The sequence below is a fragment of the Nicotiana sylvestris genome, chromosome 3, assembly GCF_000393655.2.
Source record: "Nicotiana sylvestris chromosome 3, ASM39365v2, whole genome shotgun sequence".
Lineage (NCBI taxonomy): Eukaryota > Viridiplantae > Streptophyta > Magnoliopsida > Solanales > Solanaceae > Nicotiana > Nicotiana sylvestris.
Window position 1 is genome coordinate 55516746 of NC_091059.1, and position 72089 is coordinate 55588834.

The 72089-nt window shown below is 38.4% G+C and overlaps 2 protein-coding genes across 2 annotated transcripts; one reads left to right on the plus strand and one right to left on the minus strand.

Moving 5' to 3' along the window:
• Nucleotides 1-34169: 34169 nt before the first annotated feature.
• On the plus strand, nucleotides 34170-46866 carry LOC104238805 (triacylglycerol lipase 1). Its single transcript, XM_009793276.2, has 9 exons — nucleotides 34170-34496; nucleotides 35144-35254; nucleotides 37100-37240; nucleotides 40257-40367; nucleotides 40451-40594; nucleotides 40679-40719; nucleotides 40815-40891; nucleotides 45780-45875; nucleotides 46283-46866. The coding sequence occupies exons 1-9, from the start codon at nucleotides 34326-34328 to the stop codon at nucleotides 46606-46608; spliced, it is 1218 nt and encodes a 405-aa protein (XP_009791578.1). The 5' UTR covers nucleotides 34170-34325; the 3' UTR covers nucleotides 46609-46866.
• A 2189-nt stretch (nucleotides 46867-49055) lies between these two features.
• LOC138887387 (uncharacterized) lies at nucleotides 49056-49547 on the minus strand. Its single transcript, XM_070169134.1, has one exon. The coding sequence runs from the start codon at nucleotides 49545-49547 to the stop codon at nucleotides 49056-49058; it is 492 nt and encodes a 163-aa protein (XP_070025235.1).
• Between the last annotated feature and the right edge of the window lie 22542 nt (nucleotides 49548-72089).

A 72089-nucleotide genomic window follows, 5' to 3' on the forward strand; every position in this document is an offset into this window, starting at 1 on the left:
AAATGAATGGAGCTGTGAAAGCTGCCAACAAGAACATCAAGAAGATACTAAGGAAAATGGTATAAAATCACAAACAATGGCACGAGAAGTTACCATTTGCCCTATTGGGGTACCGCACTACGGTTCGCACATCAACTGGGGAAACTCCCTATTTACTGGTTTATGGTACCGAAGCTATGATTCCAGTCGAGGTAGAAATTCCTTCTTTAAGGATCATACAAGAAGCCAAACTCAGTGATGCAGAATGGATAAGGATCCGCTATGAGCAACTAGCCCTCATAGACGAAAAAAGAATGAACACAGTATGTCACGGTTAGCTTTATTAGAATAGAATGTCCAAAGCTTTCAACAAAAGGATCAGACCAAGGCAATTCGCACCGGGGTAGCTGGTGCTGAAGCGGATCTTCCCGTATCAGGATGAAGCCAAAGGGAAATTTTCACCCAACTAGCAAGGTCCCTACATGGTTCACAGGGTAATAACTGGAAGAGCACTCATACTTGTAGAAATGGAAGAATAAATTTGGCCAAAACCTATCAATTCAGATGCAGTCAAGAGATACTATGCTTAGATTATTTGCATTCATTCATATGATGTAACTGAACTACGCTAGACCTGATTCCCGTTTAAGAGGAGATATGTAGGTAGCCCTGTGGGTTCGGTCATATCTTAATAAAATCTTCATTTTCCCAAAACCAGAAATTGGGGCAGAATTTTGAGGAGGACCCTCAAAATTTCAGATCAAGTCCAGCCGATGCCATCATATGCAAGACAGTCAGAAATCGATTAAGTAACTGGGGTAGAATTTTGAGAAGGATTTTCAAAATTCCGGAGCAGATCAAACAAACTTCATTGCATGCAGAATGACCGAAGGATCACTCACCAAACTGGGGCAGAATTTTGAAGAGGACCCTCAAAATTCTAAAGCAAAAGGGCCGCAATGTCTCTAAAAGTGTTACAGTCATTAGTTCATCTAATTTACTTGATACTATATACCACTATATTTTCCAAAATGATTCTATTTCATCAATAAGTGCATACTTTTCGAAAACTTTATTCCTATAGTAGCCAGGTGCTACCCAGGGTATCTCGATCAGGATCTCCAGAGTAAAGCAAAGCAAGCAGACAAAGGTACGAACCAACCTCCCCTACAAAACTAATGATTTTTCTTTGGATGCAGGAACGGTGAACCTAACAGGAGTATTTGCAAAAATACACATATCAAAATCACTATCAATCAGGCCACCAGACACAAATATATCTCCAACTAAGAAATATTCTACTCATATTTGCTACGTGTTCACTTCATAAGGCTAAGAATTGCCTTCTCTTTGCATGAGACTAAGCCCGGTCTCAAATCTTGCATGAGGCTAAGCCCTGCCTCCATATTCGCATAAGGCTAAGCATTGCCTTCTCTTTGCATGAGACTAAGCCCTGTCTCAAATCTTGCATGAGGCTAAGCCCTGCCTCCATATTCGCATAAGGCTAAGCATTGCCTTCCCTTTGCATGAGACTAAGCCCTATCTCAAATCTCGCATGAGGCTAAGCCCTACCTCCATATTCGCATAAGGTTATATTGCCTTCCCTCGCATGAGACTAAGACTTGTCTCAAATCTTGCATGAGGCTAAGCCCTACCTCCATATTTGCATAAGGCTAAGCATTGCCTTCTCTTTGCATGAGATTAAGCTCTGTCTCGATCTTGCATGAGGCTAAGCCCTTCCCCCATATTTGCATAAGGCTAAGCACTTCCTTCTCTCTGCATAAGGCTAAGCATTGCCTTCTCCTTGCATGAGGCTAAGCCCTGCCTCCATATTTGTACAAGGCTAAACATTTCCTTCTCTCACATGAGACTAAGCCATGTCTCAAATCTTGCATGACGCTAAGCCCTGCCTCCATATTTTCATAAGGCTAAGCATTGCCTTCTCTTTGCATGAGACTACTTGCATGAGGCTAAGACCTCCCTCCATATTTACATAAGGCTAAGCATTGCCTTTTCTTTGCATGAGACTATGCTCTATCTCGATCCTTGCATAAGGCTAAGCCCTGCCTCCCTATTTGCATAAGGCTAAGCATTGCCTTATCTTTGCATGAGACTAAGCCCTGTCTCAAATCTCGCATGAGGCTAAGCCCTGCCTCCCTATTTGCATAAGGCTAAGTATTGTCTCCCTCTGCATAAGTGTTGCTCTATACTAAAATTTGCATTATTTTCTTCTCTCCGGGCTAAGCTCTGCCCCCAAACTCTGCACAAGGCTAAGCTTTGCCTTGTTATTGCCTTTGGTATCATGTCTCCACATTTCATGGGTTGATGTATAGCCAATTTGTCCAAAGGCACCATAGTCCGAAGGCATCATCCTCATAGCTTGAAGACACCATGTCATTGCCTGAGGATCTCTCAATACTGTACATTATTATTCAAAGGCGTCATGGTTCAGAGGCACCATTATCATGGCCCGAGAGCATAATTTCATGGCCTGCGAATCTCTTATCTCATGATTCATGGCCCAGGATGTCATAGTCTAAGGACGTCATCCTCTTTGTCCGAAGACAACCTTCATGGTCCAAAGGGAATTTGCATCATAATAATCTATATACTTGCATGCACTGCATTTCAAGTTTTTGCAGGTAATCCAGGAAGTATCCGTTCTTTAAACGGGAGCAGTCTTCGCTCCAGTTTCCGCTTACACCCTGCCATCATCTCACATGTAACTGATTCTCATCAATTACTCACCTTCACCCCACGACCGTTCAGACACCTACCCTGTGATATGTCCGTTACAATTCAGATTCTCCTTCATAACTCCGCACAAATCCATCCGATACCACCCTTCACAAAAGAACCTTTTCCGAAACATACTACCGTTCCATAATAATTCCATCGATTTTATTCACCGTTGGGTCCAGAACTATACATGGCCTGATTCCTATAAAACCAAGAATATGTAGGCAGCTTAGAAACCAGGGTGCGGCCAATATTTTTCAAAACATCCCATTCAGTCAAAACCGGTCATCATTTTTTTACCCGAAAACTCTTTCATCCTTCCCGGGTAAAGAGGGGCAGTTGTTGATACCCAATTTTTCCCTCATATATTTTAAATATGTATATATATTTTTAAAATAGTGCACAGGTATTTACAAACATGCACAAGTGTTTTTACAATTTTTCTATAATTTTAAGGGCTTTAAATCAATTTATTTCTGCATTTTTTATCATACAAATATCAAATAATGATCCCCCATATTATTTTATGATGATTTAATCATCTAAATTCATCATTTATGCTATATAGCGTTTAAATATTTTAATTGCATTTTTTATAATTACATTTGTATTTTTAAGGATAGAATTGCACATTTTGCAATAATAGCCTCTCTCTCTCTCTCTCTCTATATATATATATATATATGTATATATGTATATATATATATATATATATGTGTGTGTGTGTGTGTGTGCATAATTACATTATCTATACAGAAAATGACCTTTTATATTTTAATAATGTTAAGTAATTATTTTAAATTATTTTCATGCATAAATCACATTTTTGTCATTTATAAATCATTTTATAAAATTATTTTTGTTAAGTTAAATGGGTATTTAAAATAGCCCCTTTCTTAATTAAATTTTCTAACCTAACCCAACCCAAATACCCACTAACCTAACCCAGCCCAAATACCCACTAACCCGACCCAGCCCAAAATTTAATCCTGACCGTTAATCTCAGAAGATCAACGGTCCAGGATCAATTTTCCTTTTTTAACTTAACCAAACAACCCTGACCCTACCTCATTTTCCAAATCTGATGCCCTTAAAACCCCTCCCTCCTCTCGTCTCTCTCACTTTCCTTCTAACCCTAGCCCGCCGTCACTGAAACCTCTTCGATTCATGGGTTCTTTCTTCAATATCAAGCCTTATCCGGATTCATATATCTAGTGGTTGTTCGATTTTCATGATACTTGATGAAATCTCAAAGAGATTCGAACCGGATTTGGTTCAAATCTCCCATTTTTTCTCAATTAGCCCATCTGTGTTCGCTCATACGTCTATGAGTACTAATATCTTCGTGTTTATAGCTTCAAATCTCTCGTTCAAACCAGATTTTTTTCACCTTTGTTTATTTTTTTACAAAACCTAACAATTTCTGGCTAAATCAGGTCAGATCCCTTTAAGATCTGAAGTGATTTGAGTTTGTTTGTTACTTTTCCTTTAAGATCCTTCTGTTTTACTTACTATTGTCAACCAATTTCATTTTTTTCCTAAAGCTAGGGTTTTGGTTCTAAGAGATTTCTGCAAAAATATTTCAAAATGTCTAAATGTTTAACTCTGGTTTTCTTCCTTTACTTTTCGACTGATTTTCATCTCTATGTCTGTATTCCCTAGGGTTTTCAATTATTCTGATGTTTGCGATAATGTTTGCCCATTTACTTTGGCTGTTAATTAAAGTGATAACTTGATTTACTCGCCTAATTTGGGTTCGAAATTATGTTGATATTTCTTTGACAAATTTTTACATATTCTTTCCTTATGTGTGATTCATAATTGGTACTACTTTCCTTAATTCTTTTGCTAGCCTGATTTCTGTACTTTGATTACTCGGATCGACTTTTAATTGATATTCGGACTTACTACTTACCTTATTCAGATCTCAATCTTGACTGTTGATTTATTCCGTGTGATATTTCCGTGATTCTACCTATTAATTGATTCCTGTTAGCCCTAATTGACTGATTAACTGATCTCTTTGCCTTATGTATGTGCCATTGATTCTCCTACCTTATTTGGTTTTACTCTACTGTGTACTATAAAAATCTTGCATTACTCTGATTTTAACACACACTCAGACTTAGACATACACGCTGAGACACACAAGTTCACACCTACACTTATTAATTTACACTCACACAACTTGAGTTCTTTCTATCACTCTGATTTGTTGCATTGTCTAGTTGGCTAAAAGCAAAAACTAGACTCTTGGATCCAAATTGCCATTACATTCATATTTACTTTCTTCCTAACTAGTATGTGTTAACTACTATTATCCTATTCTGTTCTATGTGCTTATTTGGTTAGTTTAATTTCAAACCTCAGCATGTTTCTGTGCAATCTATGATTCCTGTTTTCTCCACTCTCAACTGGCATGCTTCAGTTCATGTTATCTTATTTTGTCTTATAGTTTATTTCAACCTCATCATGTTTTCTATTATTGCTCTCTCAACTGGCATACTTTAGTCTATTCAATCCTATGTGCTTATTAGTTTAAGATTTCAGCATGATTATGTTTGCTATTTGACTCTGTGGTTCCACTTAGTGTCAATACTGAATTTTGCTATCTCCAATAATGTAAAACCCTATACAATTCAGATGTATGCTTCCTGTTCTGATCATTTTGTTAGATACTGCAACAATGTGTGGCTAATCCTGTATGTTAGTTTTTGTGATCACTTTAAATGCTAGTATGAGTATCTAGTCTGAATCAGTGTCAACTTAGTTAAATTATATGCTAAACATGAGTTTGTTTGTGCAATTCTGATACTGTCTTGTATGTACTAGTTTCTGAATCTGTCCCCTTACCCTTATCCTTTTGAAAATTAGTTGTCTTCTAAACTTGTTCCCCCACCCTCTACATACTGGCTTTCAAACTTCTACTCTTGGTTATCGAGGTTCTTACCACCCCCAATGTGAGCACTGTCTAGGGTCCCTGAGACTCATTGGAACTCTGACACATTGGGGCTGGTTTTCCAATCTCTCTTGAATTCGGTGGTTCTAGTGTGAGCATTGCCCGGGGTTCTCGAGGCTCTTTGGGAACTTTGACACACTAGAAGCCTGGTTTAAGGTGTTGTGGATCCCTGCTATTGTTTCAGAGCTATTGTGTTTGAAGGCCTGGCTCTTAGATTTATATTGGGCCTGCTAAGGCTCCCTATATTGCAATGGATACTGTTATAATTTATTCATTCTGGGCTATAATAATCTTTGTAATAAACAAATTTGGGGCTTACTAGTAAAATCAGGGGGGTTCTTTTATATCTTCAAACTCGGGTAGAAATCCTGCCTATAAGTTCATTGGTTTAATTATGTGAATGTTATTACTTGTTTAGAGATCATGCCAATAGGATTATTCTGTTGTCTATTTCCACATTCTTGGCCTACTAGAAATACTACCTCTAGGTCTTCCGTTAAATCTGCCATTAGCAATCATGCATATGGGATTTACACATGTTTCAATTAAAAGTGCATTAGTGACTATGCCTATAGGATTTCTATGTTTGATTTTCTGGTAATCTGTATGATTTTTGCCCATATCCGGTTCATAGATATTATGCCTATAGGGTTTTAACTCAATTAGTTAGATATCATGCCTATAGGGTTTTAACTCAATCAGTTATATATCATGCCTATAGGGTTTTGACTCAATCAGTTAGATATTATGCCTATAGGGTTTTAACTCGGTCAGACAATAGATATCATGGCTATAGGAGGTAAAGTCAGTTTCAATTTAGATACCATGCCTCAATATAAATTAGTCCCAACACCTAGAAATCATGTTTATAGGAATTAACTGATTCTGTAAATTAGAAAGCATGTCTATAGGATTTAAAGAGATAAAAACCTATTTGTTAAAATCAGTAACTGGTTCATAAACTATAGTCGTTAATTAACAGTTTTAGATACCATGCCTATAAGATTCTGCTCTGGTCCTCACTTAGGCAAGTATGTAGGGTAATTAAGAATTCTAGGTCTAAAAACTATGATTTCTTACTGCTTGAAACATGCCCAGATTCAGAGCTTAATCAAATTAGTAGGCAAACGGATAGGTATTGCTGCTCGCTTTAGTAAAGCTATTATATATTATGTTCATGCTCATCTAGATATCCTGCCTATAAGAACCTAAACTATAAAATTTTGTTTGTTTGAATTGCATGCATTGATTGGCTATTTGTGGAGGTTAACATGAGCCCCCTTATTTGCTCCTTACATGATTGTCCTATCTGAATTTTGTTTGTCGCTTAGTTTTCTCATTTTTAAGCAACGTAGGTAAGTCTAGATCTATCCAAAATAGAATTCCTAATACCTCCAAGACTATAGGTAAGGGGCGGGTAGTGAACTTATAAGGTACGCATTAAAAGCTATTAGAACGCTTAGGTAACAGCTGAAAGATAGTAACGGGGTAGTAAAGGAAATGATGACATGTGCGGTAATGCTATGCGTAACACCCCAATTTGGGGAAAGTTACCAAGTATTGCAGGAAATGATCCTATAGGCTACAAAATGCAGGACCCCTTTAATTTTTATTTTAATGTAGTTATCTATTTGTTTTAAATTGTTAACTTTCCCTTAAAGACTAATTCGCTTAATTGAGTTTTGTCGGGACCCACCATTATGGACCTCAAGGGGTGTGTAACACCTTCCCCTCAAGGTAATTTTGATCCCTTACCCAATCTCTGGTGATGTAAACTAGTACATGAGTTATTTGCTCTAGGTGACCTAACACACCTTAATCCGTTAGGTGGAAACTCTTCAAATCTCATACCCAATCCTAAAAGGAAATGAGTTGTCCCAAAATGTCAAAATCGGATTCCGCATTTAAAAAGGGGGCACAACAGTCTTGATTCCTCATGGAGTAGGGAGCTTTAATGCCTGGTGTAAGGTCGAAGGTACCGCCCTCATGTTGTGAACCCATGGTCTTCTGAATAGAGTGTTATATCTCATGTCCCATTCGATCACATAGAACTTTGTTTCTTGGATGGTCCCGGCAGTGTTCGCTAGTAGGGTTATCTCGCCTTTAGTAGTTTAGCATGCCATGTTAAATATGTTCAACACCCGAACCGCTGACACTATTTGGCCTTGCAGTCCTAGCTGCTCTACGACCCTCGATCTCATGATGTTGGCCAAGCTACCTAGATCAATCAACACACGTTTAACTCGAGATTTATTGATAAGTACGGATATTAACAGTGCTTCATTATGAGGCTGCACGATGCCCTCGACATTGTCGTCGTTGAACAAAATGGTTCCCTCCGGAATATAATCTCGGGTGAATTTTTCCCTCGTGATAGATACTTTAGTGCATTTTCTATCGGCCCTTGAGGGACATCAACCCCTCCAGTGATCATGTTGATGATATGTTGAGGTTTCTCATGTTCGGTTTGTTTGCTGGCATCCATGTTTCTGAAGTGGTTCTTGGCTCGATCACATAGAAATTCTCGTAGGTGCCCGTTATTAAACAACCAGGCAATTTCTTCTCCCAATTGCCGCAATCCTCGGTCATGTGGCCATGAGTGCCATGATACTTACATATCAAGTTAGGGTCTCTCTAGGTAGGGTCTGACTGCAATGGTCGAGGCCACTTGGTATCCTTGATACGCTTGATGGCCGATACGAAACTGGCAGTATCGACATTGAAGTTATATTTGACAACCTTGGTGCCTCCCTAGCCCCGAGTGGCCTGTCGAAGCCATTTTTTCTCATCAGAACTCGGCTACTGGTCCCTCAATTCCTTCTCCTTCCGCTCCTTGTAAGGTGATGCCTGGACCCGTTTCCCCTTCGATCTCCGCTGTATGGTTGATACTGGTCTCTGATCGATTTTGGTTCATGATCGACTACAATCTTAGACCTGTCGTCGGTGCTAACGGGATAAATGGACGTAGAAGGGGCTCCGAGTTAGTCATCCTCAAGTCTGATTTTTGATTGGGATCTATTGTGGACATCAGCCCAAGCTACCGCCGGACACTCCACCAAATTTTGTTTTAGTTGCTTCGAAGCCAAGGAGCTTCGGGGGTTAAGTCCTTGAGTGAATGCCTGAACGGCCCAATCATCGGCAATCGGAGGTAGTTCCATTCATTCCATCTGAAACATCGACACGAACTCCCTAAGAATCTCACTATCTCTTTGTCTAACTTTGAAAAGGTCCAATTTTCCTGGTCTCGACCTTTATGGCCCCGACGTGAACCTTCACAAAGTCATCTACAAGCATAGCAAACAAATCAATAGAATTTGGGGGTAGGTTGTGATATAATATCATTGCTCATTTTGATAGAGTTTCCCCGGACTTCTTTAGTAGTATCAACTCGATTTTGTCATCTTCCAAGTCATTTCCCTTGATGGCACATGTTAGGAGGTCACATGTTTTTTTAGATCTGTGGTTCCATTGTACTTTAGAATATCGGGCATACGAAACCTTTTCGGTATCAGCTTCGGCGCAGCGCTCGGAGGGAAAGGCTTTTGGATAAACTTCTTGGAATCCGACCCTTTTAATATCGGGGGTGCCCCCAGATTTAGTCGTCCCTAGAGTTATATGTCTCTACCTTTTTGTCGTTGGTCTCAATTTTCTTCTCACCTAATTCCACCTGTTTCATCAATGCTTCATGCATTTTCATCATCTTGGGGTTGGCCCCGGGCTCAACTTCATCCGACCTCTCGGTGGTTTGTTCATTTCTTCGGGTATTCTCTGGGGACCTTTTGGGCTCGACCCTAACGGAAGGGTGGCCCTGATTCTATAGCTGTGCTATCGTCGCTTATTGAGCTTGCAACATTTCGAAGATTAGCCACATGCTTATCCCATCACCTTTGCCTTCGGGTGTTTCTCAAACTATTGGTCGAGGGCTTCCGCGAAGTTATTTTCGGGGTCAATTGGCAGGTAGGCGTCGATAGCAATCTGTAAATTGGCGTTGATTGGATTGACGGCTAGGACTCCATTGGGATCAACAAGGGGCACCTCATTGCTAGGCATCAGGGTGTGTTTTTACCATGATGGCCAGACTTAGCCTCAACATTCAAGTGAGTAGACTGAGAGTTTGACATTTTTATGCTGACCTGAAATTGATACCTTACAGAACAAGCGTAAAATCGGGTGTGTTATGCAAATTTGTATCAAATTACCACTATTATCCTTAGCCCCATTGTCATGACCCAAATCGAAGGGTCACGATGGCCACCTAGTGTCTTACTCAACCAAGTATCAACGTAACATATATTTCTTATAGTACAATCATTGGTAACTGTGAGCATGTGATTTTTGCCCACATGAATTACTCCTACAGAATTCCAAAGAATTAGATTTTTTCTTTTAATTCTTTGTTATTTTAGGTATTATTGTAGAATTTTTCTAATTATTTGCATTTTTTCTGTGCATGTTTAATTTTATTTAATTCGTGGAAAATACAAAAATACATTGCATTTGCATTTAGGATTTAATTTTTCATTTTAGATTAATTAGTAAATTAGTCGTTTTACAAAAATAGAAAAAATCACAAAACATAACTCACTTTGCATTTTATAACATTAATTTTTTGAATTTTATAGTTTTTCCTTCAATCTAATTAGATTTTATTTTGATTTGGTCATCTAGTTTAATTCCAGCTTATTTATGTTAGTTTTTAAAAAATTAGTTAAGCTTTTGTTGTTAAAATTATTTAAGTTGTTTTCTCTTCTGCTGTTCATGAATTACTAAAATTGCTTGCTGATTTGGCTTGGGCTTTAGGGTCATTTCTGACCTAGTTTTGAGGGAAGCCCACCCATTTTGGTTTGGAATCTTGGGTCGGACTTGACCCATATGGTCTGCTGAAGTAAAAACAGAGGGTTCTAAGGTTATTCTAGGGATTTTAAGCAAGAGAATCTCTTATAACTGATTTAGGAAATTTCCTAGAAGGTGGGAAAAGGACTGACCTAGCAAACAAGTTAGAATTTCAGGGTTTAGCTTGCAAAAATAAAAATTAAAAAAAGGAGTAATAGGCAAAGTCTGAACCATTTTCTGCTGCCCTAAGAAGCCTTTATAAAAGGCCTGTTACTTCTTTCTCAAGTAGAGATTTTAGAGAATTACAATACTAGAAAGCTAAGAAAAACGGCTGAGTTTAAAATACTGCAAATCCTTTGCATTTTGGTAGAAATTAGTTTGGTTTGCTGTCTATCTTCATAAGTTTGAAGCCTTTCAAGAGTTTTCTGGTTTACTCTGGGTTTATAATAGCTTGGAAAGATTGATTGTTGTTGTTATTTGACTGTGTTGGTACTGCTGATACATTGCTGTTGTTTCCTCCTAATCTCAGGCTCATTTGTCTTGTTCTTTGTTAATGTAACCAGGTGATCACTGCACCTCATTGACATGTTGAAATGGAAGGGTTCAAAGTTGTTTGATTGAGTCGAAAATCAATGACATATTTGTTTATTAGATGTTATTTCTATAACCATTTGCTTCTGTAATTAATTAATTTTTCTTCATATGTATGTTTGCTCTTTGATATTTTAGCTTTAAGTTCTGTTTGTAGTACTGGATAAATACCTTCCTTCAGTCGTTTGGTTTAAATGAGTTAAAGTTTTGTTTCGTATGTATGGGTTGTTCTTCAGTCGTTTGGTTTAAATGAATTGAAATCCTGTTTGTATGTATGGTCTATGAGGGTCAGTGCAGTTAGAAAGTTCAGTATAATTAAATATGTTTTAGATATAGTTTAGTCTATTGAAATCAGAGTTTGTTTGTAGGGATTTTGGCTTGAATCTGCTGAAGTGATACGTATAGGGTTGGGATAAAAACATTCAGTTGGAGTCTATATTAGTAAGTGTATTCTTCTATTTGAAACCATGTAGTGTTTTGGTTAAAAGTCATGAATTGTATTAGATTTTAGATGATAGGATGATTGTGAATGAGTTATTGTCACATTAGGATTATATCTTCATCATAAAATGTGATTTGGCACCAGAATGCACTTTGCATCTGTTTAAAGATAGTCATTATTCGTTTTAATCTCCAGAGTTTCATAAGGAAATGTAGTTTGCATCAATTATATGTGATGAATCATGCAACTGGGCTATAGTGTTTGGCCCAATTGTGACAAAAATGTCCTTCTGATGTTCACTTACCGTTATGAGCTTCAAATGAGCCCAGTCTCCCCTTTGTGTCTGGATAGATAAACGCTCAAGAGAAAGGTTGGTCCTGTTACTAGTTTAGTCTTTCCAGGCAACCAAATGCTTAGCCTCAATTTAACACAAGCCCAATAATTATTAAGTTAGCTTGAACCATTAGCCTAAAAATAAAATTCAAATTCTCTTAGTTTTTAATTAATTAGACTCCTTTGATTAGTTTGAGGTGTGTCGTATTAGCCGAATGCATAATTTATGGCCCTCAAAAAATTAGTTCAAACATCCTTTAAAATTAGACTTGAGGTATGTCATAAAGCAAAATTAGATAACCCATGGCCCTTACGTAATTAATTTTTACTCTTTAAAAATGAGGCGTGCCATCAATTGAATTTTTCATGGCCCTCGCAAACATTGTTATTAATTTGAAATCTCGTAGTTGATTTAGGTGCACTATTTTGAATTAATTTCCTTTATTCATCTAAACTTGGGTGTGCATTTCATGTGACCCAACTCCAATTCTCAACAACGTTAAATAAAAGGTGTCGTGGAGCGCGGGTGCATTTCATGTGGCGTGGTTCAAGACGTGTTTTAGATAACGTTGAATCTTCCTAAAATAATTAAAAGCGGTTAATAAGTTAAATTGTACCATAGGCTAAAACATGTAATAAATCGGATAATAGGCCAATATTAATAGTTTAAGCGATCGTGCTAGAACCACGGAACCCGAGAATGCCTAACACCTTCTCCCGGGTTAACAGAATTTTTTACTTAGAATTTCTGGTTCGCAGAATTCAAAAGGAAAGTCGAATTTCCTCGATTTGGGATTTTATAATAAATCGGTGACTTGGGACACCAATTAAAATACTCCAACTGGCGACTCTAAAAATAAATAAATAATCTCATTTCGAATAATGTCACTTTAATTGGAAAAACTCCCTTATATACCCTCGGGTGTGTAAAAAGGAGGTATGACAACTCCGACGACTCTGCTAGGGATCCAAACCTAGAACTTCGGTTCAAGGTTCAAGAATTCGAGCTTAGAATAATTGTTATAGTTGGCTTGTTTTATCTGATTTTTACATGTTAAGTCTAACGTGCTACATGCCGCTTTTACCGCTTTGATATTGTTTGGATTGTATATAAATTTCTATGAAACCCTCTTCTCTCTGAATCTTCTATATCATCTGGGAAGTGTTCACTTCGTGTGACTTCTTTTCTATTAGAGTCTTATCCCAAATTTAGAATGAGGTTCGGACAAGTTGCAAAGCCGGTGAAGCTTCTGTATTCCCGGTACGCTGCCCCCCCCCCCCCGGCTCGAGCTGTCCGCTCGTGTAAGCCAAGTCTAGAACAATACACCCAAGTTTTAAAGCTAGTATAACAAAACCTCATGCCAGATCCCTAGTAGAAACGCTTGTTTGCAATGTGCATTTGACTTTGGAGACTCAACACAGAGGTTGGGTCTGTCTAGGACAGGTGTACCCGAAATGAAAAGACCATCCTGATGCATTCTACTTGCTACTTGTGCATTTATTTGCTTCGGATTTGCATGTTGACCGGCTTATGAATAATAGAAGAAAAGTTGGAAAAAAGAAAATCAATGTGAGGGCTGAGAGAGAGAATTACCTGTTTTTAAAAACTCGATGTCCAAAAGATACCGAAACTCTGCTAAAATTTTGAAAATAAAGAAAATTTGTTTTAAAAAAAATATTTAGTTTTGTTTTTATGATGTCAAATCTGCCCGAACTACGCCAGTTTGATTCTCACCGGAAGTGGGATACGTAGGCAACCCCCATCGGGTCCAACTTCATTTTTGCAAAAATAACTCAAAAAGAACAAAATTTTTATTGTTTTGTCATAAATAAGTAAGGTGATGTCATTCTTGTCTAAAATAGCCAAATGTTCCCAAAAGGACGTCGGAAGACTATTTTTACAAAAACAACCACCTACGGTCTCTTGTTTAAATTTTTAGCCGGTTAGCATACACAGCCCTAAAATCTTCTTTTTCGAAGTGCTCAAGGGCCGTATTTGCAAAGACCGGGTTTTTATTTTGAATTGAAAATTTTTGAAAAAAAAAGAAAAAAAATTGAAAACCTTTTCTTGAGTCAAATAAATTATGATTTCTTAACCAATCACCCTAATAAATGTGCAGGATAAGCACAAATGAAAATGAACCCTTCGCAGTTCTTGAGGAAATACCCTTACAGCTCCATATGTGGTGGAATGACTTAGGAAAAGTCAGTAGAGGGACTGTGGTAAAAGTTTTGGGTGGTCTCGTGGGACTTCTGAAAATCAATCCGAGATTGGATGTGATTGAGGCCTTGATACCTTTCTGGGACTCGACTCATAATGTGTTTCACTTTTCTGATTTTGAGCTCACCCCCACGCTGGAGGAAGTTGCAGGCTATGCCGGTCTTAGTGGAAATCTTAGAAGTCGATACCTGGTGTCACCTAGAATAGTGTCTCCTCACAAGTTTCTAGATATGTTGAGTATTAGTCGAGAGGTTCAGGATGGAATTTATCCAAAAGATTTTGCACTTTCCACTTCTTGTACCAGCGCTATGGCAATCCCCATGGTTTTGAAGCACCAGATACTAGCCTAACCCATTCAGGAAACAAAGATAAATGGGAGGCACGGCGGGGTTTGGCCTTTATAGTAGCATTTTTGGGTGTCATAATCTGCCCAAGAAAAGATGGCAATATAGAATTGGGTCTCGTGGGAATGGTTGATGTCATGATTAAGAAAGCTAATGCCACCCTTGTTCCAATGATCTTAGCTTAGATTTACCGAACCTTAACCATATGCCGAGAAGGGGGAAGATTCTTCCAGGGTTGTAACCTGCTACTACAACTTTGGATACAAGACCATCTTTGTCACCATATCGGGTATATGAACTAGACTGGTCTGAATTGCATTGAAGAGTACGGAAATCGAGTGGTGGGTGTTGAATTTCTAGAAGGTACAGAGGCTTGGTTTGTAGACTTGAGTTCTTTAACTTTGGACAAAATTGAGTGGACTTTCGGATGGCTCCCTGTCACCGAATTCATATACATGTCAGTCGAGGTATGCTATCTTCTCCTAATGGGTCTCCGGAGCGTTTAGCCATACGCTCCTCACGGGGTGTTACGCCAATTAGGAAGATTTCAAACTATTCCCCAAGATGCAAATCTTAGCCGACAAGTCATAAAATTGGGCCCAAAAGCTATATTCCCAGAAGGAAAAGTTCATCAAATTTGGAATGAGTGCAGATTTCTAGAACCTAAGACTCTGGTGCGGGATCTATCTAAAGGTGAGGTAGACCCTAATTACATGGCTTGGTTTGGTAAGAGGTTTCAAACCCCATGGGAGCCCAAAAGGCCAGCTAAAAGACCTCACGTCCAGCAATTCACTGACGATTCGCAAGAGCAATGGGGCTGGCTGGCAAAAGAAACAAGCTATAGGGCCAAGATAAGTAAATTGGACGGACAAATCAGGGACCTCAAATTTGACAATAGTGTCCAAGCTGCTGCCGATGAAGGGGAAAAGAAGAAGGTGGTTCAAGAAAACAAAGCCCTTAGAGATTAGATCCAGAAAATGAGAATAGCTGCTAAGAACCAGGAAAGAAGTCGGGCAGATGAAAGGCGTATAATTGGTCTTAGAAAGAAAGTAATCGAGTGTCAAGATGACTTGGAAAAGTCTGAGGCTAGTCTAGCAAGAGCCCGAGCACAGCTGACAAAGAATGCAGAAGGACGGGCAAAATTTGTGTGGCAATTGAAAAGAAAATATAAGGGAACAGTCACAGATTTGAAGAGATAGTTAACTACCCTTGAAAACGAGGTGGCCAAGCAGGTTAGGAGCTTCAAATCCGAAAGGGAACATTGTTATGACTTAATGTCCCAAATGGAGGAAGATATGCAACAGTTGCAGAGTCAAAACCATCATGACACTCAAGTGCTAGAAGTTAGGACTCAGCAAATCGAGCGTTTGCTCCAAGAAAAGGGTTATTAATATTGGAGAGGGTTAGAGCAAATGTTGATTACATTGTCATGAAATGCCACGAATGTAAAGACATGACTCGAACCACTTTCTTTGCTGCAGTAATGACATTTGTTCGCCAAATAATGAGTGATCTGGAGTGTCTTCAAGGGGACCTTGCACATAGACCCATGGCAAGACCGAATGATGTCCCACGGGCCCCAGAAGTAGAAGCACTTATGTACTCTTGATTATCATTTATCGAGTCTGTATTTCAGTTTTTAATTTAAAATATTGTTTTGAGTCTATTTGTAGTTTTTTAAAATTCCAAGAAATGAGTATGTTCGAGTCTTTTGTAATAGAAAAATTTAGGAGTTTTATTAATGAAAATTGAAAATTCCCAAAAAGAAAATTGTTTCCTTATTTCTTGAACTACGTGATGATCTGATTCATGCGATGTCATGATACGTAGGCAATCCTCATTGGATCCGATCATGATTTTGTAAATAACTCAAATAAAAGAGGGATGTGGAAGAAAGAACCGAAAGAAAAAACAAAAAGAAAGAAAAAGAGAGCCAAAAGAAAAACGGAAAAAAAGGCAAGAAAAGAGAGGAAAGAAAAAGAGAGAAAAACAGGAATAAGAGGAGAAGCATCAAAGAGCCAAAGTGGAAAGAAAAGAAAATTGGGAAAAATAGGCAAGAGCCGAGATGAAACACGCAATCGTTGCGAAACATGTAGAAACACATTCAATTGTATAGGTGCATCACACCCCAATGTACGATTACCTATGTGTTAATTGCTTCAAACTGACTGGTTTATTGTCTAATGTTAAGTACAAGTTCTATATTAAGGTGGTTGGTTTTGTGGTAATCTGTCTTCACATCCGTACTTCACAAGGTCAAAAGGAAGTGTTGAAATGTCTTCGGAAAGTCATCTACCAACAGTTCCTATCCCGGAGGATAGCCCGATCTCGGTCATCCCAACTTCTGAGTCAGCAACTGCTGAGGAAAATAGAATTTTGCGTCTCCGTGTGATGGAAATGTGGTACGCCTGGTCCAACGGCAGAGAACCACCAAGTGAGATACCTAAATTCCCTGAGCTATTTCCCAGGGCAAGTGGGACTTCCAACGTCCCCATAAGTTATCCAAATACCACACTGGGATATCCTACCATCTCAGCCCACTTTGCTGGAACACCTTCTGAGGCTTGCCCCCAGGTGTTAATGTCAGGTGCGGCCTCAAACATATTCACCGCGCCACCTTGTTTAGCACGGCACAACCAACTCTGCCCAGGCCTAGTTTTGATCCATCATCTTTTACCTTTCAAGAGCCATCTTTCCCACTAGAACCTACCTAGTTTACTACCAATGCTTACCCTCAGCCACCCCGGTACGAGTTTACCGCGGGGCAGGAGAAAACCATAAAAACCCTGAACAAGAGGAGATTACCCGAAAGATAAGGAGCATGGAGCAGAGTCTCAAAAATATATAAGGTTTGAGCGGGCAAAAGAGCGTAGCTTACGCTGAACTATGTATATTCCCACACGTGCATCTACCCTTGGGTTTCAGAACCCCAAAATTTGAAAAGTATGATAGGCATGGCAATCCCATAGCCCACCTCAAGAGGTACTGCAACTAATTGCGGGGAGTAGGTGGAAAAGAGGAGCTTCTCATGGTTTATTTTGGAGAGAGCCTGGTCGGCATTGCTTTTGAATGGTACATGGATCAGGATATATCTTGTTGGCATATTTGGGATGACCTGGCTCGGGATTTTGTCAAGTAATTTCAATATAACATCGACATTGCCCCTGACAGGAATTCATTGTCAAATCTAAAGAAAAAGTCCTCGGAAAGCTTCCGAGAGTATGCTGTCAAATGGCATGAACAAGCGGCCAGAGTCAAGCCTCCAATGGATGAAACAGAGATGGTTAGCATTTTTCTTAAAGCCCAAGAGGCTGATTATTATCAGAATATGATGTCTGCGATAGGGAAACCGTTTGCCGAGGCCATCAAAATTGGTGAAATGGTCGAGAAAGGTTTAAAATAGGGCGAATATTGAGTCAATCTGCTATAAGGGCTACCTCCCAAACAATTCAAGGCGGGTCTGGAGGTGTGGCAAACCGAAAGAAGAAGGAAGAAGTGGCAATGGCAACTTCAAGTGTAAGAAAACCCCGTCCACCCAGACCTTACTTCCCTGCAAGAACCCCACAACATTACTATCCCCATCAGGATGTGGCCTATGCTATGGTTCCTCAGCCATACGCAGTGATGAATGCCCACCCCTACGTTAGGCCACAACAACAATTCAATCAAAACCAAGCTCCATTTCCCAGAAATCAACCTCCTCGCCAAGCTCAGTATAACCCTCGACCTCTACAGAATAACTTCCCCTACAATGCACGTGCCTGGGAACCACCTAGGATGGCAAACTTCACGTCCATTGGTGAGTCATATTCCATCCTTTTCCCCAAACTTGTCCAGATAGGTCTGTTGCAGCCCGTACCCCAAAGCAGGAAGAACCCAGAATCGCCCTCCTACAGAGCCGACACTCAATGTGCTTACCATTTAAGAGCGGAAGGGCATGATACAAACGATTGTTGGACCCTGAAAAGGGCTGTTGAAAATCTTATAGAACAAAAATGGATAGTGCTAAAGGACGAAGATGTTCCTAATATGACCAACAATCCATTATCGGGCCACAACAATGGACCGGTTATTGGAATAATTTGTGAAGATAAAGAGTTTGACCCAGCTCTAAAATCCATCATTGCCATAGCTGATGTGGAAAAATATCCAAAGGCTGTCGCAAAACAAGATAAGGGGGAGAAGAAGCGTAAACCCACCCCTCAGAATACAGAAAAGAAAGAGGAAACCAAAGCCGGGGCAGCGCCCTCAAAAGATGTCGTTGTCTATGTTCCCCGGGGTCACAGGAAAGGACAAGTGACATTGAGCCCTCCAAGAAGGTTTGAGTTGAACAAAGGATCTAAAATGTATGTTCCTAAAGGGACCTATGTGGTACGGGGGCCAGTAATTTCACCAAGGCTAAATGAGCCCGTGGTTATTGGCCGCACACCGTAGAGGCCCATGACATATCCCACTACCGTCCCATGGAATTACAATAAGTCGGTAGTAACTTACATGGGTAAAGAGATCTCGGGAGAAGCAAATGAATTTAACCCGGCCGAGAAATACCTTAATCTGGAAGAAGTGAATAATGCCACGAAGAAGCGTTTCCCACCCAAGAAGCCAGTTAGTGCTGAAAAAGTAGAAGAGTTCTTCTGAAAAATGAAAATGGTAGACTATGAGATAATTGACCGACTCCAGAAGACTCCTACTCAGGTCTCTTTGTTGTCTTTGCTAATGAATTCAACTGAACATCATAAAGTGTTGATCAAAACTCTCAACGAAGTGTATGTTCCCATTGAAACCACTGTGGAATAGCTGGAAAGGATGGCAGAAAGATTTTTTGTAGTCAATCAAATTTCTTTCAGCAAGAGTGATTTGCCCCCGGAAGGGGCTGCCCACAACAAAGCCCTTCATCTGACAGTTAAATGCGAGGGATATTATATGAAAAGGGCCATCATGGATGGTGGTTCCGGAGTAGATATTTTCCCTCTCTCAACTCTGCAAAGAATGGAGATCGGTACCGAGAGAATCAGGCCCAACAATGTCTGTGTGCGTGCCTTTGATGGTATCAAAAGAGACACCATAGGTGAGATCGATCTGATCTTGACTATTGGTCCGGTAGATTTCGAGATGACCTTTCAGGTCTTGGACATGGATACTTCCTATAATATCCTCTTGGGAAGACCTTGGATTCACGCAACAGGGGCTGTAACTTCCACTCTCTACCAGATGGTGAAATTTGAACATGAAGATCAGGAGATTGTAGTCCATGGAGAGGATGAGCAGTCAATTTACCGGGACCTGTCAGTCCCATGTCTCGAAGTTAGGGAAGGAAGTGAACACATAGTCTATCAAGCTTTCGAGGTTGTGGTTGCAGACCAATGTGAAGAGGGAAGCCCTTGTCCTCAACCCTTTCTCTCAAATGCGTCAATTATGGTTGCCAAGGAAATGATCAGGCATGGTTACAAACCCGGGAAGGGACTCGGGACGTCATTGCAAGGAATCACCGAACCTATCACTCTGGTTGCTAGCGAGAAGTTCTTTGGGGTAGGTTTCTAACCCACGTCAGCTGATGAAAAATGGGCAGATAAACGAAAGAACAATGGTTGGGTCTTGCCTCGGCCGGTTCCACATCTTTATAGAACATTCATCAGGCCCAAGTACAATGAGAAAGAGGAAGATGGGGCCTTCACGGCCGAGGAAATTGAAGAAATATGTGGGGCTATGAGGCAGATGTTGTACGAAACCCACATGGTTCAGCCGGGAGAAGGCTCGAGCACCGCTAAGGTGCTGTATATGGGGCCCAATGCCAAGTTGCAAAATTAGAAGGCTACTCCTTTCCCAATCAGGCAGGAATTCTGGTAGTCCAGTCCTGCCACCCTTTTCTGCACCACGAGTTATTTCAGGGTGTAACTCAAATGTTTTTTTTAGCTTCTTGTCTTTAATTTCCAATGTAAACCCTGTTATATTCAAAATTCAATGAAATGAAATTAATATTTCATCGTTCATCTCTCTTTATTCTTTCTGATTTTTGTTATTTTTCTCTTATTTCTTCTTTCAATTCTAATAATGCGGCTTTAAATAACATAACATGCTTGCGAACTTCATTCTCGTATCCAAACATGCTGTCTAATTGTGAAATAATGAACCAAGAACCGGAATATGATGAAGAAGGGGCTTTTAGGGAAATAAATCGAGAATTGGAACAATTTGAGAATAAACCTAAGCCGAACTTAAATGATACCGAGCCGGTTAATTTGGGTAGTTCTGAAGAAGTCAAAGAAACCAAGATAAGCATTCACACAGATGAAAAAACCCAGGACGCATTGATCCAACTTTTGTTTGAAGTCAAAGATGTGTTTGCTTGGTCATACGATTACATGCCAGGATAAGTATCGATTTGGTGGTTCAAAAGTTGCCAACCTACCCCGATTATCCCCATGTCCAGCAAAAGCAAAGAAAGTTCAAAACTGATATTAGTGACAAGATTAAAGAAGAGGTCACAAAACAATTGAAAGTGGGGGTGATCCCAGTGGTTCGATACACCACATGATTAGCCAATGTAGTTCCAGTGCCAAAGAAAGATGGGAAAACTCGAGTGTGTGTGGACTACAGAGATCTGAACAAAGCATGTCCCAAGGACAATTTCCCTATGCTAAACATCCACATCCTTGTTGATAACTGCGCCAAACATGAGATACAGTCCTTCGTGGATTGTTATGCAGGATATCACCAGGTGTTGATGGATGAAGAGGATGCGGAAAATATAGCTTTCACCACACCCTAGGGCACCTACTGTTATAGGGTCATGCCTTTTGGTCGGAAGAACGTCGGGGCAACCTATATGAGGGCCATGACTACCATTTTTCATGACATGATGCACCAAGAGATATATGTGTATGTGGACGATGTGATCATCAAATCTAGGACCCAGGACGACCATGTTTGGGACCTGAGAAAATTCTTTGAGCGGCTGCGTAAATATGATTTGAAGCTAAATCCGGCGAAATGTGCATTTGGGGTTCCGTCCGGCAAACTCTTGGGATTTATAGTCAGTCGGAGGGGCATCGAGTTAGACCTAACAAAGATAAAGTCTATTCGGTATTTGACTCCTCCAAGAACCAAGAAAGAGGTCATGAGCCTGGTGGGAAGGTTGAACTACATTAGCCGATTCATTGCTCAGTTGACTTCCACATGTAAACCCATATTCAAGCTTTTAAAGAAAGATGCAGTGATTAAATGGACGGAGGAGTGTCAAGAAGCCTTTGACAAAATCAAAGAATATCTATCAAACCCGCCAGTCTTGTTCCCACCTGGGGGAGGCCTTTGTTCTTGTATCTAACGGTCCTGGAAAACTCCTTTGGTTGTGTCCTCGGACAACACGATGTGACCGGGAAGACAGAGCAGGCAATCTATTATCTGAGCAAGAAGTTTACCGGTTATGAAGCCAAATACACTTTGTTGGAATTGGGTCGCTCAGAAGCTTAGGCACTACTTGTTGGCCTACACCACCTACCTCATTACTAGGTTGGACCCTCTAAAGTACATATTCCAGAAGCCAATGCCCACAGGGAGGTTAGAAAAATGGCAGATCCTGCTCACTGAATTTGACATTGTTTATGTCACCCGCACAGGCAATGAAAGCCCAGGCTTTAGCAGATCACCTAGCTGAAAACCATGTTGATGATAAATACCAACCCCTGAGTACTTACTTTCTGGATGAAGAGGTGAATTCAATTGAGATAACATCAGAAGACACCAATGCTTGGAAAATGTTCTTTGATGGAGCTGTGAACGCAAAAGGCATTGGAATTGGGGCAATCTTGATCTCACCCACTGGTCAGCATTATCCAACCACGACCCAGCTTCGGTTTTTCTGCACAAACAACACTGCCGGGTATGAAGCTTGCATTATGGGTATAAATATGGAAATCGACCAAGATGTCGAAGAATTATTGATTATGGAAGATTCAGATCTGATTATCCGACAAGCTCAGGGAGAATGGGAAACTCGAGATGTCAAGCTTATTCCCTATAGGCAACATGTGGAAGCTCTTAGCAAGCGGTTCAAGTCAGTAGAGTTCAGGTACATTCCTCGTTGTCACAATGAGTTAGCCGATGCGCTCGCTACTTTGGCCTCGATGCTGCCATACCCGGGCAATGCCCACATTGACCCATTGGAAATCCAAATCCAGGAAAGGCATGACTACTTCAATATGGTTGAGGCAGAACTGAATTTTCAACCATGGAATCATAATATCAAGAGATTTTTGAAAAATAAAGAATATCCCGATCAAGCCAGTGGAGACCAAAAGAGACTATTAGACGACTTGCAAGCAGTTTCTTCCTGAGCAGCGAGGTTTTGTACAAAAGGACTCCAGATCTCAACTTGTTAAGATGTGTTGACGCCGAAGAGGCCGGAAGAATCATGTATGAAGTGCACGCATGAGTGTGTGGACCTCACATGAATTGATATGTTTTGGCAAAGAAAATCCTCTGAACAGGCTATTATTAGATGACTATGGAAAAAGATTGCTTTAGTTTCGTCCGGAAATGTCATCAATGTCAGGTGCACGATGATTTGATTCAAGCACCGCCTACAGAACTGCATCCCATGTCAGCACCTTGGCCATTTGCTGCCTGGGAAATGGATGTCATTGGGCCGATTGAGCCAAAAGCTTCAAATGGGCATAGATTCATATTGGTCGCTATCAACTACTTCACAAAGTGGGTTAAAGCAATTACTCTCAAATATGTCACCAAGAAAGCTATGGTAGACTTCGTGCACTCCAATCTCATTTGCCGGTTCGGTATTCCTGCAACTATCATTACAGATAATGCTGTAAACTTGAATAGTCACTTGATGGGGGAGATATGTGAGTAGTTTAAAATCACGCATCAAAATTCTACTCCTTATCGGCCCAAAGCCAGTCGTGTTGTCGAAGCAACAAATAAGAACATCAAGAAGATTTTGAGAAAGATGATCCAAAGTTCTAGGCAATGGCATAAAAAGTTGTCATTTGCCCTATTAGGATATCGCACTATTGTGCGCACATCAGTCGGAGCAACCCCATATCTATTGGTTTACGGCACTAAAGCCGTAATACCCACAGAGGTTGAAATTCCATCCCTTCGAATCATTGTTGAAGCTTAAATTAAGGACAGTGAGTGGGTCAAAACTCGTCTAGAGCAGTTAACTCTAATTAATGAAAAGCGAATGCCGCAGTCTGCCACGAGTAGTTGTATCAACAAAGAATGGCCCGTACCTACAACAAGGAAGTGTGACCTAGAAACTTTGAAGTGGGGCAACTCATTTTAAGGCATATTCTCCCTCATCATTAGGAAGCAAAAGAAAAGTTTGCTCCTAACTGGAAAGGATCATACATTATCAGAAAATTGTTGCCAAAAAGGGCGTTATACCTGGGAGACATCGAAGGGAATGACCCCGAAATAGCTGTAAATGCAGACGCAATCAAATGGTACTATGTCTAATCCTTCTACAGCAACAACATTATCCGATTGGGATGATGAAGGCTTTCATTCTCGCTACCCCAAACACTCCAATCCTTTGCTAACCCTTTGAGCCGGTTACCTTTCTTTCATTACCCTCTTTGGAACTTGAAGACATTTGTACAAAAAATCATCAAAAGAAAAGAAAAGAAAAAGAAAAACAACAAAACAACAAAAAAAAATGTTTTCCTGAACTACGTTCGACTTGATTCTGAAAGGATACGTAGGCAGCCTCTCTTTGGGGTTCAGTCACACCAAACAAAAATCCAATTTCCCCTAAAAATGAAACTGGGGCAGATGTTATAATAGTTAGGCAATAATCCCGCCTAAATGGTTCCAAAGTTATAATTTGATCCAAATTCTTTTTACCCAAACCCTGTTCAAGTCCTTCTAATCAATCGGTGAGAATGTTCAAGGACCGAAGAATACAGTTGCTTGGATTCGATATAGTCAAAATGAGAGAAATAAAATGAGAGAGTCTTATTGGTGAAAACCCATACGGGCACCGTGAGGCAACAATAAGCAAGGAAATCAAAATGAGAGAGTCTTGTTAGTGAAACCTCGTAAAGAGCACTATAAGGCGATGGTGAGAAGAGAAATGAGAGAGGTCGATTGGCGAAAACCTGCAAAGGGCGCCGTTGATCGAAAAGAAGAAATCTCTCACCACCATTGGCACTGAAAGAGTCTTGGCAAGGTTTCTCATTTTTAAAATACGGGTCGTAATGGGTTTACGAGAAGTTGGATAGTTGTGCAGATCGAGTATCCAGTCCAAGAAGCATGTCATGTCTATTGAAGTCTGCATGCACTCCAGATAAGTCCTTCTTTCCTCCCCAAAAGGGACACTTCTCCTTAAATTCACTTTCTTGTCCTTCGTGTACTTTCCTTTGAATCCTTTTGGGTTTAACTCTGTTCTGAAACTAATACAAAGAAAAGGTGGCAAGATTGGTTTTACAAGGTTCTGCTTAACAAAAGCCAAGTCCAAAGAAAATACCCAGCCTCAGCGGGTGCATCAAGTCGATCCCGACTGGCCTTGATGGCCGATGCTCTGAAGTCAAATTATTGAAAATGAAAGAAATCCGAAGTCAAATGCCCATAAAGGCAGAATAAGATGAAAGGGCCAAAGTCCCACACGGGTGAACCGTCATGTGAAATTTTGGGAAGTTGAGTTCTTCGGTTTTAGGAGAGAGGTCAATCTTCAGAAAAGCCAGCAAGCAACAGAGGTTCTCACCAAAAGAGTTGGGCCGAGATCAAGTGATTAAAAACAATCAAGGTCACAAAACCAACCACCGTTTCAAACTAACAATTGTTCTTTGTTTGAAAACTTGAAACAGGTGCAATCTAAGGCAACCGTACGAGAAGCAGGTGCAACCAAAAAGAAATGCGCAAGTGCTAGAAACAGCTTTGCAGCAATAGTCCACAAAAAAGGGAAGTCCCCTCCAAATTTTTTTCGCATTTACTCATTCCATGAAATAAGTAAAAATAGAGAAAACAAAACAAGATGAAAAAAAAGAGATAAGAAGAAAATTCAAAAAAAAATAGTAGTTTAGGATCTCCAATCTCAATCTTTTACCCTTTTTGCCAACATAGGGTCTCCAATCCCTAGTTGAGATCATTTTAGATATAGGGTCTCTACTCCCTAGTCGCCTTTTGACAACATAGGGTCTCCCCTCCCTAGTTGAGATTATTTTCAGGCATAGGGTCTCCACTCGCTGGTCACCTTTTACCAACATAGGGTCCCCAATCCCTAGTTGAGATTTTTAGACATAGGGTCTCCACTCCCTAGTCACCTTTTGCCAACATAGGGTCTCCAATCCCTAGTTAAGATTATTTTAGACATAGGGTCTCCACTCCCTAGTCGCCTTTTGCCAACATAGGGTCTCCAATACCTAGTTGAGATTTTAGACTTAGGGTCTCCACTCCCTAGTCACTTTTTGCCAATATAGGGTTTTCACTCCCTAGTTGAGATTTTAGACATAGGGTCTCCACTCCCTAGTCGCATTTTGCCTACATAGGGCCTCCACTCCCTAGTTGAGATTTTTTGACATAGGGTGTCCACTCCCTAGTTGCCTTTTGCCAACATAGGGTCTCCACTCCCTAGTTGAGATTTTTAGACGTATGATCTCCACTACCTAGTCACCTTTTGTCAACATAGGGTCTCCAATCCCTAGTTAAGATTATTTTTAGACATAGGGTCTCCACTCCCTAGTCGCCTTTTGCCAACATAGGGTCTCCACTCCCTAGTTGAGATCATTTTTAGACATAGGGTCTCCACTCCCTAGTCACCTTTTTGCCAACATAGGGTCTCCAATCCTTAGTTGAGATTATTTTAGACATAGGGTATCCACTCCCTAGTCATCTTTTGCCAACATAGGGTCTCCAATCCCTAGTTGAGATATTTTTTAGATATAGGGTCTCCACTGCCTAGTCGCCTTTTTGCCAACATAGGTTCTCCAATCCCTAGTTGAGATTATTTTTAGACATAGGGTCTCCACTGCCTAGTCGCCTTTTTGCCAACATAGGGTCTCCAATCCCTAGTTGAGATTATTTTTAGACATAGGGTCTCCACATTGCCTTTTGCAAACATAGGGTCTCCACTCCCTAATTGAGATTATTTTAGACATAGGGTCTCCACTCCCTAGTCACCTTTTGCCAACATAGGGTCCCCGCTCCCTAGTTGAGTTTATTCTTGACATGGAGTCTCCAATCCCTAGTCATTTTTTCCAACCATATGTTTCCACTCCCTAGTTGATTTTAGTATAGATATAGGGCTCCACTCACTAATCTCTTTCCCAAGGATACACGACCCTGATTTTTGTTGCTTTCAAATAAAGAAATAGTTTAGATTTTTAGTTACAAATAACTCATGAAATTTTCCTAGTGAAAACTGGGGCAAAACAATTTCGTTCGTTTGTTTATTTTGGTGTCTGAGCAGGTTTTACCTCGAGGCACAGGGTTCGAGACGACAAAAAGAATGAGTCTCAATCCAGAATAAAGAAGAGAAAAAAAAGAGCAAAAAGAAGTGAACTCAAAATGCTGAAGCAGAGCAAGATGTAGACTGCTCAAGATGTGATTGAAGTCACGAGCTTCGCATGTCCCGCCTTGATCCAAAGCTGAAGAATGAACTGACCTGCAGCTAACGAGCATATCAAGATTCAAATCGGATTCTGCAGCAAGAACCAGCCAAGAGTCAAGATCAAGCTTCAGAAGATTTATAAATAGGAATCTTGTAACTCGTAGTTGATAGACTTAGCCAGTTTAGCTTTTTATTTTCCATTTTGGAGTAATAAGGAGTTCAGCAAGCAGTAGCAGCAGCAGCAATAGTGAAATCACAGCTTCCTGTAGTCTCAGCTACCGAAACTTCCAGAACTACACTGACCTGATTCCTTTATATACAAGGATATGTAGGCAACCTCTGAAGCAAGGTTTCGGTCAGACTCTTTCTAAAATGCTTCTCATGGAGTTTCAAACGGGCAAAAATCCCTCATAATTGCTCATTTTATTTTTGTTCGAAAACCCTTCGTGTCTATGAGCAAAGAGGGACAGTTGTGAGCACGTGATTTTTGTCCCACATGAATTACTCCTACATAATCCCAAAGAATTAGATTTTTTCTTTTAATTGTTTATTATTTTAGGTATTATTGTAGAATTTTTCTAATTATTTGCATTTTTTCTGTGCATGTTTAATTTTATTTAATTCATGAAAAATACAAAAATGCATTACATTTGCATTTAGGATTTAATTTTGCATTTTAGATTAATTAGTAAATTAGTCATTTTACAAAAATAGAAAAAATCACAAAAAATAACTCACTTTGCATTTTTTAACTTTTAATTTTTGAATTTTATAATTTTTCCTTCAATCTAGGAGTTATTTAATTTTTATAAATACTTTGACTAGTAATTAGCTTAATTTGGTAGGTTAATTTAGTTTCAAAAGTTAATTTAGGTTTTTAAATTAATTTGGAAAAAGAAAAGAAAAAATTTGAAATTAAAAAAGAGAAGAGAAAAGAAAATAAAAGAAGTCTGATTTTGTTGGGCCATTTTAATGAGATTCCCTCAGGCCCAAATAAATTTCCCCTTTAAACCCGTCTCAGACCTGGCCCAAGCTCCATCTAAACCCGGTACAGCCTTTCCTTAGGCCAAACAGTGTCGTTTCGTTCAAGCGCATCCCATCCGTCGATTTTCTTATCATCGAACGGATGGGAACTGATCTCAAATACAATATAAAACTGTCTGAATGGCCTCATCCCCCGCCCCTCCCGGTTTCATTTCCCTTCACTCTTCATCATCTCTTCAGAGACCAAAAAACCCTAAGCGTCGCCCTAATATTCCTCGCCCTCTCCGATGGCAGCGCCGCCTCAAATCACCCCTGAAATCACACCCCATAACCCCTAGCCCTTCCTTTTTCCATAACCCAAAACCATTTCCCTTGAATCCTTCTACATCTTTTCGAATCTTGAATCTAAGGTTGAAGCCCTAAACCCCAAAAACAACTTCCCTCGAATTTCTAGCATGCAAAACCTAAACCTTCGAGTTTTCGAGTTTTGAAGTTTGATTTAGCGCAAAATTAATGTTGTCCGCTTGTTCTTGACAAAGAACAAGCGATTAACATTGGTTTTATTTAAATCAGAGCATCCAATGTTGGTTTCAAGTTTAATTAGGTAATCTTTCTTTCATTTTTATTTTTGTTTCACCTTCCATTCCCTTTCTTCTACTCTTTCTTTAGGTAGTTTTCTTCTAACCAAAATTTGGTAGAGGTTACAATTCTGAACCTAAACCTTTCCCTTGTTTTGTTTGTGTTCATATTTGTTCCATCTGTTTCCCAGTTTCTTTTCCATTTTTTAAAGGTTGTTCGTTGATTTTGTTTGGTTTGTTCATTTGCTTTGTTTAGCTTTTATTCATGTCATCAGGGTTTCTGATTTTTTTTTGTAGTCCATTAGCTTAATCATATTAATCCGAGTTAATTTAATTAGATTTTGTTTTGATTTGGTCATCTAGTTTAATTCCAGCTTATTTATGTTAGTTTTTAAAAAATCAGTCAAGCTTTTATTGTTAAAATCATTCAAGTTGTTTTCTCTTCTGCTTTTCATGAATTACTAAAATTGCTTGCTGATTTGGGTTGGGCTTTAGGGTCATTTCTGACCCAGTTTAGAGTGAAGCCCACCCATTTTGGTTTGTATTCTTGGGTCGGTCTTGACCCATGTGGTCTGCTGAAGTAAAAATAGAGGGTTCTAAGGTTAGTCTAGGGATTTTAAGCAAGAGAATCTTTTATAACTGATTTAGGAAATTTCCTGCAAGGTGGAAAAAGGACTGACCTAGCAAACAAGTTCGGGTGTGCATTTCATGTGACCCAACTCCAATTCTCAACAACGTTAAATAAAAGGAGTCGTGGACCGCGGGTGCATTTCATGTGGCGTGGTTTAAGACGTGTTTTAGATAACGTTGAATCTTCCTAAAATAATTAAAAGCGGTTAATAAGTTAAATTGTACCATAGGCTAAAACATGTAATAAATCGGATAATAGGCTAATATTAATAGTTTAAGCGACCGTGCTAGAACCATGGAACCTGAGAATGCCTAACACCTTCTCCCGGATTAACATAATTCCTTACTTAGAATTTCTGGTTCACAGACTTAAAAAAAAAAGTCAAATTTTTTCGATTTGGGATTTTAAAATAAATCGGTGACTTGGGACACCAATTAAAATATTCCAAGTGGCGACTCTAAAAAATAAATAAATAATCCCATTTCGAATAATGTCACTTTAATTGGAAAAACTCCCTTATATACCCTCGGGTGTGTAAAAAGGAGGTGTGCTAGTAACTGGGCCAACATGGCCACAACTCGTAATGTATAACTATAAGTGGGAAAGCACTGTATCAATGAACCATCTTTCTTAAGACATGTATACATATGGGCCTCTGATATACTATATAAAATGAACCTCTATCTACAATGCCTCTAAGAGTATTAGACATCAAATGGGACAGGGTACCGACCGACCCATAAGTCTGTAGCAAAATTCTAATACGATGACTCATAGACTCGGCTGCACTCCGAATGAGGTGGAGTCTTACCGATCCTTCATTGAATGCTAACCTCATCTACTATAAAGGCTCGTCAAACTGATTGTTTATACCTGTTGGAATGAATGCAACATTCCCAACAAAAGGACGTCAGTACGAATAATGTACCGAGTATGTAAGGCACATAAATAAGTATATAAAAGACATGGAAGAAACATGGAGCAAATAACTCAACCTGTAAGTCTGGATAACTCTGTAAATCATGAAATACTTATAGTGTCATGCATATGCGTATGAATGTCATGTCGTACATAGGCACATGTGTTCATAACATTATCAAGCCTCTGAGGGCTCCCATCATATCATCTCGGCCACTGTGGGCAAAATCATCAACGTATACTAGCTGATCAAGTGGTGGTACGTATATAATGCCGTAACATTTTCCCATATCCCATATACATATAATATACATATATATACGTATACAACACCATCTGGTCATGGGTTAATGTGCATGTAAATTAATGTAATGCATGAGAAATACATCAATAAAATCTCTCGGAATGTCATAAGACCATTATGCCTTTGAGCAATATCATGAAGTAAACTTTTTAAACTTACGTATTTTCTGAGACCTATGAACAGACGATGGAATAATAAGACATATGGGGAATCAAGAATATAAGCACCTCTAATACTTTTATGAATAGAGTCATTTATGGAAGTTGTGTATTTACTTGTTTCATTTGTATCTTATGGATCATGCCAAAAAGAAAGAAGGGATATTCTTAACATACCTGAGTCGATTCTCTTGACAATCCCTCTAACACACATTTTTTGTGATAAAACACGTAATGACGGATCGAAGTAGGGAAAAATCCTTATGATATTCTTGAGAAAGATTGCACCGTACTCTCTTAGAATCGCAAATTCTCACGTTGCTAAATGATTTTGTATGAATTTTTGTAGCAAATTGTAGATGATCTCTTTGTGACTTGGATCATAACCTTGTATTATACTTGCTGAAGCAATCACGTTGAAAGTCCTTTATGGCTTTAGTGAATTCCATATTTTTGTGAATTAATCCAAACCCTGAATTTCATCCGTTACTACATGTAGTCATACGTCTCAATTTTGTGGTTTTGAGAGGTCTTTTATATAAATGAGTGTGGGCACCACACTTTAGATGACTAAGCCACATAATCCTTTAATTGTGACACCTTGCCTTATGATTCAAGAGTCATTTAATTGACCACTCTTGCTGCCGCATTGGGGACTATTTAACCTTATCCAAATAAACAAATTAATTAGTTAATCTTCCACTAAAATCACTAATTATCCAATTATACACATAATTAGAATTAGTTAATCTTCCACTAAAATCCAAATAAAAACCCATATCCACTCAGTCATTTTGAATTATCTCAAAATTACTTAAAATACTACTCACTTTTAACATACTTTATACACCTTACTATCATGGTCATGTGGTACCTTATATGACACTAGTCCATAAATACCGGGTATTATAGCTCCGACCGTATTTTATCCCAAATCGACAAACTTCGACAGAACTCACTTTCTTCGATTCGCTTACCCTCTTACCTTCACAAATTTACTTATCACTTGTTTGAAATAGCATAATACTTATAATATCCAAATAATATTGTTCTTGAACTGATGTCAATTATCTTACAACAAATTCAACATACAATACTACAAGGTGTAACATCGTCGTAATATAATACTGCGGAGCGTAGGATCATCGTAATATAAAACTACAGAGCGTAATATCGACGTAATACTATGGGGCGTAACACCCACGGTGGGCGCCAAACTGTTTACCCTTATAATGGATAACAATTGAATTTATACGTGATTTTAAAGATACGTGGATTGATTCAACACAAATAACCAAAAATGTTAAATAATTGAGTTAAAGGTATGAACAAAGAAACAATCGTAACGTTATGCCCTGGCTTGAACCTGGATTGGGCAATAGTTTCTGCCCTCGGTTGAGTCTTGGGTTCGAGGCCAATCAAGAACAAAGAACAAAAATAAAGTAGAGACTTTTCAATAGCTGAAAAGCAAAGAAACAATTTTGTATTGCCTTGATATGTGTGTTACAATATGTCAATTGGATAAAAAAAATTCCCCTTTATATAGTAGGGGAGTTTTACATCTAGTACAATCCAAAAAAGGTAAAAATCCTCCTTGTACACCAATTACTAATATGCTACCGACATCAAGCGAGACATGCATTGTGATATCCGATTGGGCGCGAAAATCACGGACCTCTGTTAGTCGTGTGCAACCATTTGTAATGATTTCCGAGGTCGCGGAGCTCGTTCCAGGTTCGGGGGGTGTTGCACCATCAGCCTTGGCGGCGAGTACGTCGTTTCAGCCTCGATTCAGAGGCGGCTCAACTATATTAGAGGCCTAAAGTCAAGCCGTAATAAGAAGCCTTAAACTTGTTTAATAATAATAGATATTTTTGTTGAAGTTTATTCTTTTACTTTTTGAGATGCAATTTAATCTTGATGATATAACCAACCCCTTTAATCTTTGTTGAAACATTCTAACCATTGTTAAGATTTTATTAAGTTTAATTTTGATTTTTTTCTTTTTACATGACTGTCAATATTACTCACTATATATCATTGCCTCCCAAAGTAACAATCATTTGAAAATTTGTATTTACAAAGATGATAAATAAATTAAATATAATTTTTTATGATCGAATTAGCTTAAAGCGTGCCAACAGATATCTTGAAAAAAAATATCTTACAAAGTTAGAGTTATAAAAAATATTATTAAGTTGGAGGAAGAACTAGAAAGTAACTGCAGATTTAATTGTCTTTCACTATTATTTGAATTTTCTGAACCAACTCTGAAAAAAGACAACATAAAATATAACACTATGTTATTAACGATTGGTAACAAGGCAGCAAAAGGTGGTTGAAAAAATTTTCTATTACTATTTAATAATAAATATAATAAATATTTAAATTACATATAAGAAGAGTAGCTTTTGGGGCCTTTAATTTTTATGAGGCTTAAAGCAGCCTCTTTTCGTGGCATGGGGTTAAACTGCCTGTGCCGCGAGAATTTGGGATGCGTGCGGACCCGAGTTTATACGTATACACCAATATATAGTCTACCAACAATATTGGGGGCACTACTTGAAAAATTTCAAAGGGTTGAACGAAAGGGAGGACTGGGCGGGGCTACTTTGGGGGCAGTTGTAGGAAATTAGTAAACAGGGGCACGTCGGGTCAATATTATGCTTCGAACGAGTTTTTGTCCTTTTCCCTAGACAATTATCATGAATTTTGTATTTTCATGTGCCAAGAAAAAAAACTAAAAACCCAAAAATAATTAATTTAATTTTGATTTTGATGAAATCGAACTATGAACTGCTAACCATAATTAAGTAAATGTTTCCACAAAATATATTTTTTCTTTGTTGATCTGATGTTAACGTTGAGTACAATTAAGTTTATTGTTAAGTAATTGGGGTCGTTTAGTAGAATGCATAAGAATAATGCTGAATATGGTGTATTAGTAATGCTAGTATTAGTTATGCTTGTATTAGTTATGCTGACATATTTTTTATCGATTGTTTGGTTTGATGTATTAAAGCATTGCACATTTTCTAAAAGAATTGCTTGTTTACAAAAATACCTTCAAAACTAATTCATCACTCAAACTTTTTAAAAGAAACATACGTTGAGAAATATTTTTATATGAAAAAATTTTAAAAAATTATTTAATTTGTCTACCTATATTGTAAAATAGAACTAAATATTTATTTATAAAAAAGGAAATATGCTAAGTATTTATTTACTAGAGATATAATTTTATTTCTCACTATTTGAATTATTTTAAACTTGCATTAATATAATAGCTAGCATATTTTAATCAAGCATAAATATTGAAGGACAATTTTGTCTTTAACTAAGCTAATACATGCATTAAAATCCATTGCATTGCTAATTATAGTTTTTTATGCATTAGTTATACATAAGATAATACCAAATAGAATGTATAACTAATGCTTGTATACTAATGCATAAGTTTAAAATATCTACCAAACAAGATATTATTAATACAAAACCTAATTCACGCATTATGTTATGTAATGCATGCTACCAAACCATAGCAAACCATACTGGGTCTTTGAAATAGAGTGCGAACAACTCGCAGAGATAGCGCGTCCTACATGAGCAAAAAGTCAAAAGCAATTATCTAAACTTAGTGTCAGAGATCAAAAACATTATCATCACTACCTCAGTCTTCCCTGTGCGGCTGTGCTCGTCTCTCCCGGACGTTAAGACGCTTCCAGGTCTCTTAGTCGCTGGAGAAAATGGAGCATACTCGGGCGCTTGTAGCACTTACTATGTTTCTCTTGTCTTATGCTACCGATTCCGCCGGTGATTTCACCGCCGTTTCAAAGCTCCGGCGAAACTCTCAAGTGACTGGAGGTCTATGCGCTCACCTCATAGAACCTGCTGGTTTCCCTTGCACAGAACACTCGGTACACTATAATCTCCATCGATATGTATATATAACATGCGGATCATTTTCTGCTTTTTCTTCTGTGCAATTTCTTTTTCTCATAATCTCATAAGTTACTGCTCCTTTCATCCCAATTTATGTGACACTATTTGACTAGTCAGGAGTCTAAGAAAGAAAAAAAACTTTTGAAATTTGTGGTATATAACAAATCATTTGTATCAGGATAAAATGGTAGTTTAAAGTTAAATTTTTCTAAAAATAAAATGTTACATTCTTTTCCAGACAAACTAAAAGGAAAAGGGTGCCATGTAAAATGAGATAGGGGAGGACTTAACTAACATAGCTAGTATAATTAATTATCTTAACATTGAACTCGTAAATGTGCCTGAACTGAGGGATTTAGTTGAACTGATTCATATAGTCGGCCTCTAACTAGTTTGCAATCGAGCTGTTCCTAATCGATATGTGATATTTTCTATCTTGGAACTATGAAAAATATGAATTACTTGAACTCGAGATGTATGTTGATATAGACATAGTGTTCTTTGGAATGTTATCTTTATTTTTTTTCTATTTCCTGTTGTATTCAATCATAAGAGGCCTTGTGTGATACTTCTAGTTGCTGATTCAGCTGAAAAATATTTTTGTATAATGAATCCCGTGTAGACTGAGACAAAGGATGGTTACCTCCTTGGACTTCAACGTGTGTCGTCTCGCTCAACAATTGTCAGAGGTGAAATGGGTCCTCCGGTCCTGCTCATCCATGGACTCTTTATGGTAATGTTGTTGCCAGTCTCAAATTTCATTTTGCTACCTTCTGAATACTAGGACTTTATTGCATTTTGGTACACCTGTTTGGAGCAGAATTAAATTCCTAATATATTGGCCAACTTACCAGAAGAAACACACTTGCGCTGTGCTCACAAAGAAAAAGAAAAAGGAGAAATGAGAACTTAGGCACAAGCAAAGGAGAAAAAGAACAAGGAAACATCTTATTATATATTTTTTTAGAAAACATTCTTTTGGCCCATCCTAGCTTGTTTGATTTTCAGCACAGTGCTATGTTGTAGGATCTATGCACTGAATCTTATAATGGTTAGACCACTCTGAACACTGGCATTTCTTCCAATCAATTGAACACCGGGCTGCCTTTTTTTTTTAATTGAAATTTCTTCTTTGTTAGCAGTAGACTACATCTGATATCGGGTCTTACTGGTTAAATTGGCTCAATTATCACATTCTGGGATGAATTTTTAATCCTAAAGAAGAATGAAGCTTGAAGTTCAAACAGATACCAAGAAGTAAATTTCTTCTTTTCCGATAAAAGAGATATTGTGTCTTTGTGAAGGAGATTGTATAAGAATGTTTTGGAGAGAGCATCTTGTGTAAGAATGCCTTCAGAGAAAGCATCTTATATTAGGTCAGATAGCTATGACAAGGTAAAAAAAATTTCTGCTGAAGCATCTTAGGTAACAATTATTCTCTCCATTTTCATAGAAATTGAGAAATAAAGCAAATTATGTGTCAGTAGAATTGTACTATGAAACTCAAATGTAGCTCAATCTTATTAGGTATATGTGTATAATTGCTTAGTATTTTATCTGTTCTATAACCTTACTTCCTAAGAAATGCAACTCGAAGTTAATGTATTCGGATCTTAATTAGAGTGTCCCACATGGGTTGAGGGAGTGGGTTGTTGTCTTCTTATATGGTCTTAGATGATCCTCACCTCTGGAGCTAGCTTTGGGGGTCGAGTTTAAGGACGGACATTGAGCTCGAGTTAAGATTCATATTCACGGTTGGGAGTATGGCTCATTCAGGTTCATTTTCTTTTGCATCTATCCAGGATATTAATGATCAACAGTAAGATTCTGCAGATGTTGAGTAATAACCAATCAGGGTATTTGCCATGTTTTGGAGTCTCAATGAATTGAACAGTTATGTAGTAAAAACAAATAACAATACCCTGTTCAGTGACTTTATAAGAAAAACAATATCCTTTTTCGTGGCATTCAGTGTATAATAAAAGCAAACAAGTCATCCTCTGTTTCTTCTGTTATAGTGGAACATGGTGTGACGACAGACATGCCATGGGCACATTCCTCAGTATAAACAGTGTGAACCATATTTACTTACTACTGACAAAGTCTATTTTGGGCCAATTTCCAGTACAAGCGCGAACTTTGACTAACCTCCATCTTATTGGAATTTCAGCCTTAACAGTTCAGATCATTTCATTTTCAGCTAGTACTGCTTCCACTGATAGTTTCTCTGACAATAAATCACTTATATAGATTCTCTACCTAGATCATCTTAAATCTTCTGCAAAAAAAGGAAGTGTCTGAAATACACTAGCTGCATCTGGACACATGCTCAGTAACTGCTGTTAACCATTTCCTAATTCACCAAAGGTAGCAAGCCCCTGTTTACGAGTCAATCGAAAAGTAAGAGTTAAGTTGGAGTTCTTTAAGGTAGCAAGCCCTGTTTACAAGTCATTTGAAAAGTAAAACTAAATTTTAGATTTCCTTGCTTGAAGCACACAAATATCCTGCAAGAGAGTACAGACCGCTACTTACATTTCTGGTAGAGTTTAATACTGACGTCGAATCTTGATTTATGGAGGCAGGTGATGCATGGTTCATGAACTCTGCTAGTGAGTCATTGGGCTTTATCCTTGCTGAACAAGGTTTTGATGTCTGGGTTGGAAATGTGCGTGGTACACGCTGGAGTCATGGGCATGTATCTTTATCAGTGAAAAATAAGGTAACATTCGATCTTGTGTTTGTCAAATGTATATGATTATTTCTCTGGTTTTGCGTATGTTTTGTGTTTCATGAGGTAGTCTAGCAGCTGTCAAAGGCGAATGCAAGATTTATACTTGATGGGTTCAAACTTTATTCTTTAGCACTTAACCAATTGACTTTTAAAATTGTAAGTTCAAAATTTGATATTTTTTGAAATTTTAGTGACACATAGTATATAGTTATATATATTATGTGTGTCTGTAATGTACACATACATATTCCGTGTCAAAAATGATATTGTGTTGAACCCATTCATTTTACATTGCATCCTCCATTGGAAGCTGTGAACTCTTGCTCTGAGCATTGGATTTGCTTTGCATGCCATGGTCAAGCCTTTGTTTTCCTGCTTACTAAAGCGTAGGCTATCTTTGTCATGAGAAATAAAAGGCTGAGTCATGGAAAGTCTACTGTAGACCATGGTGGTTTTGTTTTGCTTATTAAAAAAAAGGAAGAAGAAGAAGAAAGCAGATAGTGACTTTACAGATCAAATGATATGCAGAGCAGCTTCATAGGAGGAATTTAACTGTGTGATGCTTAGATGCTCAACTGGAACAAAGTTGAAATGAATTTTAAATATGTCGTATGTAGGAACGTGGTACATGATCTGGTGGTAGGCTACTGTGTCACAAAGAATTTAGAGCTCAGTTCTTTCAATACATTTATCGTGATCATCATCTTTTCCACAAAAAAAAAAAAAAAAAGAAAAAGAAGCAAAGGAAAACGAAGACAGATAATGATTAACCGACAACTGTACTAAGTAAATTCACCTTCCAACAAAAACACCTTTGCTGCAAGTAAATACAACAACCACAACAACAACCCAATAAAATCCCACTAGTGGAGTTTGGGGATGGTAGTGTGTACGCAGACCTTACCCCTACCCCGAAAGAGTAGAGAGGCTGTTTCCGAAAGACCCTCGGCTCAAAAAAAATAAAAAGACAAAAGGAGACAATATTAATATCACCACAGAAATCATAGGAAAAATAGGGAAACATGAAATCCAGAAGAAAGATGCAAAGCAAAAGCGATAGCTAGTAAATAGGTCTTGCACAAAAAAGCGAAATAGTGAGACACAACATTGCCACTAGCTATCTTAGACCAAACCCTACCAGCCTAGTCTCATAAAGGTACGAAGTAAGGCAAGACTCAACTACCTCCTAACCCACAACCCTAATACTCGACCTCCACATCTTCCTATCAAGAAACAATTAAACAAATATCCTATCAATACCCCCCCTTAGGTTGTCCGTGAAGAAAATATATTCTTTCCATGATACCATCATCGAGTCCTCTCCATAGTTTCTTTTCTTTTCTGTGTAATTTTGGTTTGAAGTATATGTGGTGAAAAATAGTGGTAATTCCAGTATGAATGCTGGGTACAACATTGATGACAATGGAGGTGGGGTGAGAGATGACCATTCATGATTACACCTAAGACTTTTTGGTTGCATGGGGGGGGGGGAGGTAAAAGCTAGAGAAATGCTGATAATGAAGGACCAGGAAAGCCTCACGGCCAGGGTTCTCCAAGAATGCATAGAAGAGAAACCGGTAGGTCTTTTTATGATTTTTTGTGTGCACAACGACGTAATCTTTTAGAGACATATTCAATGGGCTGAAGGAACAATTCAAGGGTATACGTTCACAAAGGATGAGGTGTGTGCGTGTGTGTTGTATTAAGAAAATAAGAATTAATTTGAAGTGGATTGTAAGATGAAAGGGGCAAGGTTAATATGTTATTTTTTTCCTCAAAAAGATCAAGGGTCAATTGCTTGAATCCTCATTCAATGGTTCAATCTCAAAAATGGAAAGCAATCTGAGCCATGCCCCAGTTGATTGTTTAGTACCCTACTTACTTTCACTCCTAATATAGTGTTTTCATTAGATTTGAAATGACATGATTTGGTTTGCTTGCAAATGAATGTACTTCTTTCATCCCGCAATTCACGAGACACTTTATTTCAGCGTTGTCTCAGAACATTGACAAATTTACTAGTAATACTGATTTGCATATTATACACATTTTTTTAAGAATTCAAATTGGCTTGAGATTTCAGTTTGAAAGATGAAACTTTGATGATGTTCTTCTTTGCAAATTAAATCTTCATAGAAAACCTAAGTCATTATTTGGTATACTTTTTCTTCTTTTTTAATCAGTCTAATATAAAAAAAATGGGCAGCCCGGTGCACAAAGCATCCCTGATCACGTAGGGTCCAGGGAAGGACTGCACTCCAAGGGGGTGTGATGCAGTGTTATCAAAGGCGAAAAGCGCAAAAAAATTCTATGGTCTGTTGGGGCTTTAAGCGCAAAGCGCAAATAAAGAGTGGACTTTAACGAAGAAAGGCGCAAATGGAGAAAAACTAAAAATATGTATGTGTAGTCTAACACTAATATCTATAAGCATGAATACCAAATATAAGGATAAAGAAATTGAATAAAATTTACGATATAGTGAAATAACAATTGTTTAGTGTCGCCTCTTCAGGATTACGCTCATCGGCAAGGGAAAATATGCCTTAGAGCATTGGTGACTACACTGAAGGCTCGCTAAGGGAGGTGAAGCGCTCAACATGTTTTGAGCCTCGCTTCAGTGCTTAAGCGCGCCTTTGATAACACTGGTGTGGTTTAGGCAGCCTTGATGCAAGCATCAGTGGTTAATTCCACGGCTTAATCAGTCTAATATACTTCTATTAATGGTGTTGAATATGCCAGTGAAACTCTTTTCCACGCTTAGCCAATATTTTTCTCCTATTTGACAGAGGATGTGCTAGTTACTGCCAGAGATTCATGCATTTCCTTGTTCTTATATAAGTATAATTTCTTCCCCAAAAGCCATCTCAAAAGAATAATTTCTTCCAGAAATCACATATGCAGTTCCTGCCTGTTTCTTTGCAGTTTCTGATGATGTGCGAGTTACTAAATATACACAACTTTTTGTAATGGAAGTGTCTTACTTCCTCGGTTGAATTTGTCTTAGGAATTCTGGGACTGGAGCTGGGAAGAGTTGGCTCTTTATGATCTTGCCGAAATGATTCGATATGCAAATTCAATCACAAAAGCAAAAATTTTGGTTGTTGGACATTCACAGGTTTTATTCTTTCGTAGCATCCATGTTCTTATGTAATTATAAGGGTTCTCTCCTTGTCATAGCATCTTATGTTTTTTTTTCAGGGAACAATCATGTCTCTTGCTGCTTTTACTAAGCCAGATATCGTGGAGATGGTCAAAGCTGCAGCACTCCTTTGTCCTATATCATATTTAGATCATATCACCACAAATTTTGTCCTTAGATTGGTCAAAATGCGTCTTGATGAGGTGCTGAAATAGTGTGTCGCCATGTTAGTTTCACTACATATATGACTTCAACAATACTCTGACAAATTTTATGCTATGGATTAGATAATTCTTGGATTGGGCATCCATCAGCTTAATTTCAAAAGGTTCCACTAAATCTTTCACTTCTTTGTCCAGTATTCTCATGATCTTCTATTGCCTTTATTTAAAGATATGACACATTTTACTATAATGTTTGCAGTTATATGGGGACTCAAATCATGGATATGATGTGTGAAGGGCATATTCACTGTGACATCTGGCTCAGTGCTATTACAGGTTCTTCTTCATTGTCCATCCTCACTTTCTATGCATTTCCTTCTTGCTTATTACAAGTTCTTATTATACTTCTTAAGCTGGAATGTGAAGGATTGGCTGTAGCTTAGTGATGTGAAAAAGAATTTGATCGGTTCTAGCTTCTTTTGTGATGCAAGATCAAGAAGGCCAAGAATCCAAGAAATTCAAGAAGTTCAAGAAAAAGCAATTCTTTTGTGATGCAAATTCAAGAAGGCCAAGAATCTATTTTCACTTTCTATGCACTTCCTTCTTGCTTATATAATTATTATACTTCTTAAGCTGGAATGTGAAGGATTGGCTGTAGCTTAGTGATGTGAAAAAGAATTTGGTCGGTTCTAGCTTCTTTTGTGATGCAAGATCGAGAAGGCCAAGAATCCATTCAAGATTAGGATTTCTTATTTCTTATTTCCTAGTTATATGGTTCTTGTTTTAGTAGGATTATCCTATGCTAATTAAAAGTGGTTACTATCCTATGCGAATTAAGTTTGGTAAAATAGCAAAGTGAATGGTGGCATACTAATTGTTGAACGACTTCTGATAAAAAGAATTGCTTTTCCTGAGTTGAGGGCAGTGTTGTGAGGAGCGTGACGTGAGGAAAAGCGACAAGCCTCTTTTCGCTTAAAGCGCGTAGCGAGAAGCGAATCGCTTGCCTTTTTGAAGTAAAGTGGAATTAAGAAAAACCAAAATAAATAAATACTAACAACAACAACAATAACATACCAGTGTTATCCCACAAGTGGGGTCTGGGGAGGGCAGCGTGTACCCAGTCCTTACCCCTTCCTTTAAAGGTTGTTTCCAGTAGAACCTCATCTCAGGAAAGATAAATGGAAGAGGCAATAACAAGCAAACCAAATCTGACAACCGAAGCGAAAATACAAAACTAACACTAAGGAATGCAAACAGAAAATCGAAACAAAGCCAGTAGCAAGTAATAATAGAAGTCTAGGGATACAAAAATACACAAAGGACACTAAGTGGGCGTTTGGACATAAAAATTGTAAAATTCAAAAAGTGAAATTTCTTTAAGTGAAAATGATATTTGAAAATTAAAGTTGTGTTTGGACATGAATATAATTTTGGATTGTTTTTGAATTTTTGTGAGTGATCTGAGTGAATTTTGAAAAACAGTTTTTTGGAATTTTTCAAATTTTCGAAAAATTCCAAAATTCATCTTCAAGTGAAAATTGAAATTTTTATGGCCGAACACTGATTTCGAAAAAAATGAAAATCTTTCGGAAAAAATAGTGAAAAAATTCTTATGTCCAAACGGGCTCTAATTGATGTATCAAAGCTACTGCTATAAATACGGACAAAGCTCGACTACCTAACTCTTTACCGTTATTCTCAACCTCCACACCTTCCTATCCATGGTCATGTCCTCAGTAAGCTGGAGCAACGCCATGTCTCGCCTAATCACCTCTCCCCAATACTTCTTCGGCCTAGTGAGCCACTCTAAGCCCGCCCTACCCATGCACTTCCAAAACTCAACCGGTATTTTGTCTTGCCCGGAGCCCGGTCTCTCTTCCCCTGCTCATCTTACGCATAGCCCTATCTACCTCCTCAGCTCTTATACGTCTGCAATACCCAAAGTCCCGATGACTCTCGGAGTGTTCTAAGTCACCCAGTCACCCAGCACAATGTTCCTATCCCCCTCTTCGTTCAAGAGTTTATGGAAGTTTGTCTGTCATCTCCGTCGAATAAGTGCCTCATTCAACAATTCTCTACCATCCTCGTCCTTGACGCACTTCACTTGGTCCAGGTCACGAGCCTTCCTTTCTCGCACCTTGGTTAGCCTGTACAATTTCTTATCTCCTCCTTTGCCTCCAAGTTTTTCATATAAGCGTTCAAACGCGACAGTCTTAGTCGTGGTAACTGCCAACTTCGCTTCCTTCTTAGCCACCTTATACCGCTCCCTGTTCTTCCTCTTCTCCTTCTCGTCTACGCTCTCCAAAAGCTTCAACTGCTGAAAATTTTAATTAAAAATTTGGCAGTAACAACATAGAAACTACCAAAGCAATCACAACACAAACGCAAAAGAAGAAGAAGGGAAGGAGAAAAGAAGAACTGAAGAACATTAAGAAAAATTGGCAGCAACTCGTTTCAATTTCTAGCCCAGAAGCGAAAAGAAAAAGAAGAAGAGAATGAGAAAAAGAACCAAAGAAGAAAAAAAAAATTGGCAGCATTTCGCTGCAATTTTAAGCAAGGAAAAGGAAAAGAAAAAAACGAAGAAGAAGAACAAGGAGGGGGAGGAGGAGGAGAAGAAGGAGAAGGAGAAAGAGGAAGAAAAGAAATCATACCTGAGCCTTGAAGAACCTTGAAGACTTAAGAGTGCCGGAAACCCTAGATTTTTAGTCGCTCTGTCGCTGCACTGCTGATTTTGTGATAAATGAACTGGTTTTTATTTTTTATTTTTTCCCTTAAGAAGACCGTTGGCAGTATTTCAAACACAAAAGCGATCGCTTCTATTGCTTCACGCTTCTCATCCGCTTCTCGCTACTATGGCAGAAGCGCTCGCATCCAACTACCTAATGCGCTTCACCTATGCTTCTCGCTACTATGGCAGAAGCGCTCGTATCCAACTACCTAATACACTTCAAATAGGTGAAGCGCTTCACTTGTCGCCTCGCTTCGCTTTGCGTTTTAAGCGCTGAAGCGAGCGCTTTACACAACACTGACTTGAGGGTCTATCGGAAACAAGCTCTCTACCTTCACAAGGTAGGGGTAAGGTCTGCCTACACACTACCCTCTTTAGACCCACTTGAAGGATTACATCGGGGTTTTTTTGTTGTTGTTTTAGTAGGATTATATTTGTAGTTCTAGTCAAACTAGGATTGTTAGTTGGTATTCCATTCTTACTAGATTTCTTTTTCCTATTTTAGTTAGGATAGGTTTTTCTTAACAATCTCATCTATCTTACTCGTTGAAAGACCTATTTAAAGGGCTCAATATGCTGAAAATAAAGGGCGGTGATTAGTTTTTCTAATCTCTTGCTTAAAAAACGTGATTTGTCTTTTATTTCGTTCTCCCATTATTCAACACTTAGTGCAATCTTGCGTGATTGAGGAACGAGTGGGTAAGGTTCTTTCCATTTTACATTCTTCTCACGTGAGTTTGAAGAACGCTTTCACTAGTATTGTGGAAAACTTTAGCGGGATACTTTTGTTTTTCTCTCTTCTTTGTGCTTGAGCGGTGCAAAACCTTGAAAGTACATTATTTTGGCACTAGCATATGAAAGAGATATTTTTTTCGCTCTTTTGTCTCTGCAGCTTGGCAAAATGAGTATTTTCTGATACTAGCTGTCCATTATAAGCATATAACCTAGGTTAATTGCTGGTGAATGGTTCAACTATCTTATGCAAGAATTGGCCCTAACAATATGTAAATGGTTGTGCTGTTTGCAAAGAACAAAAAAAAGCTGATTGGCATAAGCAGCTTTTCAGTTAAATAGAAGGTAGATCCTAGAAACATCTTAAAAGTCAGCCTCCAAGTCATTTGAATATATCCTCTATTTGAACTTAGTTTGCTGCTTAAGGTTTTTATTGCTCTACCCACTAGAAACTTCCATTTTGTCAGTTATATATGACTAGCCTTGGAAGCAATACCTTTAGATTTCATTGAGCACGTTGGATATCCCTACTTCTCTTTAGCAACTATTAATAAGCTTAAAGGAAGAATGGAGAATTTATATCGCTGATTCCAACTTGTTTGCGACTGAGGCGTTATTGTTGTTTTAACATAACTAGGCAACTTTCTTCCGAATGGTATCAGATAATCAATGGCATTAGGAATTGTTAAGAATGTTGTAATAATATTGTAAATGATAGTGTATCGATTATGATTAGTCGAATTTAATTAGATTGATTTCGTAATTAGGTAGAATATTTTCCTTTCTATCTTAGCACTTGTATGTTAACTATTTAAGACCCAGTAGCTTGAGGGAATAATCAAGTTGCATTTTCACTCAATTCTTTCTTTCTTAACTTGTTTTCCTCTCGCATAATGTAGCATTGTGTCTATAAATACATAAGGAATAAGAGACATTGTTCTCAAGCTTTTTCACGCTTTCTGCGTAGCTTATATACTGTGGTTGAAAAACAACTCCTCGTTCCTTTTCAATTTATGTGACACACTTTCCTTATTAGTCTATTCTAAAAAGAACGACATATTTCTATATTGGGAAACAAAACTTTTCATTTTACCCATTTTACCTTTAATGAGAAGCTTTTATAGCCACACAAATTGAAGGCCCACAAAAGTTTTTACCCTTTAAGCTTTTAAAACCACAAGTTTCAAAAGTCTTCCTTTTTTTCTTAAACCCCGTACCAAGTCAAACTACGTTGCATAAATAGAAACGCATGGAGTGAATCTGAGCAAGTTTGCTTTAAATACTTTCACTGTGATCTCTCTTTTGCTGTTTGCAGTACCTTCTTGGTACTTTATTAATGAAATTTATCTTACCTTATCAAAAAAATACTTGATAGTTATGTTCAACTTCATGAATAGCATGTTTGCTTATCCTTAGATAGCAGGTTGGTTGGTTTTATGGCGTAGTGGCATTTGGTCATGGCATTCAGTATCAAAATATGTGATTCCAAGGTGTAAAAATATTTCCTTGCTTTGGTCATGTTAATTCAGTTATATTCTTTTGTTCATCCTTGATATCCTTCATCACTATTGATGGCATTATGGGCCCTTTTTCTTCTTCCCTCACAAACCAAGCTTTATGTGATATGGCACCTAAGATATTCTTGCAGGAAAGAATTGTTGCTCAATGATTTTTGCAGTCTTCTAATTGAGGCATGAAACTATCTCAAAATGTATGAACTTTACTACGTTCCCCATGTTTTCTCATTGATCAATATTCGTGCAGGGAAGAATTGTTGCTTCAATGATTCACGGATTGATTTCTATCTTGAATATGAACCTCACCCATCATCCTCAAAAAACTTGCATCACCTCTTCCAGAGTATGTATATATGTTCAGATTATTATACATATCATTATATGTTATTCTTATTTTCTTTTTCCAAGTGGGATTGGGAATAGCAAGCTTGGCCCATAGGGTTGGGGTTACTGGATGTCAGATCTGGGTTTAAAGCCAGAATCTCGACCACTGAACCAATACCATGGGGTTTGTCTCCTATTCCCTGTTCATCTCAATTTCTTGAATCAGCTATCTTCAGTTTTTTTGTCAATGTCTCCTGGTCGAAGTATAAATGAGGACTTTCATCCTCTTGGGCACTGTTTTACCTCCTTTGTTCCGCCAAATATGTTGATGTTGTCATGATTATTGCTACTTGGAGTGCGTGCACATGTTGTCTAACTGCTCATATTGTCATTATGGTCCTTATATTCCTGATCAAAATTTTGCAGTGATTCGTAAAGGGAATTTTGCTATGTATGATTATGGAATGTGGAGAAACCTCATGCACTATAAGCAACCTGAGCCCCCAGAATTTGATATCAGCCAGATTCCCACTTCATTGCCATTGTGGATGGGTTATGGGGGCAATGACGCATTAGCAGATGTCATAGACGTCCAACATACCCTAAAAAAGTTGAAGCGCAAGACAGATCTGCTTTATATTGAGGAATATGGTCATATTGACTTCCTCCTAAGTATAAGGGCAAAAGAAGATGTTTATGACGACATGATTATGTTTTTCAATTCTGTACAAAAGATAAGCAGTTTTAAGTAGTGGCTGATTAGTATACGTGTGGTGGTGCTGGCCTATTCCATGTTCAAAGTCTTGTATATAGCATGATGATGTTGCTGGTGCTACCTACCTCTTCAGACTGTAATAGCTTCTGGCAAATATGGTGTGTATATAAATCCATTGCCAATCCTTAAACTAGTGGTATACGAGTGTACAAGTCTGTCAGCCCCTCCAATTTCTAGGTAAAAGCTACTCCTAAAATACATTATGTTTCCATGAAAAGTATTGCATTCCTACTCATTGCAGCAAGGGACTCGAAATTTTTTGTTTACATGCTCCTACCTCCATCTTGAATCATATGCAACATTCAAGAGCTAATCAGGAATCAAGCAACCAATCAATATTCAGTATATATTCGTGTAGGGTATGTAGCATTTGCTATTTGCCAAACACTCGATTATTATGGGCTGTAGTACTCCTATCATTCAAATTGGATCTGTGATGGTTACCGAATCCTGATTCGTTCGTCAAATTGTTGTGCAAATAGATTTGCATGATCAGAGGATACATAGTAACACTATACCCACTATTGTATGGCTCTGAGTTAGTACTATGTAAAGTTCAAAACATTGCACTTGCTGAACAAGCCGGCAACATAACATGGGATTTTCTTTGAGGGGATTCTACTTTTCGTAATTCATAAGTTTTAACTAGATTCTATAATTCAGAACCCAATCACTCTACCCTGACATGGAAAACCTAATCTGGAACCAACAAGCTGGAAAACACTGGATTGAATAGACAAATGTTGAAAATGCTACTTTCAGGCCTGAAACAAAATATAAATATAATGTTGTCAATCTACGTTTATAAGAATGGACAATTCTTTCGTAGGTTTGTAAGAATTCCAAACTTTCGAATTAGACAAACGAGAAGGAGAAATTCTGGTGACAATGTACAATGTACTAATATTTTTTAGGACTATAACTCCTATATTTTGGAAGCCTCATCAGTGTAATGTGTTGGAAATGTTCAACTCATATCTTTTATTTTGGGAGGTAAGGTTTTATGTCCTCTCCCGCCGTGTTTTTACATTTTGGATGATAATTATACAGAGGTGATAGGGATGGCAAACGGTGCGAAGAATATAGCTGTGGGGCATATCCGTGAAGATTTTAACTGCCCCCACCCTCCACAAAGCATAATTTACTGTTTTCAAACCGCCCCGCCCCCGCATAAACCCACCATGCATAGACCTGTGCTGCTTAATTTTTTTTCTTTTTGAAAGATTTTGATAGTAAAATTCTTTTTTCTCTTTTTCGAAGTAGTATTAATTTAATTTAAAAGTTTTATACTATCTTATAAAACACAGATATTCTAAATGTTATCATACTGCATTTTATTTTATGTATTTTATCCTAAAATACATTCTAAACACAGATATTCTAAATGTTATCTGAAAAATTGTATACTCATGATTAGGTTAACTGGATATGCCATCAACAGACGTGTCCTTCCAATTTTATTTTATTTTTGAACGATAAAATAAAATGCAGTATGCTATTCGATTATTCTTCTAAAAGTGACATCTATTTTACAGGTTTTTCAGATATTTACTCGATGAAAGGATAGTTTCTAAACACAAGATTATGGTGGAGAGCCATGTAAACTTTATGTTGGGAATAAATCCCCTACAGAAATAATATTCACGGTAATAAAAGCGGAATAATAATGTAGCAGCGAGATACAGTAATTAACAAGAATAAAAGAGTAATAACGATACTAAGATTTTTACGTAGAAAACCCTTTAGAATAAGGGAGAAAACCACGGCTCCGAGAGGAGCAACTGATATTACTATAGTAAAGAATTTTATACTTTGTAGGTCCGAATAAAATACTCCAAAGACTACTACAATACTCAAAAGAAATAACCATCTTTTGATATTCCCACCTCACTACAATATCGCTCACACTCTATTTTTCTCACAAACTATTTTCTTATACCCTGTCTGTGAAACCTCACTCTTTCTTTCTCTTTGTTGGTGTGTAGAAATGAGAGACGAAGCTCTCCTTTTATAGCCGAAGCCTCACTCTCTCACTATTTTCTTATACCCTGTCTGTGAAACCTCACTCTTTCTTTCTCTGTTGGTGTGTAGAAATGAGAGCCGAAGCTCTCTATTTTCCTTGACTATTTTGAATTCTTTTAACTTGTAACCTCTTTCTTCGACCATTGACTTGGGCATGAAAAAAATTTGTATTGCGATCCCCATCCTGAAACTAATTCATCCCAGCTTTTTGCTTCCAGAATTCCTCCTCTAGTGCAAGATATCTAAAAAATTTAGCTTGTACCTTCAAGAGACATTTTCTATTGTGTGGAGTAGGATTCAATTCAAACTGAGTTTCATGTGCAATAGCTAACTCCTCAAGACTGGCTACCTTCTGAAAAATATTGCCATACGTTACTTTGCTCCAAACTGATAAAGCTCTCTTTAATTTTTCAGCTTATGGTTAAACATATGAAATAGATTCCCACTGAAATCAGCCTTCCAGTTCTCTCTAACAACATCCTGAAAAGTTTCATGCTTTAGCCAAAATTTCAAGAATCTAAATGATTTTTTAATCGATGCTGCATTTGGATCACATGATATGAGGAGAGGGCAATGATCTGAGCCTGTTTTAGATAAGTGAATGATCTCTAATCCACGCCACATTTGCTGGAACTCCAAATTGGCTAAACATCTATCGAGTCTCTTGAATATATAATCATCATCAGTCCTACCATTCCACCAAGTGTATATGCTTTCCTTGAAACTCAAATAAGTGAGATTACAAGTATTTATACAATGTCTGACTACCTCTACTTCATTCATTGATACATGCCGACCTCCAAAATTTTCCTCTTCATCAACGATCACATTAAAGTGTCCCCCAACAAGCCAAGGAATAGACATTTCACTAGCTAGTGCATACACCGTATTCATAGCTCAATCCTCTCAGTTGCATCAAACTTTGCATACACTAAAGTTATTATGAATTCCTTTTGAGACAAGGCATTAATTAATCTTAGTGTAAGATGTTGTTCTATGTCAAATAAAATATTAACTTCATAATCTTCTTCGACAAAGGCCCATACCTTGTTTGAGACATTAACAAAAGCATGATACATTCCCAACTGTCTCCTGTATGTTTCTAATTTGATTTTGCATTGGCTCCATCACCCCAATAAAGTGAAATTCATACTGCCTATACATTGTAACAAGTCTTTCAAAGGCTTGCATTGTGTTGACTGACCTTATATTCCAGATAATGGCATTCAACATTAATTACTAGATTTTGTAAGGGCCCTTCTTGTTTGTACTCTAGTGCTAGGAACAAGACATTTCCTTCTGCTTCTTCTTCTTCCCTCGGCCAGATGATTTAGCCTTATCCAACAATGTTGGTGATAAGTCTCATTGTTATGCTGCATTCATAATGTTTTGAATCGTTGATTCTGCATCAAGGTCCTTACTTCCTCTTTCACATTGCTCATCCTCCTCCATTCCATCAGTCTGCTGCACCATTTGATTATGTATAGGCTTAGGTATCAATAACTTATTAAAATGCTCCTTGGCCACCTTCAAAGGTTGATTGTTAGGAGAGCTAACTACCATTATTAACCTTTTCCCAACTGAACCTTTAGTCATTGTACCAATCTCAGGATTAAAAACAGTTATGTTACTAACTTCTGGGCTATGGTTAGGGTTAGGGTTATGTTTAGGATTAGGGTTAGGGTTAGAGTTCTATTTAGGGTTAGGGTTAGGGTTGGATGGTTGTACTGTTTGAGTGGTGTTTGGTACCTTTTGCTTTGGTTTTGAACTACTACCTTGAACACCTGTCTTTGGCAGTTGAATGTTGTCCATATTAACTGCATTGTCCTCTTTGTTGACAATAAAACCACCATCAACATTTGCTTGATCTTCTTCCTCTTATGGCAGTATTATAGATTCATTATCCACTGAATGGTCATCATCCTCTTAATCATGTTCTTGTTCATCATCCTCTTGAAATTCTCCTTCTTCTTCCTCTAAAAACTCTTTTCAATTTGATCACTCCATAACTTTCCAAGCTGAACTTTGCTTCCATCAAGGGTCTAGGATGGAATTTCTTGACATGATTGGTTCGTAGTAACAAACTTGGCCATGTAATCACACTGTATCTCCTTGTTAACAGCTAAGTCATTCCATTATTATTTTCATGTGGCATCTACTGCTCTGCTTGTATACCTGTAGCTTCCTTATTACTTCCAAAGGTTCGAGCAACCCACTATGATGTAGACTCTTTCCCAGTTGCTTTTTCTTTCCTTTTGCCATTAGTATCTTCATTACTTGTGCCTCTTTACTTTGTTGCCCTACTTCCAGGTGAAATAAGATTAAAAATAGGTGCTGCCGGATTTAATGATCTCCCATATTCATTAGTATTAGGTCTTGAGCTGCGATCTTCATTCTCTTATGTCACTACTGCCAGCTGATTATTGGCTTCATTACCATATTCCTTCTCTTAAAGTGCAAAAAATTTGTTAGTAATTTGTACTTATTTTCCTATTCCATGTTCAACTGGAATAATTTCTTTTCCAGTCATCTCTTGCACACCATCTTGCTTGGACTTGTTTTCGACACGATTATCCCTAACTTCCTTCCACTGTTTCCCAATGTTCCCAACTACCTTTCCACTTGTAAGAATCATTATAGGCTCCTTTATTATTATCCTTATAATTCACAATACCTGTTGCAATATTCCCTTTCTTGTCTTGCATCATAAGTTCTGGATGCAATTTCCAGCATTCAAAATCATCATGGCCTTGTAACTTTCACGTTTTATAGTACTTAGGTAAATAATCATATTGAATTTTTACCCATTCATTTCTTACCTACCCAATAGCTTCGTTCTATATATCCATACGAACTTTCTTTGGCAAATCGGTTAGCAAATCATTAAGCACCTTAACTCTTGCATAACTTGTACGTGTCTTATTAATTGTTGCCATGTCTAAGTGTAATGGTTTCCCCACAGATGATGCTAAAGAGAGTAAACATTCTTTGAAAAAATAAGTAGGCAACAAGCTAGGAAACAAAATCCAAGCGATCGCCTTGGGAGTTTCTTCACCTGCCTTAAATTTAGCATCATAAATTAGTGTCCTCATCTGGTATTCATAGCCATCCTTGGATTTCACATAATAAGCACTTTTCAATGTAAAATCTATAAAATCTTGCCATAGAGTTAGTCGAATCAGTACATGTCTATCTCTGAGTAATCCAATATTGCATTCACCCTTGACACCACATTGTGCAAGAATTATTCTTCGAAGTTCTTGCAAATCTGGTCATCCATATGAAAATTTGCATACCACAACATATTGCAATCCTTCAATGACATTCATACAATTAACTTCTGCTTCAGTAAACTTGACTAGGGGCTGCCTATTCATAAAAGAACCTCGTCGCATGGGTATAGGATCAACTGACGCTGCTTGTCATGTATGGCAGTGTTTAGTGCATTAGGTTTTAGGATATCTGAATAATCTAGGGGCTGTGAAATGTTGTTTGTAGTTGAATCATTTGGGGCGAGGGAGGGGGAGGCTGACCAGCCAGTAAAGATGGCTGGCCGCCAGCCGGAACGGCCATGGCAGCGACTAAAAGTAAAATCGCCTGAAAGCCAATATGATCGCCAGAGTTTCTCTCTCCTCACTCAATTCGTTTACTATTGGTTGTTTTTTTGATCATAGATCACGTAATTGTCATCATTTTCCTAGTAAATTCTATTTTATATCATTGAATTAATGAAGATTGTGATTCCGAAAGTAATAAAATGAGTAAATAAATTGATAAATCAACATAGGCTTGCCTGACGGCAGCGTTAGGCGCTTTCACGACCTAGAGTGGATTTTGGGTCGTGACATCTTAGGTACCTAAGTATTCACTTGACTGCTTCCCAATGTTTCTTTCCAGGATTTTCAAGGAATCAGCTAACAAAACCAACTGCATGAGCAATATCAAGTCTGTTGCCTGCCATTGCATATATCAAGCTTCCGAATGCTGAAGAATAAGGAACTCTAGCCATGTTCCTTTACTCCTCCACTACTGTAGGATACATCTTCTTACTCAACTTTAGATGACTAGCAAGAGGTCTGTTGACTGGCTTACCACTTTTCATGTTGAAGCATTGCAATATGCTTTCAATGTACTTCTCTTGAGATAGACACAACTTTCTGCTTGTCTGCTCTCGAACTATCTTCATCCCCAAAATTTGTTTTGCTGAGCCCAAGTCCTTCATATCAAATGACTTGGACAAATCTCCCTTCAACTTTGCGATCAACTCCTTGTCTTTTCCTATAATTAACATGTCATCAACATACAACAATAAAATAATAAAATTATTGTCAGAAAATCTTTTGAAGTATACACATGGATCAGAATATGTCTTTATGTAAGTTTGACTTTTCATGAATGAGTCAAACTCCATGTACCACTGCCTTGGTGCCTGCTTTAATCCATAAAGACTCTTATTCAATTTCCACACCATGTATTTCTTTCCAGCTACTTCAAATCCTTCTGGTTGCTCCATATAAATCTCCTCTTCCCAATCTCTATGAAGAAATGCAGTTTTCACATCCAACTGCTCCACTTCAAGATCTAGGCTAGCTGCTAAGCTCAAAATTGTTCGAATAGAAGTCATTTTGACAGCATGTGAGAAAATTTCGTCAAAATCAATACCTTTCTTCTATTCGAAGCCTTTAACCACCAATCGAGCTTTGTATCTTACCAACTTTCCATTTCCATCTTTCTTGGCTTAAAGACCCACTAACATTTGAGTGGTCTTTTACCCTTTGGAAGTTCAACCAACTTGTACGTGCCATTTTTTTGTAGAGATTCCATCTCTTCTTGCATGACTTTTATCCACTGGTTCTTTTCTGTATGGGACAACACCTCCTTAAGACTTTCTGTCTCCCCCTCATCACTGATGAGGACATACTCTATGGAAGGGTACTTGCATGACTCTAACTTTGGCCTTTCTGATATCCTCAGAGGTTGAGGTTGTTCTTCTCCCTGAATGGGGTACTCCACTTGCTCGACACCATCATCAAGTTGCTCCTTCTGCTCAATAACCTCATCAGGTTGCTCCCCCCACTCGGCAACCTCATCAGTCCCGCTTTATGTACTTGTGGGATCGTTAGAAGTAGAAGGAATAATAACAAGGTTAGGAATTATACCAATTTTCAAACTCCCTTGAAGTGTACTCATCTCCATTGTCACTTCGGAGTCGCTTTAGCTTTCGACCCGTCTCCCTTTCCACCAGAGCATGAAACTTCTGGAAAACTTGAAACACCTGATCTTTGATTTTCAAAATATAAACCCATAAGGTTTGTGGAGCATCATCATTAAAAGTAACAAACTATTTGTTACCGCCCATCGATTCAATTTCCAATGGACCACAAACATCAGAAATACCAAATCAAGTATATTCAATTTTCTTTCAGATGATATTTAAAATGAGACTCTATGTTGCTTAGCAAATAAAGAGTAGTCAAAGGGTTTTAATGTTTAACCTTTGGCATAAGAAATGAGTGATTTCTGGGCAAGAATCTACAATCCCTTCTCGCTCATATGACCCATCCTTTTGTGCCACAAATCTGTAGAAATCTCATTGTGTACCGCTTTCAATTCACCTTGGCATATTTCTGCATTTTCCCTATACAACGTACCACGAGCAACTCCCTTTGCAATTACCAATGATCCTTTGGTGAGTCTCCATTTTTGATTTGCAAAATGGTTCTCGTATCAATCTCATCCTAAAGCAATTCCCTAGATTAAGTTCATCCGCAAATCATGTACATGCCGCACGTTCTTTAGAACCAATGTGCATCCGAGATTTGTCTTGATACAAATGTCACCAATCCACGCAATCTTTGAGTAACTTGTGTTACCCATTCTCACATTGCCAAAATCATCTGCTACATATCTGCAAAAAAAGATCTCTAACCGGTGGGCATGGTAAGACGTCGCTGTATCAACCACCCATTCCGACTTTGGATCTGCCAAGTGCATGCATTCTTCTTCCTCATTTATGAAAAGAACAACATTATCATTGTTTTGCACTATGGAGGTTATGTTGTCGTCATTCTTCTGGCCACTGGTTTCACCTTTGCCCTTCCTTGAGTTTGGGCAATCTCTTTTGAAGTGACCTGGCTGATCACAATTGTAGCAATTTCTGGCACTTGATTTGGATCGGTTCTTAGACTTCCCACGAGCTCCGGATCTACCATAGTTGCTCGAACTCCTTTGATAACTTTTGCCTCTACCTTTTGTGATGAGAGCCTATCCTTGATTTTCAGGCTTCTTTCTCATCTTCTCATTGAGTAGAAGAGATAATGTGACGTCTTTCAACTCAATGTTAGTCTTACCGTGTAGGATAGTTGTTGCCAAATTATCGTACGAAGATGGCAACGAGTTTAATAGCAAGATGGCTTTATCTTCTTCCTCGATTTTCACACCGAGGTTGGGAAGCTGTGTGATTAGTCTGTAAATACATTTAAATGTGATAAAAAATTCTTACCTTCACTCATGTGTAGGGCGTATAGCTACTTCTTCAGGTATAATTTATTTGTCAGCGTTTTGGACATGTATAAGCTTTCCAACCTTGTTCAAATGCCACATGCAGTTTCTTCATCAATGATTTTATTTACCACATCATCTGATAGGTAAAACCTTATTGCACTAGCATCCCTTTCATCCAAGGCAGCTCAATCCTCCGCTTTCATGGTATCGGGCTTTTTGGCTTCGACATCTAGTACCTCGTATAATCCGTGTTGGATGAGAAGATCCATCATCCTTCTTTGCCATGTTGAGAAACCGCCATCTCCATTAAACTTTGCTACCTCGTACTTTACTCGAGACATTTTTATTTTTCACTGAGTATAGTACTACCGACAGTGAATAGTATTTCTGTGAATGAGCAGAACCTATACTCTGATACTAGTTATTGGGAATAAAACCCCTATAGAAATAATATTCACAGTAATTAAAGCAGAATAATAACATAGCACCGAGATATGGTAATTAACAAGAATAAAAGAGTAACAACGACACCATGATTTTTACGCGAAAAACCCTTTTGAATAAGGGAAAAAACCACAGCCCCGAGAGGAGCAACTGTTATTACTATAGCAAGAAATTTTACACTTTGTAGGTCCGAGTAAATACTCCAAAGACCACTATAATACTCAAAATAAATAATGCTCTTTTGATATTCCCACCTTACCACAATATTGCTCACACTCTATTTTTCTCACAGACTATTTTCTTATACCCTGTCTGGGAAACCTCACTCTTTCTTTCTCTTTGTTGGTGTGTAGAAATGAGAGTCAAAGCTGTATACAGATAAAATAATATTTGCCTAATTTTGCTATTTAATCGAAGATCAGGGAATCACATTGAGGTTCAGCGTCGTAATGGATCAAGTCAGAGCACGAAGATAAAATATCAAGCTCGAGAATCGAGGCGCTTGTCAAGATCGAGGCCAACAAAGATCGAGACCATATGTGAAAAACTTTGAACGAAGCGCAATAATAGAAAGGCGAGATATTCGTAACCAGTCGAAGATCATGGCGGGAACCCTAGAAAAAATCAGATAAAGGGAGGTTGTTTAGGACAATCATGGGATTTAGTTCTGAAATTGGAGTTATACCATAATTAGGACTCCTCTACTATACAAAGAGGAGTCCCCATCATATATAGAGACTTTACATTCACGAACATCAATGCAATATCACATTTCCTAGCTTACATTCTTGTTTATTAGCTTGTTATATCTTTACTATTTTGGCATTAATCTGTTCGAAGGCATATGAGCTCGAGAGCTTAACTACGTTGCAAAGCCAGTTTGCTTTATATTATTGTCAATTGCATCCCTTATCTTTACGTTTACCAATTGATATTAGATGAGATCACATATCCTTAAAACCACATTATAAGTTTAATTGTTATCCAATTTTTAGGGTAATCAGTTTGGCGCCCACCCTGTGGCTAAGGATAATAGTGATTGCTTAGTATTAATCCTCAAAACATACACTACTTTTACACTTGTTCTTGCAAGTGTCTTTGATTTCAGGAATTAATATGTCAAACTCTCAAGCAGTGACCACTCATACAGACACCAACCTTGGTCTTCATGGCGAGGATGAGCACATAGTCGCCCCAAGAAATGGAGTACCTGCAATCAATCCCGATGAACCACATGCCGTAGATCCAGTCGATGTCAATTCTCGTATTGCAATTCATGGAAATTTAGGCGCCGATCCTAAAATAGCATCCGCAGAGATGCTCAGGCAGCTGATCAGAACGCATAGAGTGGTGAAGAAGGCGAGATTACCTTCGAATGATATTTGAAATATTGCAAACTCAGCAAGCTGCGATAGCGCAACTCTAAAATCAGAATCGAGCACCAAATAGAATCGAACTCGATGCATCACAGGAAGTTATTCATAGGTTCGAGCCTATACCGGAAAAATCAAACGATAACAGATCTAGAACTGGCCCCGCCATCATGAAAAAGCTCGAGGAGATAACTAAACAGATCGAATCAGGAGAAAGAAAATTGAGGCTAACGATAAAAAGGTAGAAACATACAACTCATGGGTTGATCAAATATTGGGGGCACCCCCAATTTTAAAGGGTCTAGATTCGAAAAAGTTCATGCGGAAGCCTTTCCCACCAAGTGCGGCTCCGAATCCCATTTTGAAGAAATTCTGCATGCCAGAAATTCCCAAGTACAATAGGGCCACCGATCCTGATGAGCATGTCACTTCTTATGCATGCGTAATAAAAGGAAATGACTTAGAAGACGATGAAATTGAATTGTTCTATTGAAAAACTTGGAGAAACTTTATCAAAGGGGGAAATGATATGGTACCACAATTTGCCTCCCAATTCCATCGATTCCTTTAACATGCTTACTGATTCATTTATAAAGGCGCACGCTGGAGCAATAAAGGTCGCGACTAGGAAATCAAACCTCTTTAAAGTTAGACAAAAGGACAACAAAATGCTAAGGGAATTCGTATATCGGTTCCAGATGGAACACATAGACCTACCCCCAGTCACCGATGATTGGGCTGTCCAAGACTTCACTCAAGGTTTGAACGAGCGAAGTTCGATAGCATCACAATAACTTAAACAGAATTTGGTTGAATATCCAATTGTGACTTGGGCCTATATCCATAATCGGTACCAATCAAAAATCAGAGTCAAGGATGATCGTTTAGGAGCCCCTTCCGATTCCTCTTACTCAAATTGATCCAAAGGCAGGATTCAAAGATACATCTATAGAGAGCCCTGATCAAATAGAGATCGGTACCAACCATATATCACATATCATAGAAAAAGTCGACCAGGACGTAATCCCGTTCGAAATAATCGAGGACAAAACTACCAGGGTTCATGAGTAAGAGTGGTTTCGATAAACATGTCGAGCCCAAGGAAGCACCACAGTTGTCGGAATACAACTTCAGCATCAATGCATCGGGTATTGTATCAGCCATTAGAAGGATCAAAGATACTAGATGGCCCAGACCCTTAAAGTCCGACCCGGCTCAAAGAAACCCTAACCAAATATACAAATACCATGGAACCAATGGTCATAAAATCGAAGACTACAAGCAATTAAAGGAGGATGTAGCTCGTTTATTCAACGAAGGTCATCTTCGAGAGTTCTTGAGTGACCGAACTAAAAATCATTTCAGAGACAGGGATGCAAACAGGAAAAATGAATAGGAGGAACCGCAGCACGTGATTCAAATGATCGTTAGTGGGGTCGATATTCCTTATGGCCCAATATTTGAACGCACCAAAGTTACAACCACAAGGAGAAGCATACCTGGGACTACTTACCAGAAAATACCTTATCTTTCAACGATGAGGATGCAGAAGGGATCGAACAGCCTCACAATGATGCACTGGTAATCTCTATCCTTATGAATAAAATTCAAGTTAAATGTGTGTTGGTTGATCCAGGTAGCTCGACAACTATTATTCGATCGAGGGTCATAGAGCAACTCGGCCTCCAAGATCAAATCATGCCAGCAATTTGAGTACTCAACGGCTTCAACATGGTAAGTGAAACCACCAAAGGGGAAATCATTTTGCTAGTAAATGTTGCTGGAACTATCCAAGAAATGAAGTTCCATGTAATCGAAGGTGATATGAGATACAATGCGCTGCTCGTAAGACCTTGGATCCATAATATGAGGGAAGTACCTTCAATGGTTCATCAAGTCTTGAAATTCCCAACACCGGAAGGAATCAAAACGGAAAACAACCAACAACCAAAGAGATGTTTGCGATTGATGAGGTAATATCAGTCTCGGAACTAATATCAATAAAAGGACTAGAATCAAAGGAAAAGCAGGAAGTCAAATAGCAACCACAATCACCGACCTTAACCAGATTGGAACAACAGGAAACTATCGAGGATGATGATTATATGATACCTCGAACCTTCAAAATCCCCAATGATTCTGACGCCACGAAGTCAACGGTTGATGAGCTGGAACAAGTCATACTGATCGAGCATCTGCCCGATCGAAGGTATACCTGGGCACGGGGTTAACTCCCGAGCTCAGGGAAAAACTCATTAAATTCCTTACCAAAAATATAGATTATTTTTCTTGGTCCCACCTTGACATGACAAGGACTCCACTAGAGATTAACACTCATCGATTGAGCTTGGACCCAAAGTTCAAGCTGGTGAAACAAAAGAGAAGGACAGAATTCGAGGTAAAGCATGCATTCATCAAGGATGAGGTAACCAAACTAGTCAAAATAGGATTCATCGGGGAAGTAAAATATCCCGAATGGTTGGCAAATGTAGTCATAGTCCCCAAGAAGGGGAATAAACTTAGAATGTGCGTAAACTACAAAGACTTAAACAAAGCATGACCTAAAGACTCCTTTCCTTTGCCGAATATCGATCACATGATTGATGCCATAGCTGGCCAAGAGATCCTCAGCTTTTTAGATGACTATTCCGGGTACAACCAAATACAAATAAGCCCAGAGGCTCAGGAAAAGACTTCGTTTATTACTAAGTATGATACTTATTGCTATAATGTAATGCCATTTGGACTAAAAAATGCTGATGCTACTTACCAATGCTTAGTAAACCGAATATTCAAAGAACAAATAGGTAAATCATTGGAGGTTTATATTGAAGACATACTAGTTAAGTCCTTGCACGCAGAGGACCACTTGACACATTTTCAAGAAACCTTCAACATACTGAGAAAATATAACATGAAGCTCAACCCTGAGAAATGTGCATTCGGGGTCAGTTCGAACAAATTCCTCAGCTTTATGGTGTCAAATCGGGGAATCGAGATCAACCCCGATAAAATCAAGGTGATCAAAGACATCACAGTCGTGGGAAGCATTAAGGTCGTACAAAGATTAACAGGGCGGATAGCCGCCTTAGGATGGTTCATCTCGAGGTCTTCGGATCGAAGTCACAGGTTCTTCTCACTGCTCAAAAAGAAGAACAATTTCACTTGGACCCCAGAATGCCAACAGGCGTTAGAAGAGTTAAAGCGGTATCTTTTGAGCCCTCCGTTCTTTCACACTACAAAAGCGGACGAGCAACTCTACTTATATTTAGCAATCTCGAAGGTTGCGGTAAGTGGTGTCCTAGTTCGAGAAGAGCAATGTACGTGATTTCCTATTTACTACATTAGCCGAACCTTAGGTGAAGCTAAGACCCGGTACCCACACTTAGAAAAATTAGTGTGGCCAAATGGGTGGTCGAGATTAGCGGGTACGATATTGAGTATCAACCCTGAACAACCATCAAGTCTCAAATATTGGCAGACTTCGTGGCTGACTTCACGCCAGCCCTCGTACTCGAGGTCGAAAAGGAAATGTTGCTAAAATCGGGTACATCCTCAGGGGTGTGGACCCTTTTCATAGATGGTGCTTCAAATATGAAGGGGTCCGAGCTAGGCATCATTTTGAAGTCGCCCACAGGCAGTACAATTAGACAATCCATCAAAACCCTGAAGTTGATTAATAATGAAGTCGAGTATGAGGCCATGATTACAGGTATCGAGCTGGCTAAAAGTCTGGGAGAAGAGGTCATCGAGGCCAAGTGTGATTCCCAACTTGTGGTTAACCAAGTCAACAAGGCCTTCAAGGTTCGAGAAGATCGAATGTAAAGGTACTTGGACAAACTGAAGGTAACCCTACACAGGTTTAAAGAATGGACCCTACAACATGTTCTTCGAGAGCAAAACAGTGAGGCCGATGCCCTTGCAAATTTTAGGGTTATCAGTCGAAGACGGCGAAATTATCTCGAGGAATGTCCTACAACTTTCAAAGTCAGTAGTCGAAGAAGGCCATGCCTAAATAAACTCCACAATCCTAACTTGGGGTTGGAGGAACAAATATATCAATTATCTAAAGAACGGGAAGATTCCGTCGGATCCTAGGGAATCGAGGAGTCTACGAACGAAGGTTGCACGATTCACATTGGCCGAAGATGGAACATTGTATAGAAGGATGTTCGTATGGGCCGATCGCAGTATGTTTAGGTTTGGGAGACACCTACTACATCCTACGAGAAATTCACGAGGGTACTTGCGGGAACCATTCCGGTGCCAAATCACTGTTTCACAAAGTCATCAGAGCAGGGTACTATTTGGTCAATATGGAAAAAGATACTAAGGAGTTCGTTCGAAAATGCGACAAATGCCAAATAAATGCACCGATGATCCACCAACCCGGGGAGCAACTTTATTCAGTCCTATCTCCATGGCCGTTCATGAAAAGGGGAATGGATATCGTCGGCCTTCTGCCATTGGCCCCAGGTAAAGCCAAATTCTCTAAGTGGGTTGAAGCACAGGCTTTCGAGAAAGTCAGAGAATAAGAAGTTATATACTTCATCTGGGATCACATAATATACCGATTCGGGATACCTGCCGAGATAGTATGCGACAATGAAAAATAATTCATCGGCAGTAAAATAACAAAGTTCCTCGAGAATTACAAAATAAAAAGGATATTATCGACTTCGTATAATCCTAGCGGGAACAGACAGGCCAAATAAACAAACAAGACCATCATTTAGAATCTAAAGAAAAGATTGAACGAAGCTAAGGGAAAATGGAGAGAAATTTTGCCAGAAGTCCTTTGGGCATATCGAACAATGTCGAAATCTAGTACGGGGGAAACACCATTCTCCTTAGTATATGGCGCCGAAGCCTGATTTTGGTCGAGGTCAGGGAGACCAGCGTCAGGGTTCGATACACAATGAAGAGTCGAATCACGAGGCTATGAACACAAGCCTCGAATTGCTAGATAAAAAACGGGAAGCCGCCCTCGTCAGAATGGTAGCACAGAAGCAGCGCATCGAAAGATGCTACAACCGAAGAGCTAATCTTCGCCACTTTCGAATCGGGGACTTAGTTTTGATAAAATTCACCCTCAACACTCGAGGCCTAAACGAGGGGAAACTCAGCCCAAATTGGGAAGGACCATATCAGGTCCTTGGTGTCATCGGAAAGGTATCTTTCAAACTTGGCACGACGAACAACAAACAATTGCCAAATAATTCGAACATATCACTCCTCAAACGATATTATTGCTAAGGTAGGACTTTCTCCCTTTTTCATTTGTATTTGATATTAAGTCATTGTAGGTGTTCAATCGAAGACGTCGAGAAATTCTTCTACACAAAGACCTCAGGTTTTAAAGCACGCGTTGCACTCTTTTTCCCTTAGACCAGTTTTTGTCCCAAATGGGGCTTTTTCGGCAGGTTTTTAATGAGGCAACAACTATTTGTGCAACATGAGGACAATTCGACAGTATCTGAGGCTTCTTTACAATCAACCTCGAATATTAGGGGGCATCACCCTCGGATGTAATCACTCTCAGATGTTATGTTCTCAAGGAAAATACCATGTATCAACAAGTCTCGATAGGTAAAATTTTGCAAAGGGCCAAACAGTCAAATAAACCGTGTCCCTGTATATTACTCGAGCCCCGATGGCAAAACATATAGGCATGAATGATTTATGGAAAGAAGTATTTTTTTCCTTACCATATGTTCCATGCCTTAGCGAAATTTCTACTTTACTTATGATCTATTGCGGAAGTTGGCTCAAGTACCGATCACAACTAAAGATCGAGCCATCAACCCCATACTCGGGGACTGCCGTCCAAAAATTGACATGTTCAAATTATTAAACTACGAGACCATAAGACCTTGAAAAGGCAATCCTAGATTTTATATGCCATGGCCACCACACTCGGGGACTGACACTTCGAACAAGTTCGAAGTATAATCGAGAAACAAGCCCAAAGGGCAAATCTCAAGTTAAAAGCTAAGGCCAAACTAACACGGTTCGGAGAGGTCCGAATTCTGTAATGAAACAGGCCTTCAAATATTTTCATAAAACTGGTTAAAAAAGGGCTACCCTCGACAAAGTTACAAAGGTTTCGATAACGTCACCCCTAAAAAACCTTAAGGGGTACCAAGTTGTTCGAACTTTCGAACAAACTTATTCTAAGGCATAACAAAGTAAAAGGTTTTCGATAACACTGAATCCTAATGGATATATATTTGTCTCGTGCTAAGGCATTACAAATTTTTATATGATTAAACTTTTTAAGCCGAAAAGGGAAAAACCACTCTTTTATGGCCATATCGGCCCGATTCAAGAGCCTAAGGGCCATTATATTGTTGAGGTCAAGGATCCACCCCCTCTACTAAAACCTAAGGGTTTTTTCTACTCCGAGTTCGAGCAAGTACTCACTCAATTATAGAAACTATATTAATCTGGCTTCGATAAAATTTTCGCAAGGCAACAAAGTGAGTTAAAATTCTTACAAGATATAAAGTATATCAAAATTATCATAAGGCTAAAATCAAAACAAAATTCTCACAGAAATTGGAGACGAGTTGGAAAGAAAAGGGATCTTTCATATATGCAAAAATATTTACAAAGACCACTCAAGGTCTTACACAAAAAATACAAAATAGAAAAAAAAAGTTCTAAGTGCCTAATCTCCCATGGGAGCCTCATCTTCATCTTCTCTGCTCTCGGATCCGTTGGCGCTCCCGGAATCATCATCATCAGAAGAAAGCAGCGCTCTAGCGTTGGCCTCGAGTATTTTCGTGTTCTCGATATCAGTAGCAAGGTCGAAGCCACAAGCATGAATCTGCTCGAGAGTCTCTCTTCGAGATTGAAACTTGGAATGCTCAACGGCCCAGTATGATCGAGTTTGGACGGTGTCAGCTACTTTCTTTGCTCGAACTTGAGCAACTTTGGCATCAAATCAATAGACGCTCACAATCACCTCAGCTTCAACCTTTATTCTTCCTGCCTTAGATGTGGCCTTTGCAAACTCAGCGGCTAACCAAGTCTCGAGCCTTCATGCTTTGGAGTTGACGCTCAGCCAAAGATAGCTGGTCTCGAGTAGTATGTTTCTCCGAGGCGAGACGGTCCATGTTTTGCTTCCACCCCAAAGTCTCTGCCTCCTTCATATTGGCTTCCTCGCGAAGCTGCTCGATCTTTTCGGCCTTCCGCTGGACCTGCAGGATCAAAGTATTAGTCATCATACCCGAATTGATACATCAAACTTCTAAGAAAACTCTCCATTGCCTGTTCGATCAGGTTGGTCTGCTCTTTGTGAGCTTTGGCCAGTTCAGCTCGGAGGTCTTTGATCCCCTCTTATTTTTGCCCACTAAAGAGTTTGAGGGTATCTCTCTCCTCCGTGAGCCTTTTAAGATTGTCCTCACACCGATTCACCTTTGCCCAAGATTTGGAAAACACTTCTCGATGAAGCGTCATGGACTATGGATAAAGAAAAGAAATCAAGCAAGAGGAAATAAAGGCTATGTAAAATTGATAACGGGAGCTGAAGTCTACCTGGCTCAGGAGTCGCTGAGCCTCATCGAAGATGATCGATGCATACAGATTGGAAGCATCTTCGACTCACGCAAAGCAACCGTGGAAAAGGTCCTCTCCCTTATGGGCCATTCCCACATCGGGGGTCTCCATGGCCTGGGCTTCTTGAATTTGCCCCTTGGAAAGTGAGGGGAGAGGCGGCGAATCGTCAACGTTTATTGCCTCAAGCAAGTCACTTGGGGCATTCTCTTCATTTCGAAGGGCCTCAGAACCGGCCCCTTTACACACATCCGCCGATTGCTCATCATGGCAGGAGGCATCTTCAGCCTCTAAGGACTTAAGGACTTTGCTCAGGCCACCTTTCTTGATTTCCTCGGTCCGAGGCTGAACCTCTTCGATCATCACCGGCTCAACGGCCTTCGGGACCTCAGTGCCCCTCTTTTGAGCCACCAGCTCATAGTCATCATCTTTTTTTTCCTCTTCTTTATCTCGTAGTCGCTGAGCTACATTGGCAGGCAGGGTGGCGGTGTCATTCTTCGGCTTATGACCCTTGCTCTTTTTAGGCTTTGGAGTCCCGAAGGGCGAGACACTTTTCCTTTTCTTCTATTTCGATGGCTTCAGGACCTAGGGTGGAACCTTCTCCTCCTAGACGGGGGCCTCATGACGACATCTTTCCCAAGGCCTATATGAAAAGAAATCAAGTAAGCATAAGAGGTAAAAACATTTTAAGGCAATCAGATACGTGAAGTAAAGGCTTACCATGATTTTTGGACTCCCATTGGCCCCTTGCTAAATCGCGCCATGAGCGTTCAGTATACGAGGAGGTCGAAGCTAGGGTCCAAACCCAACTCTCGAGGTACCGAATCGCACCAGGCATCCAAGTGACCGATACATCACAAAAAAGGATGCCAGTAAAAAGAAGTAAAGGAAACAAAATAATGAATAAAAGCTAAAGGAAGGATTGAGCTTATGCTCCATATTCCACTTCTCGGGAAATGGCATCTTCTCAGTCGGAATTAGGTCGGAAGTTTTTACTTGAACGAATCGACCCATCCACCCTCAATCCTTATCCTCGTCTATGCTCGAGAACAACACCTTGGTGGCCCGACGCTGAAGCTTTATCAACCCACCTCGAAAAAAATGGGGCCTATAGCCTGATAAGGTGGTCGAGGGTGAAAGGCGTTCCTTCTTTTTTGCTCACGAAAAATCGGAGCAAAATGACAATCTGCCAAAAGGAAGGGTGGATCTGGCCTAGGGTTATTTGGTATTGGCGGCAAAAGTCGATGATAACGGGATCGACAGGGCCCAACATGAAAGGATATGTGTAAACACTTAGAAACCCTTCCACGTGGGTAGTATTGTCTTCCTCGGGAGACGGGATCACCACCTCTTTCTTCTCCCAATGGCAGTCTTCCTTGACCTACTCGAGGTCGTTCTGAGTTATCGAGAACATGTACCTAGACATTGGCTCACACCGGCCAGGGAAAGAAGAAGCTTTCTCGACTTTAAAGTCGGAAGAATGATCGCACCCCATCTCGAGAATGCATTCCTCAGGGCACGGCTCTACTGGTGTTTTATCGCCAGCCGACCGCGATGAAGAAGCCTTTTCCTTTTGAGGAACGATTTTAGATGTGTTTACCATTTTTATATGGATTCAGAGAAAGAAGAAGATGAGATTTGTAGTTTTAAAGAAAGGTTGGTAACAAGGCCTAGAAACTGTGCAAGAATGGAGAGGCTTAATTAGATATGAAGAACTTTGAAGAGTTGCAGAAAGACTTGATAAACTCAGAAGGATTTTTGAAGATTAGTGCAAGAAAAATTCAACGTAAAGTTTAAAGAAGTGAAAAGAAAACCTATTTAAGGATTCACAGTGACGTTTCAAAGACACTAGTGGCCGACCATCAACTGACGTTCATTAATGATCTTGGGAACTGTACCAACGCAACGCTTCGGTTGCTTCTGTCGCTTATGTCACAAGGGTGACGTCATAGCTGGTCGAGGTATAAAATCGAAGACGTAGTTCGTTTCTTCTCGTTACACTCCAAGAAACGAGGGGACTATCTGTATACAGATAAAATAAGACTTGCCCGATTTTGTCATTTAATCGAAGACCAGGGAATCACGTCGAGGGTCAGTCTCGTAATGGATCAGGTTAGAGCACGAAGATAAAGTATCAAGCTCGAGAACCTAGGTGTTCGTCGAGATCGAGGCCAGTAACAATCGAGACCATATGTGAAAGACTTTTAACGAAACGCAATAATGGAAAGGCGAGATATCCGTAACCAGTCGAAGATCACAGCAGAAATTCCGGAACAGATCAGGTCAGGGGCGGTTGTTTAGGCCAATCATGAGATTTACTTCTGTAATTAGAGTTATACCATAATTAGGACTCTTTTACTAAATAAAGAGGAGTCCCCATCATTTGTAGAGACCTTACATTCACGAACATCAGAGCAATATAACATTTCCTAGCTTACATTCTTGTTCATCAGCTTGTTATATCTTTTACTATTTTGGCATTAATCTGTTCGAAGGCATACGAGCTCGAGCGCTTAACTACGTTGCAAAGCCGGTTTGCTTTATATTATTATCAATTTGCATCACTTATCTTTATGTTTACCAATTGCTATTAGGTGAATCACATATCCTTAAAACCATATTATAAATTTAATTGTTATCCAATTTTTAGGGTAAAAAGAAGCTTTCCTTTAATAGCCGAAGCTTCACTCTCTGAAGCCTACTACATTTGACAATTAGCACACACTTTCCCTTTTTTTTCTTCAATGTCAACAATTTAACAAAGTTTCTTGCCAATCCAAAGAAATTTTCAGCCAAATATTTTCCTTAGGCACATGCCTATTACTTTGGCTTTTGAATGAGATGACCCCATCAATCTTGGTATCATAGCACATGCCTATTACTTTGGTGGAGATTATGGTGGAGAGTCGTATGAACTTCAAACTTCTATATATGTTGGCAAGCACTGATAATGAATTCAAACTGAGGGTTCAAGCTGCTACTCTATCAAATTTTCTATTAATTTGTTGAGGCTGAAATCGAACACCGAAAAGTATGTGTTTTCTATTCTTAGGAGACCAGAGAAACATTTTACATCTAATAATATCGTCGAGTTCATTACTCAAGTGTTCATTCAATTATTTAAAATTATCTCCTAAAAATACTTTTCTTTCATCTGTAACAACAAAGTCACTTCATTATGCCTATAGCACTCAGAAGACCACTCAACTAGATTTTCTAATTTTCGGATTACCAAAAACCTATTTTACCCTCTAAATTATTAATTTTTTTTAACTTTTTAAATACTATATTTTTTCTCTTTTTAATCTACATTATGGACTTACTTATAGAATAAACATATTTTATTTATAAAATAAAAATTAAAAAAATTAGTTTTCAGCTCATATAATGACAGAATAATAATATAATTGAGCATAATTTTCAAGAATATATAATGTCTATTATAAAAATACCTTTATTTAAATAATTATTTTATATTACGTGCATGGATATATATACTTTAAAACCTTTATTTTCTTTCATTCTCAATTGTATAAATAAATTTTTGAATTTTTGTTGTTAATAGTAGAATTATTATTACGAACAAACTATTCTAATTAATATTTTTTACTATGCTCATTATTTTGTTATTCCAGTATTATATATGCTTAATTACTTTTTATTTTTAATTTATAAATAAAATTTATTTATTCTATAGGTAAGTACATAATATAAATTAAAAAGGAAAAAAATCATAATATTAAAAAGTTAAAAAATAATAAAAAGATTAAAAAAATTAATAATTTAAAGGGTAAAATAGTTATTTGGCAATCCAAAAATTGAAAAATCTAGTTGAGTGACCTTCTAAGTGCTATAGACATAGTTAAGTAACTTTGTTGTTACAAAAAAAAAAAAAATGACTTTAAGAGATAATTTGGAATAGTTGAGTGACCATTTAAGTAATGAACTCCAATATCGTCGCACTAAAACATTATACAACAACAAATATAATTGAAACCAAACATCTTCTTTAGGTCATACATTTTTTGTACTCAACTAACAGTTGTTGAATCACACCAGTCAAGGAAAACAAAACACAAATCCATAACCAAACCCATTAACGTTTATTAACTCCAAAACATAACAATCCATAACTCAAATCCAAAATCAAAACAACACCAGCAAAGTTCTTATGCTCATATATCCGCCATCTTGCACGACATATAAGTAACATGTCAATTGTAAGTTAAATCTATCATAATTCATTACATAAGTACATAAAAAAGTCAGAAACTGAAATATTCCTTTAGCTTCCGTATAAGAAAATAAACTCAATGAAGAAGAACTTAAGAGTCGATCCTCATGGACACCTTCTGTCAAGCAACTGAATTTATCAAGCAACATCGAACATAAAACTCCATCAATGCTTGAAGTCGAACCTAAAAAGAAAAGTATATAGTATAAAAAATTTAGAACTATTATTAATATAATGTCATTAAGAAAATTACTTACCATTTATTTTGTTCAATAACTAAGTACGAAAACATCTAAGCTTCCGATCTAACATGATAAAGTCTACTACGATGTGGACTAACTAACTTTCCATTAGTGTTAAATGCCAATTCTGAAGAAACGGTAGAGGCATGAATGGCTAAGAGGTCATGAGTCATCTTTGCCAAGTAGAAAATTTTAATCCATTTGTCTTCGACCAACTTAAACTATCAAATGATGGTGTACAAGGTAACACACTTTCTTCTTAATACAAATCCAACTTCGATCTTGTGTCCATGTACGCGCTACTCGAAGCGGTTATCTACCAAAGCTAGACAGTCGATCACCCTCAACAATACTAGCAACTTCATTAGAACTACAACTTGAAATAACTTATGTGAAGCAAGCACCTTATTCTTATACTCTTAAAAGTGATCAAAATAGTGGTTTCGAACTTCTTGAATTTTATCTAGAAAAGCTTCTTCACTATAAATTTGTGCAAGATAGAACTCCACCTACTTCATCTTGTACCTCAAATCAAAGATAATAGCTACACCCATCAAATATGCATATTATTCCAATATTTTTTTAAATTCAACAATATTAGTGATGCCATAGAACTAATCAAAGGATTTAAAATTTTCTCCCAAGCTCCCAATTATAGCTTAATATCACAAATTCTTTAAAATTATTGAGTTGAAATTGGATATAGTCTCCCTGAGAAGTGTTGGTGAAAGAGCTTCAACTTTTTACAAGTTTCTTGTGCTGTACTTAGTTGCCCTTTAGTTTGAAAACAACGATAGTTGGTGTTAGTTGGACACTGTTACACACATTAGTAATATTATCTTCTATTGGTTCCCTAAGTACACGCAAGTATACGTGGTCCGTGACCTTCAAGTAATAAAGTGACTCAAAAGTTGAATGTCGAACCCACAAAAATTTAGAATAATTATTAACTAAGCTAACTAAAGTTAATTAACTGTCCAATATAATCAAAAGTGATGATTTTTCTACTAAGACTACTATTACAAAAAAGGAAGAAGAAAGACTAAATAAGTAATTAACTAACAAATAGGAGTGCAAGAATTTGTTATTAAATTTTAATCGGACAAAGTGAAGATTCAAGGGTTGTGATCCGTTTATCAATCCTATTGAGTTTGTAATTATACTTATTAATCTGAATTATCTATGATTGCTAGTTGACCAGATAATTCATATAAAAAGCATGTTCCCACAGTACTATCTATCTATCCACAACATATCAATCTTACATTCCTATGGTATTGAATCTATCATGAACGAATACCATATGACATTCAACTTAGCAAAACTGTTAGGTATATTCCTATCCTAACCGCAAAATCCTTCCCAGTGCCACGAGATCAAAAATAAGCTCTCTCTAATTCTACTCTAATCTAGACAAGACTTTTTCAAGCATAGCGTAGACAGTAAATAGAACTTGACTGCTGGCCAAATAATTATGCAATTATACACAGAATTAGAGAAATAACCAAAGATGATAACTTGTATTAACTAGGAATATAATCAATAAACCTCAATATTCATATCAATCACAACCCCATAAAAATAGAGTAATTAGCTACTCATAATTGTAGTAACAATCACATAAGTATTTTGCATAAATAAATGACAAAAGAAGATGAAGGAATGAAGAACTCGAAGATTTTTGCCTCCAAAGTTGCTCCACATGGTGTTCTTGTCTTCAAATAATGCCCAACCATCAAATAGTAAGTTTAGAACCCTTTTATATATGGTGGAGACGTGTAGGACCAAAAAACCCTCTTCAAGTCAAAATATGAGAGTTCCCGTAGTTGAGCACCACAGCTAGTGTGAGGCGCCAAGCTGGACACTGAAGAATTTGTGTTGCTGCCTTTGCCGTTTTGGGGCGCCCCAAGTGCCAACCTAGACGCCCAAATTTCCTGCACTTTATGCTCTTCTGCCTTTGGCGTTTTGGGAGGGAGCTTGTGTCCTTCTGGACGCCAAACTCATATTCCCTCAAAATTCTTCCTTTTTGACTTTAAATTGCATACATTCTTTCAAAACCACTTCCAATTGACTCTAACATACAAAAATACTAAAATTAGGCTCGGCTCATCCCATAACACATTAGAATTAACAAGAATGGGGCAAAAATGCAAGTCACTTAGTATGCAAAAATACGGATATTTAGCCAAACTCACCACCCCACACTTAAGATCTTGCTCCTCCTCGAGCAATCTAATATCTTGCTAACTTAAAAGTGAAAGACAAGACATCATACTACGGAGGAGCACATAGTAAGCATATTACACCCATGATCACAGTTGATACCAATAATTAAACCATTTCATATGCATTCATACACTTCCTAACTTTTACATGCTAAAATATAAATGAACAATTTAAAACACCCAAACAAGTTGCCCATAACCACCCAACCTCAAAGACTGACACGTCGCCACTGAGCATTCTCGACTTGCACACTTATCTTAACAGGAGAAGTATAATAGCGTCACCTATTCAACATGGAGTCATGTGCCATCACCATAGAATAACAGAGAATATAGTCCACACATTCAAATTAAAAGTTCAAATATGATTCAAGAACAAAAATAAATCGCTCACTTTCACAAAGAAAAATAAATTCATGTGCTTCTCAATGTCGTACCACAGACGTGCCTGCAATGTATGTCTCTACTAATTTAAGCTCGTAAAATCTAGAATCAATTAGGTCTTTATGAGTTGTAATGTAGGTTAAGGGACGAGTATAATGTATTTAGAATAGTGACTAACCCTCTTAAGCATTTTAATATGCTACACTTGACTTTCAAGTACACATTCTTCATGACCAACTCGAACGCGATGCTCGAAACTATATACAATCCAGCCCTTTTTCTTTAAGAATATATACATTCATTAGCCCAGATCAAAATGATTAGGAGGTATATTTTTTTTTTGTTTTTTTTCTTCTTTTCTATTTGTATTTTTTTTGTTTTTCTCCTTTTTTTTCTTCACTCTCCATGAGATTGGTTTGCCCGACTAGTGATCTTTCAAAGCATATTTGCACCTTTTGGCCTTTTATGGTTTC

What these genes read in the sequence shown, in the direction of transcription:
- LOC104238805 (XM_009793276.2), top strand. Translation starts at nt 34,326, where the DNA reads ATGGAGCATACTCGGGCGCTTGTAGCACTTACTATGTTTCTCTTGTCT. An exon ending in TCATCCATGGACTCTTTATG is followed by an intron (nt 35,255 to 37,099) that starts GTAATGTTGTTG and finishes TGATTTATGGAG; the next exon opens with GCAGGTGATGCATGGTTCAT. An exon ending in TCAAAATGCGTCTTGATGAG is followed by an intron (nt 40,595 to 40,678) that starts GTGCTGAAATAG and finishes GCTATGGATTAG; the next exon opens with ATAATTCTTGGATTGGGCAT.
- LOC138887387 (XM_070169134.1), bottom strand. Translation starts at nt 49,547, where the DNA reads ATGAATACGGTGTATGCACTAGCTAGTGAAATGTCTATTCCTTGGCTT.